Source organism: Microcaecilia unicolor, chromosome 6 (assembly GCF_901765095.1).
Source record: "Microcaecilia unicolor chromosome 6, aMicUni1.1, whole genome shotgun sequence".
Classification (NCBI taxonomy): Eukaryota; Metazoa; Chordata; class Amphibia; order Gymnophiona; family Siphonopidae; genus Microcaecilia; species Microcaecilia unicolor.
This window is the reverse complement of record NC_044036.1, coordinates 6,800,815-6,872,903: the sequence shown is the minus strand read 5'-3', so window position 1 is coordinate 6,872,903 and position 72,089 is coordinate 6,800,815. Positions and strand designations below refer to the sequence as shown.

The 72,089-nt window shown below is 45.9% G+C and overlaps 1 protein-coding gene across 1 annotated transcript; it reads right to left on the bottom strand.

The window, feature by feature from the left end:
• Window positions 1-32,513: 32,513 nt before the first annotated feature.
• Window positions 32,514-69,945, bottom strand: MUTYH (mutY DNA glycosylase). Its single transcript, XM_030206205.1, has 16 exons — window positions 69,891-69,945; window positions 67,008-67,141; window positions 62,969-63,008; window positions 62,082-62,155; window positions 55,791-55,832; window positions 54,606-54,677; window positions 46,903-47,016; window positions 45,286-45,383; window positions 44,298-44,442; window positions 41,603-41,690; window positions 38,330-38,521; window positions 38,100-38,245; window positions 37,047-37,217; window positions 35,615-35,665; window positions 32,946-33,128; window positions 32,514-32,660 (listed from the first exon to the last, which is right to left on the bottom strand). Exons 1-15 carry the CDS (start codon window positions 69,934-69,936, stop codon window positions 33,033-33,035), a joined length of 1,509 nt encoding a protein of 502 aa, XP_030062065.1. The 5' UTR covers window positions 69,937-69,945; the 3' UTR covers window positions 32,514-32,660; window positions 32,946-33,032.
• Between the last annotated feature and the right edge of the window lie 2,144 nt (window positions 69,946-72,089).

The following is a 72,089-nucleotide window of genomic DNA, read 5'->3' as shown; positions in this document are numbered from 1 at the left end:
GGTGGTGGCAGTAGCAACGGCTGCATCTAGAAGAACGGGGGAAAAAAAGCGAATAAAGAGAACATCCTGCCACCGTTTTGTAAGATTTGAAAGCCTAGAGTTCAGTCTTTGCTCCCTATTTTCATAAAAGCAATCTAAAAACATTAGGAGAGGGATAGAGAAGGACTATAAAACTGAACATGAGGCTTGTAGTTATGTCTGTTGAGGAAGGATTAATGTAGGATGCATTTGCCACACTGGGACAGACCAATGGTCCATCTAGCCAGTGGCCAAGCCTATGTCTCCACCCAAGTCTGACCTTACTCCTCATTTCCTCTACCCTGACTGTCCCTATACTGAATCTCTCCAATCAAGGAAAACCCTACTCTAACCTCCTCTACCCTTTAGAACATAAGAGTAGCCATACTGGGTCAGACCAATGGTCCATCTAGCCAGTGGCCAAGCCTATGTCTCCACCAAAGTCTGACCTTACTCCTCATTTCCTCTACCCTGACTGTCCCTATACTGAATCTCTCCAATCAAGGAAAACCCTACTCTAACCTCCTCTACCCTTTAGAACATAAGAGTAGCCATACTGGGTCAGACCAATGGTCCATCTAGCCAGTGGCCAAGCCTATGTCTCCACCCAAGTCTGACCTTACTCCTCATTTCCTCTACCCTGACTGTCCCTATACTGAATCTCTCCAATCAAGGAAAACCCTACTCTAACCTCCTCTACCCTTTAGAACATAAGAGTAGCCATACTGGGTCAGACCAAAGGTCCATCAAACCCAGCATCCTGTTTCCAACAGTGGCCAATCCAGGTCACAAATACTACTACTACTACTTAACATTTCTAAAGCGCTACTCGGGTTACGCAGCGCTGTACAGTTTTACAAATAATGATAGTCCCTGCTCAAAGGAGCTTACAATCTAAAGGATGAAATGTCAAGTTGGGGCTGTCTAGATTTCATGAATAGAGGTATAGTGGTTAGGTGCCATTATAATGCGACATTGAAGAGGTGGGTTTTGAGTAAGGATTTGAAGATGGGCAGGGAGGGGGCTTGGCGTATGGGCTCAGGGAGTTTATTCCAAGCATAGGGAGCAGTGGCGTAGCCAGACTGCCAATTTTGGATGGGCCTGAACCTAAAGTGGGTGGGCACAAAAGTTTCTCTCTATCCCCCTTCCCCAGCAAAATTTAGTCACACTAATCAGATGCATTTGTCAAATAGGGGTAAAGTGCTGCTTTTCAGTGCATCATGTTTCAGAAAATTTATTTAATAGCCTATTCCATATCATCAAGCTGATCAATCCATAGACTGGTGGGTTGTGTCCATCTACCAGCAGGTGGAGATAGAGAGCAAACTTTTGCCTCCCTATATGTGGTCATGTGCTGCCGGAAACTCCTCAGTATGTTCTCTATCTCAGCAGGTGGTGGTCACACACAGCAGCAGCTCTGGCTAGGCCTCCAAGCCTAATCCTTAGGTTTTGTTGAGGCCTGGGGTTGAGGGCTCTTTTGAGCAAGTGCAAACCTGGTGGTGCCAGGTCCCTCCTTTTCTCCCCCCTCCCGCTGGCTCCGTTAAAAAAAAAAAAAAAAAAAATTTTAAACGTCCTTAAAGGCGTTTATTTCGACGTTTATTTAAACGTTCATTGCAGCTACTCACTGAGACACCAGTTCGTTACAGCTCGGAGCGGACAGCAGGTAATTTTTACCTTTTTATAGCGGGCAGGGGGTTCCCCGATTCTTCTCCTCGTGGCATATGGCGTCGGAGGGCCATATGGCGCAAAGGGTCGCTCCCCGGATCGCTTGAGCGCTTCTAGAGGGGATGCGGGGGTCTTACAGCCTGATTCGCCCTTGTTGGGTGACAGTTTCGTGACCGATGAATGTCCCGGTCCTTCCTCCGGCGTGGCGGTTTTTCCCACCATAAACGCCCATCCCCCGCTCCTCGCCTCCGCCATCTTGGCCGGCCACGCGGCTCGGACGGCTTCTTCGTGGGCCGCCCTTGAGGTTGGAGACATTAATGCCATGAACGCCCTTAATTTGGGCGACGGCACAAAAGCGGCTAAAGTTAAGCGCCGTTCTTCCCGCGCGGCTCCTTCGCGGAGTGTCGCGCTGGACGCCATTTTGGATGCGCAGCATGTTTCTTCCCCGCTCTTGCGAGCGCCGGTTGAGGGTGCGTCTAGGGCTGTTGCCCAGGCTGCGGAAGTGCACAGTCTGGGGGGTTTCTCCCCCGAGTTTGTTTTGCTGCTGCATCAGGCTTTCCTCATGCAAAACGCTGCCCCTGCTCCCTCGTCTGGTAAAGAGGTTGAGGTTCCCAGAGGTAAACGCCCTCGGGTTGATTCCCAGGCCTTGGAGGACTTTGTCTCCTCCGATGTAGATGAGGGCAGCGTGTCTGAGGTCTCCCAACGGTCCTTTGCGGATTCCTTGGAGGAGACGGATCCCCGCTCGGATGGAGCGGATGACCCCTCTGCAGCGCGGCTTTTTAGCCCAGAGGATTTGCCCAACCTGTTGTTACAGGCCATGGACACTTTGAAGATTTCCTCTCCGGAGGACGTCTCTCCCTCAGCCCCTGTTGGCTCTGCCATTATGCTGGGGACGAAGCGCCCGCCTAGAACCTTCCACGTGCATGATGCCATGCACACCTTAATTTCGGCTCAATGGGATGTCCCAGAAGCGAGCCTTAAAGTGGCTAGGGCTATGTCCCGCCTCTATCCTTTGGCTGTGAGTGAACGTGAGGCCTATCTGTGGCCTACCGTGGATTCTTTAATCACTGCGGTGACTAAGAAAACGGCGCTGCCGGTGGAAGGTGGCACGGCCCTAAAGGACGCCCAAGACAGAAGATTGGAGGCGGCCTTAAGGTCGTCCTTTGAGGCGACTGCTTTAAGTTTGCAGGCCTCAGTTTGCGGCTCCTATGTGGCCAGGGCGTGCCTGACTATGGTGCAGCGGGCTTCCCCCTCGGATCATTCCTTGAGGGCTGATTGGCCGGCCCTGGAATCGGGCTTAGCCTATTTGGCAGACTTGCTGTATGATGTCTTGAGGGCCTCAGCGAAAGGCTTGGCTCAGACAATCTCTGCGCGGCGGTGGCTTTGGCTGAAACATTGGTCTGCTGACCACGCCTCTAAATCCCGCCTGGCTAGATTGCCTTTTAAAGGCAAGCTGCTCTTTGGGGTCGAGCTGGACAAAATCGTGACCGATCTCGGCACGTCTAAGGGCAAGAGATTACCAGAGGTCAGGGCTCGGGCTAGTACTCGTCCCGGTACCTCCAGAGGACGGTTGCAGGAAGCCCGTCGGTACCGCCCGGGCAAGTCGGGTTCCTCTGCCCCCTCTTCCTTTAAGAGGAATTTCTCCCCCAAGCAGCATTCCTTTCGCAGAGACCGCCGTCCCGGAGGTGCTTCCTCCGGTCCTCCCCCAGGGTCTCGTACCCAATGACGGGGCCTTGGTCCACGCCCCAGTGCAGATTGGAGGACGGCTGTCCTCGTTTATGGGCGAGTGGACCACAATAACTTCAGACGCTTGGGTGCTGGAAGTCATCAGAGACGGCTACAAGCTAGAGTTCTGCTGACCCTTAAAAGACGGGTTTGTACTCTCTCCCTGCAAGTCTCCGGTCAAAGCTGTGGCAGTGCAGCAGACCTTGGACAATCTGATCCGCCTGGGCGCGGTCGTTCCTGTGCCAGAAAGTCAGCTTGGCAAGGGACGTTACTCCATTTACTTTGTGGTACCAAAGAAAGGAGGTTCTGTCCGGCCTATCCTCGACCTCAAAGGGGTCAATCGGGCCTTGAAAGTGCGGCACTTTCGCATGGAGACTCTCCGCTCTGTTATAGCGGCAGTGAAGGCAGGAGAGTTCTTGGCTTCCTTGGACATCAAGGAAGCGTACCTGCATATTCCCATCTGGCCTCCTCATCAACGCTTTCTGCGTTTTGCAGTCCTGGGACGACACTTCCAGTTCAGAGCCCTCCCATTCGGGTTGGCTACTGCTCCGCGGACCTTTTCCAAAGTAATGGTGGTCATCGCGGCCTTCCTACGAAAGGAAGGGGTACAAGTCCATCCTTATCTGGACGACTGGTTGATCCGAGCCCCCTCTTATGCAGAGTGCGGCAAAGCTGTGGACCGGGTAGTTGCTCTTTTGAGCTCCCTGGGATGGATCATCAACTGGGAGAAGAGCCAGCTGCGCCCGACTCAGTCCCTGGAGTACCTGGGAGTTCGATTCGACACCCAAGTGGGCAGAGTGTTCCTGCCAGACAATCGGATTGTCAAACTTCAGGCTCAGGTGGACCAGTTCCTGGGAGCCTCTCCTCTTCGGGCTTGGGACTATGTGCAGCTGTTGGGCTCTATGACGGCCACGATGGAAGTAGTGCCCTGGGCCAGGGCTCATATGAGACCACTTCAACACTCCTTGCTGCAGCGCTGGACTCCGATGTCGGAGGATTATGCTGTGCGACTTCCCTTGGACCCAGCAGTGCGCAAGGCGCTGAGCTGGTGGATGCAGACAGCCAAATTGTCTGCGGGAATGCCTCTGGTGATCCCAGAGTGGATTGTCGTCACGACGGACGCCTCTTTGTCGGGCTGGGGAGCCCACTGCTTGGGAAGGACAGCGCAGGGGCTCTGGTCTCCTGCAGAGGCAAAGTGGTCTATCAACCTCCTGGAACTCAGAGCCATTCGGTTGGCGCTTTTGGAGTTCATCCCGGTACTGGTGTGGAAGCCTGTACGGGTCCTGTCGGACAATGCCACAGCTGTGGCCTATGTCAACCGCCAGGGAGGTACCAAGAGCGCCCCTCTAGCCAAGGAGGCTATGTATCTTTGCCAGTGGGCGGAAGCGAACCTGGAGCAGCTTTCAGCGGCCCACATTGCCGGAGTCATGAATGTCAAGGCGGACTTTCTCAGTCGCCATACCTTGGAGCCCGGAGAGTGGCAGCTATCTGCTCAGGCGTTCTTGGACATCACGAAGCGCTGGGGCCAGCCGAGCCTAGATCTGATGGCGTCATCGGCCAATTGCCAAGTGCCGCGCTTCTTCAGCAGAGGACGGGACCCTCGATCCCTGGGAGTAGATGCTCTTCTCCAACAATGGCCGACACAAGAGCTCCTCTATGTGTTCCCGCCCTGGCTCATGTTGGGCAGGGTGCTAGACCGGGTGGCAAAGCATCCCGGCAGGGTAATCCTGGTGGGTCCGGATTGGCCCAGGCGTCCCTGGTATGCGGACTTGATCAGGCTCTCAGTGGACGATCCTCTGCGACTGCCAGTGGAGCAGGGCCTGTTACATCAGGGTCCCGTGGTGATGGAGGATCCCTCCCCCTTTGGTCTTACGGCCTGGCTATTGAGCGGCAGCGTCTGAGGAAGAAGGGCTTCTCAGACAAGGTCATCGCCACTATGCTGAGAGCGAGGAAGCGCTCTATTTCTACTGCTTACGCCAGGGTTTGGCGTATCTTTGCAGCGTGGTGTGAAGCAGGCTCACTTTCTCCCTTCACTGCCCCAATTTCTTCAGTGTTGGCGTTCCTGCAAGAAGGTCTGGAGAAAGGCCTGTCGCTCAGTTCCCTTAAAGTCCAGGTAGCGGCTCTGGCTTGCTTCAGGGGCCGCCTGAAGGGTGCTTCCCTGGCTTCACAGCCAGATGTGGTGCGCTTTCTCAAGGGAGTTAATCACCTGCGCCCTCCTCTGCACTCAGTGGTGCCTACGTGGAATCTCAACCTGGTGCTAAGAGCATTGCAGAAGCCGCCTTTTGAACCCTTGTTGAGGGCATCTCTGAAAGACCTGACGTTGAAAGCAGTCTTTTTGGTGGCTATCACTTCAGCCAGAAGAGTTTCCGAGCTCCAGGCGCTCTCATGTCGAGAGCCTTTTCTGCAGTTCACTGAGGCAGGAGTGACTATTCGCACAGTGCCTTCCTTCCTGCCCAAGATTGTTTCTCGCTTCCATGTGAATCAGCAGCTCTGTCTCCCTTCCTTTCGTAGGGAGGTCTACCCAGAGGAATACTCTGCTCTCAATTTCTGGATGTGAGACATCATCAGATACTTGGAAGTGACCAATGATTTCCGGAAATCGGATCATCTGTTTGTCCTGTTTGCAGGTCCTCGTAAGGGTCTGCAGGCTGCTAAGCCTACAGTGGCAAGATGGGTCAAGGAAGCCATTGCAGCGGCTTATGTGGCCGCGGGGAAGGTTCCGCCTATCCAGCTGAAGGCTCACTCCACGAGAGCTCAGGCGGCCTCGATGGCAGAGGCCGGATCCGTCTCCTTGGAAGAGATATGCAAGGCGGCAACTTGGGCTTCGGCTCATACATTCTCCAAGCATTACCGTTTGACTGTGGCTGCACGGGCGGAGGCCCGGTTTGGAGCTTCAGTGTTGAGGTCAGGGATTTCTATGTCCCGCCCTGGGTGAGTACTGCTTCGGTACATCCCACCAGTCTATGGATTGATCAGCTTGATGATATGGAAGGTAAAATTATGTATAATCATACCTGATAATTTTCTTTCCATTAATCATAGCTGATCAATCCATAGCCCCTCCCAGATATCTGTACTGTTTTTTATTCTGGTTGCATTTCAGGTTCAAGTTTAGTCTTCAGTTACTTCAGAAAGACTTCGTGTTCAAGTTCTTCCTTTACTTGGATTCTTCAAGAGTTGAGACGAGTTTGTGTTACAGTGAGCTGCTGCATTCCTCTCCCCTCCGTTTTACGGGGCTGGATTGAGACTTAAAATTCTGCCGGCACTCCCTCCCGCTTCGTGCGGTTGTAGGGCAGCTTTGTACCCCTCCCGCTTCGGCGGTGTTAGGGTCAGTCAGCTCCTCCCGCGGTTGCGGTTGCAGGATAAGCCAGATCCCCCCGCATCGGCGGGTGTGGTGTCCCTCCCCCGCTCCGCGGGGATGAGCTGGACGGATTCCCCTCCCCCACTTGTGTGGGGATGAGCTGGGTTAATTCCCCTCCCCCGTTTCGGCGGTGGTGAGCTGGGCAGAGTGTCCCTTTGTGGGTGTAATTCTCTAAGTGCTGAGTCCTGCGGATGGAGCTTTGATATCGACATACTGAGTTTCTGGCAGCACATGACCACATATAGGGAGGCAAACGTTTGCTCTCTATCTCCACCTGCTGGTAGATGGACACAACCCACCAGTCTATGGATTGATCAGCTATGATTAATGGAAAGAAAATTATCAGGTATGATTATACATAATTTTACCATCCTGTTCAGTGAGCTTTCAGAGGCCAAAACCTCCTGCCTCAGGTCCGTATAATGCTGTTACGGTATCCTCTCCTGACCTAAGGAAGGAAGTATTGGTCTCTGAAACTTTATTAATACAGGTACCATATTACTTTATCCTAAATTAAAATAAAATTTTCTTTACCTTTGTTGTATGGCCATTTACTTTTTCTCATTGTGTTGCTCCCAGTCTCTAGATTCTACTTTCCTTCGTCTTTCTCTTGCCAGGGTTTCCTGTCCATTCACCACCTATGGCTTTTCATCTTTTCCTCACCCTTGTTCTCCACATGCCCCTTCCTCTTATTCTCCAGTCTTTCCCTACTCTGTCCTCTCCCTCTTTCCATCCAGCAGCTCCCCTCTTTCTTTTGCATCCAGCGTCTCCTTTTTCTCCCTACTCTTTCATCCAGTGTCTTCCCTCTTTCTCTCCTCATCCTTCCACCCATCTACCCTCTCTCCTGATCCTTCCATCTAGTGTCTCTATCTCTCTACCCTTTTCTGTTCAGTCTCCCCTCTCTCTCTCTCCACATCCTTCCAGTCTCTCCCCTTTCTCTCTGCATCCTTCCATCCATCACCCCTCTTTCTCTCCCTATCCTCCCATGTCCAGCGGCTCTCTCCCTTCCTCCTCTCCCTCCCATGTCCCAACGTCTCTCTCCCTTCCCTCCAGTCCCTTCTTCCTCTGCCTCCCATGTCCCAGCGGCTCTCTCCCTTCCCTCCAGTCCCTTCTTCCTCTCCCTCCCATGTCCCAACGGCTCTCTCCCTTCCCTCCAGTCCCTTCTTCCTCTCCCTCCCATGTCCAGTAGCTCTCTCCCTTCCCTCCAGTCCCTTCCTCCTCTCCCTCCTATGTCCCAGCAGCTCTCTCCCTTCCCTCCAGTCCCTTCTTCCTCTCCCTCCCATATCCAGTAGCTCTCTCCCTTCCTTCCAGTCCCTTCTTCCTCTCCCTCCCATATCCAGTAGCTCTCTCCCTTCCTTCCAGTCCCTTCTTCCTCTCCCTCCCATGTCCCAGCAACTCTCTCCCTTCCCTCCAGCCCCTTCCTCCTCTCCCTCCCATGTCCCAGCAGCTCAGCCATTTTTCCTCCAGGTCCGCCCATCCGCATCCTTCGCGCTGTCTCTATCCCTTTTGTCCCACGGAGGCAGCGCTTCCTTCCTGCCCTGTCTTCTCCCCAAGCTCCGCTGCATCGGTCTCTCCCTGCAAGTGGAATCCTCCTTCGCCGGTCGCGCTGCACTGCCATGCACATGCAGCTTCGCTCCTCCCCCTGCCGCATTCATCCGGCCCTAAACAGGAAGTGCATCACAGAGGGCCAGATAGACGCGGCAGGGGGAGGAGCGTAGCTGCGTGTGCAATTGCATGGCAGCGCAGCGCAGCACGACCGGCGAAGGAGGATTCTACTTGCAGGGAGGGACCAATGCAGCGGAGCTTCGAGAGAAGACAGGGCAGGAAGGAAGCGCTGCCTCCGTGAGACAAAAGGGATAAAGACAGCAATGCGGATGGGCGGGCCTGGAGGGAAAATGGGTGGGCCTGGGCCCATCCAGGCCCACCCATGGCTACGCCCCTGATAGGGAGAGGCGAGGCAGAAAGGGCGGAGCCTGGAGTTGGCGGTGGTGGTGAAGGGTACTGAGAGGAGGGATTTGTTCTCTGATTGGAGGTTTCGGGTAGGAACGTAAGAAGAGATGAGGGTAGAGAGGTAATAAGGGGCTGCAGATCAAGTAACATAGTAGATGACGGCAGAAAAAGACCTGCACGGTCCATCCAGTCTGCCCAACAAGATAAACTCACATGTGCTACTTTTTGTGTATACCCTACATTGATTTGTACCTGTGCTCTACAGGGCACAGACCGTATAAGTCTGCCCAGCACTATCCCTGCCTCCCAACCACCGGCTCTGGCACAGACCGTATAAGTCTGCCCAGCACTATCCCCGCCTCCCACCACCGGCTCTGGCACAGACTGTATAAGTCTGCCCAGCACTATCCCTGCCTCCCAACCTCCAGTCCCGCCTCTCACCACTGGCTCTGGGTCTGCCCCGCACTATCCCCGCCTCCCAACCTCCAGCCCCGCCTCCCACTACCGGCTCTGCTATCCAAGCTCGGTTAAGCTCCTGAGGATCCATTCCTTCTGAACAGGATTCCTTTATGTTTATCCCACGCATGTTTGAATTCCGTAAAGTGCATTTGTAGGTTAGTAGGAGAAGCTTGAACTGTATGTGGTTATGTGGTACCTGATCGGAAGCCAGTGAAGTGACTTGAGGAGAGGGGTGATATAACGGTCCAGACGGAAGATAAGACGTGCAGCAGAGTTCTGAACGGATTGAAGGGGGGATAGATGGCTAAGTGGGAGGCCAGTGAGGAGTAGGTTACAGTAGTCAAGGCGAGAGGTAATGAGGCAGTGGATGAGAGTTCGGGTGGTGTGCTCAGAGAGGAAGGGGCGAATTTTGCTGATGTTATAAAGAAAGAAGCGGCAGGTCTTGGCTGTCTGTTGGATATGCGCAGAGAAGGAGAGGGAGGAGTCGAAGATGACCCCGAGATTGCGGGCAGATGAGACGGGGAGGATGAGGGTGTTATCGACTGAGATAGAGAGTGGAGGGAGAGGAGAAGTGGGTTTGGGTGGAAAGACAATGAGCTCGGTCTTGGCCCTGTTCATTTTCAGGTGGCGGTTGGACATCCAGGCAGCAATGTCAGATAAGCAGGCCGATACTTTGGCCTGGGTTTCCGCAGTGATGTCTGGTGTGGAGAGATAGAGCTGGGTGTCGTCAGCATAGAGATGATATTGGAAACCATGAGATGAGATCAGTGAGCCTGGCAAGATCCCGAAAAGTTCAATACATTTTATGCTGCTTATCCCAGGGAGGGATCACGTGATGTGTTGAGAGGAGCGGAAGCAGAAAAGCTCCTCTCTTAGGCCGAACCCTCCCCCGCATCGCTTGTAAGTGCCAACCCGACCCCTGATACCGAACAAGTTCGATAAGAAGGATCCGTGAATGCATGGACCAATTTGTCACAAGATTGGAGCCCAAAATGCCACCAAAAACCGGGAAAAAAGAGGCGGGCAAGCCCCGCGTTTCGGATCCCAAGATGGCGGCGGGTCCTTCGCTAGACGGGCAGGCGGAGATGTTCCCCCCCCCCCCCCGCAACTTCAGCAACTAGCGGAGGCTGTGAAATTAGCCCTACAACCAGATCTACAGCAACTCTCAGGGCAGCTAGCGGCAGTGGAGAACCTTCTGGCGGACACGACGAGACGCACAGGAGAGTTAGAACAGCGAGTGTCCGCCACTGAAGACGAGCAGGCCGGAAGGGCAGCAGAGCTTGAAGACTTGAAACGGACAGTGCGAAAACAATCGCAGCTACTGGACGACCTCGAGAATCGGTCTAGAAGAGACAATCTCCGTATAGTAGGCATCCCAGAAACAGTGCCAGAACGTTCGCTATCCAGCAGATTAGAAAAATGGCTGCAGGCGGAATTTGCGCTGATGGACAGTATTGGAGCTGTATGCCTGGAACGTGCCCACCGAGTCGGTAGGAAGAATAACACCGATCCAAGGCCTAGAGCGGTCATAGTAAAAGTTCATAATTTTGTCCACAAAGTGGAAATTCTGAGAGGAGCGCGAATGAAACGAGACTCACTGACTTTTGAGGGATCGTCCGTCAAAATTTTCCAGGACTACTCACTGGCCCCACAAGAGAGATGGCGGGCCTACGGGAGGGTGTGCCAAACGCTGGCAGACTCTAGCCAAAAATTCATGTTAACATATCCGGCCACTCTGCGGATCAATCATCAGAGCAAATGGCATGCCTTCTACTCTCCAAAAGAAGCGCAAGACTGGATGGCTGAGAACTTAAATCTCAACTTAGACCCTAATAGCCACCAAAGCAAGCCCAAGTGAAGTAGAAGGTGAACTGAATCGAAAGATATTGGGGCCTGGGAGTTTGCCATTTTCCATTGAAGGTATGGGGTAATTAAAATAACATTGGTGGGGGAGGGGGAGACCTCACTTCATTGATCCCACTGTCCTCCCTGTAGACATCAGAAGGGGGATAGAATGGAGACTGGAGGGAAAGCGAATGGATTGGGAGGGGGGGGAGAGGGACAGGGAAAGACATGGCTGTCAGAAGGAAATGAAGACCACAAGAATAGGGAAGTCATTAGTAATGTCCAGAGTAGGTTGCGTGGATGAGATGTGCCCTTTGCTGAAAGGGGGGGGGGGGTTGGGAGGGTACAGACACCAATATACCCTTGGGCGAGGCTGGGCGCCCGAGGAGGCAACAGTCAAGAAGCGCTGGAGTACATACACCCATAGGAAAACCTTAACATTAGGTCTATAAGGTTCGCCTCCTGGAATGTGGGAGGTGTTTCCACCCCGATCAAGCGGACAAAAATTTTAGCGAGCCTTAAGCGCCATACGGTCGATATAGGTTGCCTTCAAGAGACCAGGCTCACACCTGAGGAACATGATAAATTAAAGAGGCAGTGGGTAGGAGAAGTCCATGCCGTGTCGTCAGGAGACCGTAAAGCCGGAGTGGCAATGTTGATTCGCAGGGGGTTGGCCACAAAGTCGGAGGTAGTTGAAGCGGACCCAAATGGGCGTTATATTCTGATACGGCTATGGGTGCATCAAAGAGACCTGTTAATATTGGGGGTATATGGACCCAACACATTTGACCCAAAGTTTTACCCAAACTTAGTGCGGGTGTGCCTCCCATATAAATCTGCTCATCTCTTAGTGATGGGAGACTTCAATTTGGTGATGGATCCTAGTGCGGATTGCTCTAACCCAGGGGCAGCTTCAAGAAGGGGGCCCAAAGCGCATGCACTCTCTTATTTTCAAAGAGCCCTCAACCTTATTGACACATGGCGATGTTTACACCCAGGGGAACGCGATTATACACATCTGTCTAGGGCCCATGGAACGTATTCCAGAATAGATTATATCTTTATTACCCAACCTGCCTTCCCCTGGGTTCTGGCATCCAAGATCGGACCGGAGGAGATAACAGACCATTCGTTAGTCTGGATTGATGTGGAGGTACCAAATTTTTACCGGCAAGCCCGTAGTTGGCGATTCCCAGGTTATCTCTCACAAAATAGCGAATTCCAAGAATTTCTTAGACAAAAGTGGGAAGATTACCTTCAAAATAATAGAGAGCACTTAGGTCAGCCTGAATTGCTGTGGCAGTTATAAGGGGTGAGATAATCGCCTAAGTACATGCAAAAAATAAAAAGCAGACGATAGCCATAGTGAGGCTAGAGCAAGATTTACGAAAAGCAAAGGCCCAACATATAAGGCAGCCGACTGCAGAGACAAGAGAGCAGTTGAAAGCTATTCAAGTAACGCTTAACGCGTTAATACATGAGAGAGGGCAAAAGTACCTAGCCTCCCAGCAATATAAGTTCCGCAGGTTTGGAAACAGATCAGGAAAGATGCTAGCGCAGTTATTCACTGCATGGGGCCCCCGTCGTCCAATATTGACACTCAGAGACGAGCAAGGGCATATTCAAAATAAGAGTGAAGAAATAGCTCAGATCCTCACCAAATTCTTTGCAACTTTATACAAAGCAGGTAGGGACCCAGATGAAGAGCAGATAAAAAAATTCCTGGATGGGGTAGGGCTGCCGAAATTGACTGAGGGGGAAAAAGAGGAATTGGAGGCACCCTTGGAGGCCAAAGAAATACAGGAGGTAATAAAATCACTGCCCATGGGATCCGCGCCTGGACCAGATGGGTTTCCTGGAGAATTTTATAAGGCTCTGCCCACCTCCTTCATCTCAGTGATCAGTGCTTTCTATGAACAGGTGATCGATAATGGCCGGTTCCCAAAACATGAAAACACTGCATCCATTACATTGATTCAAAAACCTGGGAAACCAGCCGATCAGGCAGATTCCTACAGACCCATTTCCCTGATTAACGTCGACCTAAAGATATTGGCGAAGATCCTCTCCAACCGACTAGCTAAGATATTACCAAGGGTAATTGGAGAGGAGCAAGTGGGATTTGTTCGGTCTAGGCAGGCAGCTAGGAATGTTCGCAGACTATTATTAGCTATGGCAACAGCTCAAATATCTGAAACACCAGCCTCTCTGTATGCCCTGGATGCCGAAAAGGCATTTGATCAGGTGGGGTGGAAATACCTGTTTACAGTCTTGCGATATATGGGTGTCAGGGGTTGGTTTTATAACGCGATACTTGCTCTGTACACGGAGCCGAAGGCTTTAGTGCTAGTGAACGGAGTGAGCACCCAGCTTTTTGAAATTGCCAGAGGTACCAGACAGGGCTGCCCTATGTCCCTGGCCCTGTTCATACTATCCCTAGAACCCTTACTGAGGGCTTTAAAGAAAACAGACAAAATTCCTGGGGTGGGGGTGGAGAGCGCAGTTATTAAAACTCTAGCATTTGCAGACGACTTGCTGATTGCGACCGTGCGCCCACTAGATTCCTTAAATCATATGTTGCAGCTTATACAGGAATTTGGTGAACTCTCAGGCTTCACTCTAAACATCAAAAAGTCCTTGGTCATGGAAGTATACCCAGATAAAGCGCAGCCGGGAGTAGCCAGCCCTCTGACAAGGGCAGATGACAAGATAAGATACCTGGGTACCACCATTCCGCAGAACTTGACGCGGTTGTATCAGGAGAATGTGGAACCTTTGTTTGAGACAACCCGCACTAGACTACGGCTCTGGGAGAATTTTCCATTGTCTTTAATGGGTCGCATTGCAGCTTATAACATGCTGATTGCGCCCAAATGGATGTACACGTTCCAGACCCTCCCACTTTTTTTCAAACAAGCTGATGAAAACGTCTAAATAAACTTATACAGAGATTTTTGTGGAGAGGGCGCAAAGCCAGACTTTCAATTGCAATATTGCAAATCCCACGAGAATTTGGGGGCCTGGGCCTGGGCCTGCTAAGTATGAGATATCTCACCATAGCCAGTGGCATGCGACATATCTCGGACTGGTATAGAGCAACCTCAGATTTCTCGGACACTCCATTGGAGACGACTTTAACTCAAGGAACGCATTTTAGTTACCTGCTGCACATGGGAAGGGACCTGTCCCCCAGGTCTTGCAACAATCACACATATTGCCTACGGCGCGAGCAGTGTGGAGGTGGGTCTGCAGATATCACCACTTCAAGAGTACGGTCACCCCCTTTTTGGCTATTTGTGATAATCCAGCCTTTCCGCCAGGTACTATCCATGGAGCTTTCCGCAGGTGGCAGGGTAAAGGCCTTGTGTACTTATACCAAACTTTAACTGCAGAAGGGCAACCAAGATCATTTGAGGACCTGCAGGCACAATTTTCCCTCCATTTGACAGATCGCTTCCACTACTGGCAGCTGAGGCATTATATTAAAAGCCTGCCATGGGAGTGTCTTACGGAGGATGTGCAGGAAGAATTATCGTCAGCCTATTCTCTACAATCTCAGGACAGAGTATCTCTGACAATGCACCATCGACACCTCAGAGATATGGCGGTAGAGCCCGATTATGAGACTCTGTCCAAGAAATGGAACAAAGACTTGGGCACAAATTTGACATCAAGAGACATGCAAGAGTTTATATACAAGATACACAACTCATCCAAGATGGTCATGTACAGTGAAATGGAATATAGACTAGTAATGAGAACATATATCCCCCCAAGACGGGCATTCCATATGGAAATTTCCCCAGATGGCGCTTGCCCCAAATGTGGAGCAGAGGGAGCGACACTTGGCCATATGTTCTGGGTATGTCCTGGTATCCGAAGATTCTGGAACTCTCTCACACAGTCGACATCCAAGATGTGGGGGGCAACTTGGAAGAACGGTCCCCAGATGTTGTTCGGGCGGCCGATATTAGTGTGTCCCGTTCCTAGGGGCTTCAAAAGCTTTACTCATAGGGCTACACTAGTAGGGAAAAAGTTAATTCTCACTGAATGGATTACAAATAAAGTGCCAACTTTGCAGCAGTGGCGTTGCCTGATGATAGAGTACATGAGATTCAAAAAGAAAATGGCAGACTGCAAAGGGGACCGGAAATTTACGGAGAAAGATTTCCATAAGATCTGGACGCCATTTTGGCAGACCATTCCCTCAGGGGGCAGAGGGCGCATCCTGAACATGTAAGCTGGACATTTGGACATGAGAAGTGAATTCTCTGACTTTCCCTGGGTGGGGGTTGGCAGGGTTGGATGTAGGGGTGGGAGGGGGGGAGGGGATAGGGAGGGGGGTTTTCTAGGTTAGCAGGAAGGACAACAAAACGGCCAAGGTGCAAGTAACTCATGGCAAGACATGGAATGGACTATAGTAGTGTAAGGAATGCTTTTCATTTAGCCAGTTAACTTGTGTTTTAGGTAGTGGTAGATGAGTTCCTTGATAGGATTAAGATGTTTAGGGGCAATGTAACATTGTTATGTATATTTGAAACTCAATAAACAAATTGAAAAATAAAAATATGCTGCTTATCCCAGAAATAAGCAGTGGATTTTCCCCAAGTCCATTTAATAATGGTCTATGGACATGTCCTTTAGGAAGCTGTCCAGACCTTTTTTAAACCCCGCTAAGCTAACCGCCTTTACCACATTCTCTGGCAACGAATTCCAGAGTTTAATAACACATTGAGTGAAGAAATATTTTCTCCAATTCGTGTAAAATGTATTACTTTGTAGCTTCATCACATGCCCCCTAGACCTAGTATTTTTGCAAAGTGTAAACAGACGCTTCATGTCTACCCGTTCAACTCCACTCATTTACATTTGTAACCCACACTTTCCCACTCATGGCAGGCTCAATGTGGCTTACAGATATAGGTACTTATTTGTACCTGGGGCAATGGAGGGTTAAGTGACTTGCCCAGAGTCACAAGGAGCTGCCTGTGCCTGAAGTGGGAATTGAACTCAGTTCCCCAGGACCAGAGTCCACCACCCTAACCACTAGGCCACCCCTGTATCATATCTCCCCAAGCTGAAGAGCCCTAGACGCTTCAGCCTTTCCTCATAGGGAAGTCCCATCCCCTTTATCATTTTTGTCACCCTGGGGATAGTGCTGGGCAGACTTATACGGTCTGTGCCCTGAAGAGCACAGGTACAAATCAAAGTAGGGTATACACAAAAAGTAGCACAAATGAGTTATCTTGTTGGGCAGACTGGATGGACTGCAGGTCTTTTTCTGCCGTCATCTACTATGTTCTCTGTTCCTTTTCTAATTCCACTCTATCTTTTTTGAGATGTGGCGACCAGAATTGAGCACAGTATTCGAGGTGCGGTCACACCATGGAGCGATACAAAGGCATTATAACAGCCTCATTTTTGTTTTCCATTCCTTTCCTAATAATACCTAACATTCTATTTGCTTTCTTAGCTGCAGCAGCACACTGAGCAGAAGGTTTCAATGTATCATCAACAAAGACACCTAGATCCCTTTCTTGGTCCGTGACTCCTAACGTGGAACCTTGCATGACATAGCTATAATGGCAATGGTTTTACCCAAGTCAACCTAGTTTAATGTTTTTTATGGAGCTACCTACAGACACTTGTCCAAACTTCTTTTGAACCCACTATGTTAATTGCTTTGGCCAAATCCTCCAGAACACATTGCACAGTTTAATTCTGCTTAAGAAGGCCTATCCCCCTGATCCAGATTACCTTTGACGTCCTGCGACACAGCCAAATATGGACAAAACTAGACTTTTATCATCACCCCCTCTTCATTCCTTGTAGCCTATACTTACGTTTCTTATCATGCTTATGCAGCTTTAGAGAACGCCAGTACTGACGTTCTGCATCTTTTTTTTTAGCTCTATGGTATTGTGTAAGCCACACTGAGCCTGCAACTAACTAAGTGGGAAAATGTGGGATATAAATGTGTTCAATACATAATTTCAATGTTATTAGTGGGTTTCCCTCTATGGATCTAAGTAGACTGTATTTCTAAGAGCTAATTACTGGCTGATAGAGATGAACCAATTAGGAGGCAAAAAATGTAATTCAAGCAAGTGCCTATATATCAGAGATTAGGCTTTGTACTGATACTATAGTAACTGAAAAATAGCTCCCTTAAATGCTAACATATGGAACTGTAACAAAGACTTTTATATGCTAAGAAAATCTCTTTTGCTAAGTGAGCAGAGTAACTTAAAATAAAGTCTTTGAGGTTATTGAAGTCATACTTACTACTACTACTTATCATTTCTATAGCGCTACTAGACGTACGCAGCGCTGTACACTTGAACATGAAGAGACAGTCCCTGCTCGACAGAGCTTACAATCTAATTAGGCCAGACAAACAGGACAAACAAAAGATAAGGGAATATTAAAGTGAGGATGATAAAATAAGGGTTCTGAACAAGTGAATAAGGGTTAGGAGTTAAAAGCAGCATCAAAAAGGTGGGCTTTTAGCTTAGATTTGAAGACGGCCAGAGATGGAGCTTGACGTACCGGCTCAGGAAGTCTATTCCAGGCATATGGTGCAGTAAGATAAAAGGAACGGAGTCTGGAGTTAGCAGTGGAGGAGAAGGATGCAGATAAGAGAGATTTACCCAGTGAACGGAGTTCCCGGGGAGGAATGTAGGGAGAGATGAGAGTGGAGAGGTACTGAGGAGCTGCAGAGTGAATGCACTTTAAGTCAATAAGAGGAGTTTGAACTGTATGCGGAAACGGATAGGAAGCCAGTGAAGTGACTTGAGGAGAGGGCTAATATGAGCATAACGACCCTGGCAGAATATTAGTCGTGCAGCAGACTTTTGAACAAATTGAAGAGGAGAGAGATGGCTAAGTGGGAGACCTGTGAGAAGCAAGTTGCAATAGTCTAAGCGAGAGGTCATAAGAGTGTGGATGAGGGTTCTGGTAGTGTGCTCAGAAAGGAAAGGGCTAATTTTGGTGATATTATAGAGAAAGGAATGACAGGTTTTAGCAGTCTGTTGAATATGTGCAGAGAAGGAGAGGGAGGAGTCGAAGATGAGCCCAAGGTTATGAGCTGATGAGACAGGAAGGATGAGAGTCTTATCCACAGAAATAGAGACTGGGGGAGGAGGAGAGGTTGGTTTAGGGGGAAAGATGAGAAGCTCAGTCTTGGTCATGTTTAGTTTCAGATGGCGCTGAGACATCCAGGCAGCAAAGTCAGACTTCTGTAAGGATACAGACAGAGTAGAGGCAGTCCAGAGAAGGGAAAGCAAAATGGTGCCAGGGTCTGTACCAGAAGAAGCCCTCTGAGATGAAACATAATCATAAAGAAGACCAGAGAGATGAGAGAGGGGCCTGACTACGATGGAGATATTCAAATTCCTGAACAGTACAAATGAACAAGTTAACCTTTTTCAGTGGGGCATTGACGGTCAGGTTACGAGGCCTCGGCAGGAATATCAGATTCAAAGAAGATTGACCAAAATGATAAAAAAGGATGGAACTCCTCTTGTATGAGGAAAGGCTAAAGAGGTTAGGGTTCTTCGGCTTGGAAAAGAGACGGCTGAGGGGAGATATGATAGAAGTGTATAAAATAATGAGTGGAATGGATCGGGTGGATGTGAAGCGACTGTTCACGCTATCCAAAAATAATAGGACTAGAGGGCATGAGTTGAAGCTACAGTGTGGTAAATTTAAAACGAATCGGAGAAAATTTTTCTTCACCCCGCGTTAGGAGTTACGGATCAAGAAAGGGATCTGGGTGTCATCGTCGATGATACGCTGAAACCTTCTGCTCAGTGTGCTGCTGCGGCTAGGAAAGCAAATAGAATGTTGGGTGTTATTAGGAAGGGTATGGAGTCCAGGTGTGCGGATGTTATAATGCCGTTGTATCGCTCCATGGTGCGACCGCACCTGGAGTATTGTGTTCAGTACTGGTCTCCGTATCTCAAAAAAGATATAGTAGAATTGGAAAAGGTACAGCGAAGGGCGACGAAAATGATAGTGGGGATGGGACGACTTTCCTATGAAGAGAGGCTGAGAAGGCTAGGGCTTTTCAGCTTGGAGAAGAGACGGCTGAGGGGAGATATGATAGAAGTGTATAAAATAATGAGTGGAATGGATCGGGTGGATGTGAAGCGACTGTTCACGCTATCCAAAAATAATAGGACTAGAGGGCATGAGTTGAAGCTACAGTGTGGTAAATTTAAAACGAATCGGAGAAAATTTTTCTTCACCCAACGTGTAATTAGACTCTGGAATTCGTTGCCGGAGAACGTGGTACGGGCGGTTAGCTTGACGGAGTTTAAAAAGGGGTTAGATAGATTCCTAAAGGACAAGTCCATAGACCGCTATTAAATGGACTTGGAAAAATTCCGCATTTTTAGGTATAACTTGTCTGGAATGTTTTTACGTTTGGGGAGCGTGCCAGGTGCCCTTGACCTGGATTGGCCACTGTCGGTGACAGGATGCTGGGCTAGATGGACCTTTGGTCTTTCCCAGTATGGCACTACTTATGTACTTATGTACTAGATCTACAAAATACTACTACTACTTAACATTTCTAGAGCGCTACTAGGGTTACGCAGCACATGTAGAATGAGTAGAAGTAAATTGATTTTTTACTCGTTCCAAAAGTACAAAGACTAGGAGACTCTTGAGAAAGTTACATGGAAATACTTTTAAAACAAATAGGAGGGGGAGTCACGTGACGCGATGCACACGAGCAGCTGCTGAACGAGCTGCTCCGTGCTTCTTCCACATTTTCTGCTGATAAAACCTCTCAAGCTAAAGATTAAAGCTTCGATCTGGTTAATAAACTTGACTAGATTCAAATTCAAACGGAGCTGGGAGCTTAGGAGCGTCGATGGCGACCAAAACACTGCGTAGAGATAAGGAGAAGAGCAAGGCAGGAGACGACAAGATGGCGGCACCGGCGAGCCCGCCGGGAACATCGGTTAGCTCGGCGTGGGCTGCCGAAATTGTTGGCGAAGTGACTACTGCCCTAGAAGCAATACTGGACAAAAAATTGCAGGGCCTGGATGTAAAGCTGGAAGGGCTTAAAAAAGATATGTCGCAAATAAGCCAGGACATGATATTGTTTCAACAGCGTACAGGAGCCCTGGAAGATCAGGTATCTAACATGGAACAACAGTACTCTAAGCTAATAAAAATGGTGGAGACACAGGCAGAAAAGATTGAAGACCTTGAAAATCGGTCACGACGCAATAATCTGCGCTTTGTTGGTCTCCCGGAGGAACTAGGAGACAAAGAACTTCGTTCGTTTTTGGAATCCTGGCTGGTAAAGGAACTCAAATTAACAACAGAGATGGGGCCATTAATAATTGAGAGGGCACACCGTGTGGGACCGCTGCGACAAAATTCTAATAGGCCCCGGGTCGTCATTTGCCGAATACTTAATTTTGTGCAGAAAACTGCAATAATGCAAGCCATACGAGGAGGAATGGGGATAAACTACAATAATCACAAAATCCTATGTTTCCAGGATTACTCTATGGCGGTAGCGGCACAGAGAAAGAACTTTGCCCCGGTGTGCTCCCAGCTCATACAGCGCAAAATCAAATTTGCTTTGTTATATCCTGCACGGCTAAAGATTTTTCACAAATCTAATATAAAAATATGTAACTTGGTGCAGGAAGCCCAGCAGTTTGTTAAACAAATACTAAGCAGTGGAGACGAATGAACACTTGACTACTGGATCCACTTATGGCAGATAAGGAGAATAAGATTTCAATTGGTGTTTCGTTTTGGATTACAATGGTTGTTCAGTTTTTTTTGTTTTTTTTTTTAATAAGAATTCACAAGTGGTCTGAGGAGATATATGTGGAGTGGCAAAGTTAAAGCGATGGATATCCCTGACAATGTAATATGAGGATAACGCCTGAAGTGAAAGGCGATTTAGCCCCAAACTACACTATGATACTGTTGCTGATTGCCGTCCGAGCCAACTGCAATACGGCCCTGTTTTTGTAGCAGATCAGATTATGTACGACTACAGGTACAATGTTAATTGGTAAGGGGGTCAAGTTGATGGATGGCTATTAATATGCTAATGTGGTAAACCAGCTTGCTCATCATTCGGAGAATTGAGTGAGGAGCGTTGACTTTTTGGAATTGCCTGATCAAGTTTAAATCAATGGGGCAGTTCTGTATTGAAATGGGACAGACCCTGTGATTGATACATATTGGGAGACAGAATATATAACAGGAGCTACCAGAGACATTTCAACGCTTATGGAGTGCTACATATGATCAGACATAATTGACAGAAAAGAAAGTTCTCCTTGTAGTTTATCACAAGAAGATATTGAGAGATCTGGATACTAATAATCGGGTTAAAGGTTAAAATTGCCCGGCTAAACCCCATGGTAGTAAATTCGGGATAAGAAATATAAGTGAATAAAGATTGGTGGATTGAGAATGATTATGGTGTTCCACAGGGGAATTTTGCTGATGATTACTGTTTCGATCTGCAGGGATAAACAACTACTGATCCATAGATATGTTATAATACGGTAACTGTTTATAATACATGCTGCAGGAGAGCCTTGAATTCTATATATGAAGGCTGATATAAAGGGGATTTGTATAAATAAGTGTTTAATATATCTGACAGTTGAAAGAGGAAAAGTAAGCTGCAGTGGAAGTAGCCCAAAGGGGAGATAAACTGGGCAAACCATAAGATATCCTTGAGGGGTAATGACTATTTCCATATCATCAAGCTGATCAATCCATAGACTGGTGGGTTGTGTCCATCTACCAGCAGGTGGAGATAGAGAGCAAACTTTTGCCTCCCTATATGTGGTCATGTGCTGCCGGAAACTCCTCAGTATGTTCTCTATCTCAGCAGGTGGTGGTCACACACAGCAGCAGCTCTGGCTAGGCCTCCAAGCCTAATTTTTAGGTTTTGTTGAGTGCCTGGGGTTGAGGGCTCTTTTGAGCAAGTGCAAACCTGGTGGTGCCAGGTCCCTCCTTTTCTCCCCCCTCCCGCTGGCTCCGTTAAAAAAAAAAAAAAAAAAAAAAAAAAAATATATATATTTTGAACGTCCTTAAAGGCGTTTATGTCGACGTTTATTTAAGCGTCTATTGCAGCTACTCACTGGGACACCAGGTCGTTACAACTCGGAGCGGACAGCAGGTAATTTTTACCTTTTTATAGCGGGCAGGGGGTTCCCCGATTCTTCTCCTCGTGGCTATGGCGTCGGAGGGCGAGGGCACAAAGGGTCGCTCCCCGGGTCGCTTGAGCGCTTCTAGAGGGGATGCGGGGGTCTTAAAGCCTGATTCGCCCTTGTTGGGTGGCAGTTTTGTGACCGATGAATGTCCCGGTCCTTCCTCCGGCGTGGCGGTTTTTCCCGCCATAAACGCCCATCCCCCGCTCCTCGCCTCCGCCATCTTGGCCGGCCACGCGGCTCGGACGGCTTCTTCTTGGGCCGCCCTTGAGGTTGGAGACATTAATGCCATGAACGCCCTTAATTTGGGCGACGGCACAGAAGCGGCTAAAGTTAAGCGCCGTTCTTCCCGCGCGGCTCCTTCGCGGAGTTTCGCGCCGGACGCCATTTTGGATGCGCAGCATGTCTCTCCCCCGCTATTGCGAGCGCCGGTTGAGGGTGCGTCTAGGGCTGTTGCCCAGGCTGCGGAAGTGCACAGTCTGGGGGGTTTCTCCCCCGAGTTTGTTTTGCTGCTGCATCAGGCCTTCCTCATGCACAACGCTGCCCCTGCTCCCTCGTCTGGTAAAGAGGTTGAGGTTCCCAGAGGTAAACACCCTCGGGTTGATTCCCAGGCCTTGGAGGAATTTGTCTCCTCCGATGTAGATGAGGGCAGCGTGTCTGAGGTCTCCCAACGGTCCTTTGCGGATTCCTTGGAGGAGACGGATCCCCGCTCGGATGGAGCGGATGACCCCTCTGCAGCGCGGCTTTTTAGCCCAGAGGATTTGCCCAACCTGTTGTTACAGGCCATGGACACTTTGAAGATTTCCTCTCCGGAGGACGTCTCTCCCTCAGCCCCTGTTGGCTCTGCCATTATGCTGGGGACGAAGCGCTCGCCTAGAACCTTCCACGTGCATGATGCCATGCACACCTTAATTTCGGCTCAATGGGATGTCCCAGAAGCGAGCCTTAAAGTGGCTAGGGCTATGTCCCGCCTCTATCCTTTGACTGTGAGTGAACGTGAGGCCTATCTGTGGCCTACCGTGGATTCTTTAATCACTGCGGTGACTAAGAAAACGGCGTTGCCGGTGGAAGGTGGCACGGCCCTAAAGGACGCCCAAGACAGAAGATTGGAGGCGGCCTTAAGGTTGTCCTTTGAGGCGGCTGCTTTAAGTTTGCAGGCCTCAGTTTGCGGCTCCTATGTGGCCAGGGCGTGCCTGACTATGGTGCAGCGGGCTTCCCCCTCGGATCATTCCTTGAGGGCTGATTGGCCGGCCCTGGAATCGGGCTTAGCCTATTTGGCAGACTTGCTGTATGATGTCTTGAGGGCCTCAGCGAAAGGCATGGCTCAGACAATCTCTGCGCGGCGGTGGCTTTGGCTGAAACATTGGTCTGCTGACCACGCCTCTAAATCCCGCCTGGCTAGGTTGCCTTTTAAAGGCAAGCTGCTCTTTGGGGTCGAGCTGGACAAAATCGTGACCGATCTCGGCACGTCTAAGGGCAAGAAATTACCAGAGGTCAGGGCTCGGGCTAGTACTCGTCCCGGTACCTCCAGAGGACGGTTGCAGGAAGCCCGTCGGTACCGCCCGGGCAAGTCGGGTTCCTCTGCCCCCTCTTCCTTCAAGAGGAATTTCTCCCCCAAGCAGCATTCCTTTCGCAGAGACCGCCGTCCCGGAGGTGCTCCCTCCGGTCCTCCCCCAGGGTCTCGTACCCAATGACGGGGTCTTGGTCCACGCCCCAGTGCAGATTGGAGGACGGCTGTCCTCGTTTCTGGGCGAGTGGACCACAATAACTTCAGACGTGTGGGTGCTGGAAGTCATCAGAGACGGCTACAAACTAGAGTTCTGCCGACCCTTAAAAGACGGGTTTGTACTCTCTCCCTGCAAGTCTCCGGTCAAAGCTGTGGCAGTGCAGCAGACCTTGGACAATCTGATCCGCCTGGGCGCGGTCGTTCCGGTGCCAGAAAGTCAGCTTGGCAAGGGACGTTACTCCATTTACTTTGTGGTACCAAAGAAAGGAGGTTCTGTCCGGCCTATCCTCGACCTCAAAGGGGTCAATCGGGCCTTGAAAGTGCGGCACTTTCGCATGGAGACTCTCCGCTCTGTTATAGCGGCAGTGAAGGCAGGAGAGTTCCTGGCATCCTTGGACATCAAGGAAGCGTACCTTAATATTCCCATCTGGCCTCCTCATCAACGCTTTCTGCGTTTTGCAGTCCTGGGACGACACTTCCAGTTCAGAGCCCTCCCTTTCGGGTTGGCTACTGCTCCGCGGACCTTTTCCAAAGTAATGGTGGTCATCGCGGCCTTCCTACGAAAGGAAGGGGTACAAGTCCATCCTTATCTGGACGACTGGTTGATCCGAGCCCCCTCTTATGCAGAGTGCGGCAAAGCTGTGGACCGGGTAGTTGCTCTTTTGAGCTCCCTGGGATGGATCATCAACTGGGAGAAGAGCCAGCTGCGCCCGACTCAGTCCCTGGAGTACCTGGGAGTTCGATTCGACACCCAAGTGGGCAGAGTGTTCCTGCCAGACAATCGGATTGTCAAACTTCAGGCTCAGGTGGACCAGTTCCTAGTAGCCTCTCCCCTTCGGGCTTGGGACTATGTGCAGCTGTTGGGCTCTATGACAGCCACGATGGAAGTTGTGCCCTGGGCCAGGGCTCATATGAGACCACTTCAACACGCTTTGCTGCAGCGCTGGACTCCGATGTCGGAGGATTATGCTGTGCGCCTTCCCTTGGACCCAGCAGTGTGCAAGGCGCTGAGCTGGTGGATGCAGACAGACAAGTTGTCTGCGGGAATGCCTCTGGTGACCCCAGAGTGGATTGTCGTCACGACGGACGCCTCGTTGTCGGGCTGGGGAGCCCACTGCTTGGGAAGGACAGCACAGGGGCTCTGGTCTCCTGCAGAGGCAAAGTGGTCTATCAACCTCCTGGAACTCAGAGCCATTCGGTTGGCGCTTTTGGAGTTCATCCCGGTACTGGTGTTGAAGCCTGTACGGGTCCTGTCGGACAATGCCACGGCTGTGGCCTATGTCAACCGTCAGGGAGGTACCAAGAGCGCCCCTCTAGCCAAGGAGGCTATGAATCTTTGCCAGTGGGCGGAAGCGATCCTGGAGCAGCTTTCAGCGGCCCACATTGCCGGAGTCATGAATGTCAAGGCGGACTTTCTCAGTCGCCATACTTTGGAGCCCGGAGAGTGGCAGCTATCTGCTCAGGCGTTCTTGGACATCACGAAGCGCTGGGGCCAGCCGAGCCTAGATCTGATGGCGTCATCGGCCAATTGCCAAGTGCCGCGCTTTTTCAGCAGAGGACGGGACCCTCGATCCCTGGGAGTAGATGCTCTTCTCCAACAGTGGCCGACACAAGAGCTTCTCTATGTGTTCCCGCCCTGGCCCATGTTGGGCAGGGTGCTAGACCGGGTGGCAAAGCATCCCGGCAGGGTAATCCTGGTGGGTCCGGATTGGCCCAGGCGTCCCTGGTATGCGGACTTGATCAGGCTCTCAGTCGACGATCCTCTGCGGCGGCCAGTGGAGCAGGGCCTGTTACATCAGGGTCCCGTGGTGATGGAGGATCCCTCCCCCTTTGGTCTTACGGCCTGGCTATTGAGCGGCAGCGTCTGAGGAAGAAGGGCTTCTCAGACAAGGTCATCGCCACTATGCTGAGAGCGAGGAAGCGCTCTACTTCTACTGCTTACGCCAGGGTTTGGCGTATCTTTGCAGCGTGGTGTGAAGCAGGCTCACTTTCTCCCTTCACTGCTTCAATTTCTTCAGTGTTGGCGTTCCTGCAAGAAGGTCTGGAGAAAGGCCTGTCGCTCAGTTCCCTTAAAGTCCAGGTAGCAGCTCTGGCTTGCTTCAGGGGCCGCCTGAAGGGTGCTTCCTTGGCTTCGCAGCCAGATGTGGTGCGCTTTCTCAAGGGAGTTAATCACCTGCGCCCTCCTCTGCACTCAGTGGTGCCTGCGTGGAATCTCAACCTGGTACTAAGAGCATTGCAGAAGCCGCCTTTTGAACCCTTGTCGAGGGCATCTCTGAAAGACCTGACGTTGAAAGCAGTCTTTTTGGTGGCTATCACTTCAGCCAGAAGAGTTTCCGAGCTCCAGGCGCTCTCATGTCGAGAGCCTTTTCTGCAGTTCACTGAGGCAGGAGTGACTATTCGCACAGTGCCTTCCTTCCTGCCCAAGATTGTTTCTCGCTTCCATGTGAATCAGCAGCTCTGTCTCCCTTCCTTTCGTAGGGAGGACTACCCAGAGGAGTACTCTGCTCTTAAATATCTGGATGTGAGACGAGTCATCATCAGATACTTGGAAGTGACCAATGAGTTCCGGAAATCGGATCATCTGTTTGTCCTGTTTGCAGGTCCTCGTAAGGGTCTGCAGGCTGCTAAGCCTACAGTGGCAAGATGGGTCAAGGAAGCCATTGCAGCGGCTTATGTGGCCGCGGGGAAGGTGCCGCCTATCCAGCTGAAGGCTCACTCCACTAGAGCTCAGGCGGCCTCGATGGCAGAGGCCGGGTCCGTCTCCTTGGAAGAGATATGCAAGGCGGCAACTTGGGCTTCGGCTCATACATTCTCCAAGCATTACCGTTTGACGGTGGCTGCACGGGCGGAGGCCCGGTTTGGAGCTTCAGTGTTGAGGTCAGGGATTTCAATGTCCCGCCCTGGGTGAGTACTGCTTCGGTACATCCCACCAGTCTATGGATTGATCAGCTTGATGATATGGAAGGTAAAATTATGTATAATCATACCTGATAATTTTCTTTCCATTAATCATAGCTGATCAATCCATAGCCCCTCCCAGATATCTGTACTGTTTTTATTCTGGTTGCATTTCAGGTTCAAGTTTAGTCTTCAGTTACTTCAGAAAGACTTCGTGTTCAAGTTTTTTCACTTGGATTCTTCAAGAGTTAAGACGAGTTTGTGTTACAGTGAGCTGCTGCATTCCTCTCCCCTCCGTTTTACGGGGCTGGATTGAGACTTAAAATTCTGCCGGCACTCCCTCCCACTTCGTGCGGCTGTAGGGCAGCTTTGTACCCCTCCCGCTTCGGTGGTGTTAGGGTCAGTCAGCTCCTCCCGCGGTTGCGGTTGCAGGATAAGCCAGATCCCCCCGCATCGGCGGGTGTGGTGTCCCTCCCCCGCTCCGCGGGGATGAGCTGGACGGATTCCCCTCCCCCACTTGTGTGGGGATGAGCTGGGTTAATTCCCCTCCCCCGTTTCGGCGGTGGTGAGCTGGGCAGAGTGTCCCTTCGTGGGTGTAATTCTCTAAGTGCTGAGTCCTGCGGATGGAGCTTTGATATCGACATACTGAGGAATTTCCGGCAGCACATGACCACATATAGGGAGGCAAAAGTTTGCTCTCTATCTCCACCTGCTGGTAGATGGACACAACCCACCAGTCTATGGATTGATCAGCTATGATTAATGGAAAGAAAATTATCAGGTATGATTATACATAATTTTACCATAATTATTGAATATAGGGGAATGCTGGAAGAAGCGTTAAAGTGACTCAGTCCATAGGGACGGGTAAAATAGGGGGTTTAGGGATGAAGAGGGAAGGGAGGGTGGGGGGAGGAGATATACTCGCTCATGCTGATGCTGGAAAATTCATACAATGTTATAGAGGAAAAGGGGAGGGCCATGGGCTGGGGTGGCATTTCCCTGGAGATAAAATTATAGTACAGTGGATTGGTAACAAAAACTTTGACAGCTGTGATTAAAATAGTAACATGGAACGTGGGAGGAATAGGATCCCCTGTGAAGAGATCTAAAATTTTACGATATTTGCAGAGGATTCGAGCAGATGTGGTTTTTTTACAGGAGACACATTTGAATACCATAGAACATGCTAAGCTCAAAAAATGGTGGGTGGGGGATTGCATTGAGTCATCGGCAAAGGGGAGGAAGGGAGGAGTGGCTATTCTGTTCCGGAAAGGAGTGGTGGAGAATATTAGTAATATTGTTAAAGATCCAGAAGGAAGATACATTTTTTGCAAGGTGGAGTTGGCTAGAAGGCAAATTTTACTAGGAAGTATCTTTGCTCCGAACCAATTAGATAATAATTTCTACAAGCAGCTGCTGGGCCACTTGTCAAAGGAAGGCTCTGTTCCACTGATCCTGGGGGGGGATTTTAATATGGTCTGGAACCCACAGGTAGATAAATCACTTGTTACTCCCACGCCGTCTCGCTGGATGTCGAAGGGCCTTCCAAATCTTTGCTCTCTTTTGGATCTGTTAGATGTCTGGAGGGTCCTTCATCCACAAGAAAGAGATTATACACACATGTCCAGGGCTCATGACACGCAGTCCAGGATAGATTATTTGTTGATGTCTCATTCACTAATGGGAGAAATACAAGATACTCAGATCGGGCCATATGCCATTTCAGACCATGCAGAGGTCTGGGCGACATGGAACCCAGGTGGAGAGGGAACTAAGAACAGGATGTGGACATTTCCCAGCTACTTGACCAATCATAGTGGTTTTCGTGAACATGTGATGAAAAGTTGGGAGGAGTATAAACGTTTCAATGAGCATACTGCATCGAATTCCATGATGTTTTGGGAAGCTGCCAAGGCAGTGATAAGGGGAGAGATCATTAGTTTTGTCAGCCATTTTAAAAAGACAAGAGATAAAGAAATATTGAGACTAGAGAAACAAATCAGGATATTGAGGAAAAAATATGGGGAGAGGCCTACGGTGCAGCTGAAAACAGACCTTGTGTCAACTCAAGTAGCACTAAATTCACTCATTCACGAGAGGGAAAAGAAATCCCAGGATTACTACAGATTTCAGTTGTACAGACATGGTAGTAAGGGAGGGAAGATGTTGGCCAGACTGATTGCTCGTAAGCGGGCTTCGAGAGTAGTTACTTCCCTAAAAAATGGAAATGGTAAAATATGTCATACAGATAAGGAGATTCGAGATATATTCAAAATATTTTATCAAAAGCTATATAGAGCAGAGGAAGACGCAGGTCTACCGAGTAGTCTATACCTGGACGGTGTGAAACACCCAATACTCTCGGATAAAGAAAGAAATGATTTAAATGCCCCTATTACAGTGGAGGAGGTACATTGGGCAATTGCCAATAGCCAAATGGGGAAAGCACCGGGACCCGATGGAATGCGAGTTGAGTTTTATAAGCTGATGGGAGCAGAGATAGAACCGATTTTGGTGGAAGTATTTACGGAGTGGGTGGAAGAGGGTAATTTGCCTGGGCAACTAAACACGGCACAAATTATTTTAATCCCTAAACCTAAAAGAGATGTGACCTTGCCAGAGTCATACCGACCAATATCATTGTTGAACTGTGAAATGAAATTATTTGCTAAGATATTAGCCAAACGAATGGGGAAAATTCTACCGAATCTTGTGCAGGATGTGCAAGTAGGATTTGTTAAAGAGAGATCAGTTTCAAAAAATTTACGTAAGATCTTGGCAGCTTTGGAGAAAATAGGGATGGAAGCAGAACCGGCACTAATGGTCAGTTTCGATGCAGAAAAGGCTTTTGATCGAGTGCAGTGGGGTTATTTGTTTGAGACATTGAAAGCATATGGGTTCACAGGGTGGTTTGTAGAGGCGGTAACAACTTTATATGCCCAGCCGACGGCACGCATTGTGGTCAATGATAGTTGCTCAGAGGAGTTTGCTATAGAGCGAGGTACCAGGCAGGGATGCCCACTGTCCCCTTTATTATTTGCTCTCTATTTAGACCCCCTGATTAGAGATATATGCTCCATGCCTGCAGTGCGAGGGGTAAAAATTAATAATCAAGAATTTAAGTTGGCTGCTTTCGCAGATGATTTACTAGTCATGATTACGAACCCAGTAGACTCACTACATGCCCTGTTGGAAATATTTGAAGAATTTGGAACTTATTCAGGGTTTAAATTAAATTTAGAAAAATCGGAAGCTCTGGCCAGTAATGTCAACATCAGAGAGGCCTGGCATGGTAGATTCCCTCTTAGATGGGCGAGGGGCGCATTTCGATATTTAGGAGTACAGCTAACCCCCAAGACTGTGGATCTTTATTCTGCTAATATTAAGTTACTACTGGCCCAGACTAGACAACAATTGGAGAGTTGGAGCATTCTGCAGCTGCCGTTAATAGGGCGCATATGTTTAATTCGTATGGTTATACTACCCCGGTGGCTGTACGTGCTGCAAACTATTCCAATATGCTTATCGCGTAAAGATATTAATGCCTTTTACAAATTGGTGGTGAAATTTTGTTGGGCAAATAAAAAGGCAAAGGTGAAATATCAATGGTTGTTAGGGGGCTGGGAACAGGGAGGGCTAGGGTTGCCGGACTTGCAGTTATATAACATGGCTTGCTTGCTACGGCATATTAGAGACTGGATTTTTCGATCCAGTTATTATACTCCAATTGAAATAGAAGAGGCACTCTTTGAACCTTTTCAGCCGCTCACCTTGCTACAATTGGAGAGATCTCAGATACCTGATAGATGCCAAAAAAATTTGTTGTTGTACCCCTTGAGGAAGGCATGGAGGTTTTTGGAGAATAAATTGAGAATAGGACATGGCATAACGGAGCTTTTAAGTATTAGAGGGAACCCGCTGTTTGAGGCAGGTATAACAAACCAGGTATTTCGTAGCTGGGAAGTTCGAGGACTGGTCTCCTTAGGAGATGTCTTGAACGAAAATGGAGAGATTAAAACTAGGGAACAATTGTTAGGCACTGAGAATAGGCAGTGGAGGGACATATTTGCACACTGTCAATTGCAACATTTTATTCAATCATTGAACAAGGAAAGACTTGCGCAGAATTTAGGAGCTAAGGTGAAATATTTTTTTGAAAAAATATCTATGGAAGGTCCCTCCATTACTGGACTACATAAGGCGTTGTGGGAGAATGCAGGCCCCAGGAACCTGACACAATTGAAAGAACGCTGGGAAAAAGATTTAGGCATTAGTTTAACGACATGGGATATTAATAAGCAATTGAAAGGAATACCAAAAGTGATTGGTAGTGCACAATACAGGGAATGTGCCTTTCGTTTCATACATCGCGCCTATATGTCTCAAGTACAATTAGCAAAGTTTGGAGGAACACAGACATCGATGTGTAGGCGTTGTGGGAATGCGGAAAATACCTTTTATCATGGTTTCTGGGGTTGTAGGAAAATTAAAGCATTCTGGGGGAGAGTTACTAACTACCTGACCACATTATTTGGATATAGGATAGTGGGATCACCTCAACAGTTGTTGTTGAATCTGCCGGGATCGGTTGGGACGGGGACACTTCATGGGACACACCTATTTCGTAAACTTACCTTGCTGGCAAAGAAATGTATCTTGCAGTATTGGACATCTGATATGGGACCTGAGTTTTGGCATTGGAGAAACATGGTGCATCAGTTGATGATGTGGGAAGCAAGAGAAGCTAAACGTGGACCAAAACGAAAACTTGCATTTTTTAAACTGTGGGGCAGATATATAGACTCTTTGACTCACAGGGGGAGAAGTTTGGTCCTTAACACACTGTAACTGCTGAAAATTGATTAGTTTGAAATCAGACATGAGCGGAGAATCAAGGGGGGGAGGGGGGATTGATTACTTGATATGAATCAATGGTTGCATTATTTTAATATAAGTTCAATAAATTTGTTTAATTTAGTTACAGATGTAGAACATATAGAGGGAGGGGAGGGAGGGGGAGATAAAAACGATAAAAATTTGATGACTGTTAGTAACACACTGAATCATTTGTTTATTAGACCCAGAATGTATCTTTGCATATTCAGAATGTGGATTGTGATTTCTATTTGAATGTCATTAATAAAACGTTGAAACATAAAACAAATAGGAGGAAATATTTTGTTTTCACTCAACGAATAGTTAAGCTTTGGAACTCTTTACTGGAGGATGTAGTAACAGCAATTAGTGTATCTGGGTTTAAAAAAGGTTTGGACAAATTCCTGGAGGAAAAGGCCATAGTCTGCTATTGAGACAGACATGGGAAGCAACTGCTTGCCCTGGGATTTTTCTAGTATGGAGTGTTGCTACAATTTGCGTTTCTGTCAGGTACTTGTGAGCCGGATTGGCCACCGCTGAAAACAGGATGCTGGTCTGATCCAGTTTGGCTACTCTTATGTTCTTATGAATAAGTTGGTGTTGTGGGTACAGGAAGGTGGACAGCACACAGACTCTACAGACAGTAAACTGAACTTGCACTGCACATTTATACTTGTCGGTGATGGCTAAAGTCTGAAAAAGAAGACCAAACGCATTTAGAAAAAAAAAGTACAAAATACATTTATTACTTAAAAACAGAAGCGTGAAGACCTAAACTGCTGTGTAAAAAAAGCACCTGGACAGGGCATGAAAACATCTTCTGGGCTGCTTCAGTAAGAGTTAATGAGACTATGAACTCTGCTTTACTACAGCTGGCCACAATCTCCCACAGGCATCTGACTGTGCCCTGGAGCCCAACTGCACGTGGCCCCTTCTGAACAGTGCTAGCGTGATGGACCCAGACTACAAAGCGAAGGAAGTCGCACTCACATCCCACAGGAAAGCTGTCCCCTTTCCTGAGGCACGAGGGTGTCCGAACGTACAGGAATAAGAGAGGCTGGCCTTGCCACACATGTTTCTGTAACTGCTTTGAATAATTATATACTCAGACCGTGAGAGTATTATCCTCTCCCCAGAGCAGTCCACACACTGGGCGGTTGGCAAGTGGAACTCTGAGCACAAAGCAGTCTACCTGAGGTGTCACCCTTCTTCCTCCCACCCCCCCCCACCCCGCATTCTGGCACAGGAATAGAGCTCCTTTCCATGATTCCGTGTCCACCACATGACACACACATCTGGATCTCATTCAGCAGGCAGGTCTGAAAAACCTGTCAAGAGACAGCTGTCTGTGGGCATCTGATTTAACGTTGTCACCTTCAGGGCTCCGTTTCCTTTTACTAATCTGCAAAGAATGAAAGAACAAATGTTACGACAGGCAGAGAGGGTGCAGGCAGGGCCACTGGTGGGAGCACTGGGCACCTCCCAGCCAAGAAAAGGCTTACCAGGGGTTATGGCCACTCCTATTAGAGCAGCAAGCAGGTCCCTGGAGTAGCCTAATGGTCGGTGCCGTGGACTGTAGAGAAGGGGACCGAGACCCATATCCCACTCTAACTGTTACACTTGTGGTGGAAAGTGTCAGCCCACCAAAAACCTACTGTACCCACATATAGGCGACACCTGCAGGCATAAGGGCTATTGTAGTGCTGTACACTTGGGCACAGTAGGTTTTTGAGGGCTCCCTATACAATATAAGGGGATCTTTTCTGTGACATCCACCGCAACGCCAGGATGTCTGTGTGGCCAGTCTACTAAGAATGCTGCCCCCTCCCCCCATACATCCCCATAGCTTGTTTTTTTGTGCGTTTATAAGAGCAGTACAGACATGATTGTAAATACATTTCAAACTCTGTTAAATACGACTGCCCGATTAATATTTAAGGTATCCAACACGATAGTCGTTGCAATTGCACTGGTTACCAGCACAGGCACCTACAGTTTTTAAGCTGGGTTTTTCTTTTTATTTATTTATTACATTTCCATTACATTACAAGCATAAACTTGTTTAAGAAAATCAGTTGAGCAAAATTTACAATAAAGGAATAATGGTTTTACCATTTACAGATATATATCGCCTGATAAAGCTTGGATATTAAAATTGTTTTATAAAAAAATTGGGTTTTTCTAAATGTGTAGGGTGAAAACACCTGCTTATATGTGAAGTCGAATCCAATTATTGGCTAGAAATGTTAGTCCTGGATCCAGATGTTTTTTTAATTCTCCAGATCCAAAAAAAAGTAGTTTATAAGAGATTTTTTGCTGGTTCATTTACATATTTGGTGGCCAATAATTGGAATGACCTAACTACAGAAATTCAAATGCAATCTAACTATGCAGCATTTCAAAAGTTGCTGAAAACTTATTTCTTTAGAAAATGTTTGCGTTTGAATTAATTAGCTTTTATCGGTTGTTTGTTTTTAATGATCTGTACGTGTTCCTGGAATTGGCCCAGTTTATTCTTTTGTAAACCACGCTGAACTTTAATGGTATGTGTCAGATACAAATGTCATGTAATATAATGTGTCTTTTCCTTGGACATTTTTGTTGTTTTTCGAAAATGGTCCTAAAAGATAGATGCACCGAGCGTAAAAACGTCTAGCAAAGGGCCATTTTCGAAACGTGAAGTTGGACATTTGAAAATGTTCGCTACTGGATTTTTGGACATTTCCCCAAAACATCCAAAATTGAATTTAGACGTCATCGAAAATGCTCCTCTGTATGAATCAATAATCACCTCTGGAAATTAAAAGAAAACACAAGAGAAGGAGAGGTAGATAGGTGGAGGAGTAGCCTAGTGGTTAGTGCAGTGGACTTTGATCCTGGGGAACTGAGTTTGATTCCCACTGCAGCTCCTTGTGACTCTGGGCAAGTCACTTAACCCTCCATTGCCCCAGGTACAAAATAAGTACCTGAATATATGTAAACCGCTTTGAATGTAGTTGCAGAAACCTCAGAAAGGCAGTATATCAAGTCCCATTACCCTTTCCCTATTTGAGATTCTACATGGAATGTTGCTATTCCACTACCAACATTCCATGTAGAAGCCTGCCCTTGCAGATTAGCAACGCGGCCGTGCAGGCTTCTGTTTCTGTGAGTCTGACGTCCTGCACGTAATGTGCAGGACGTCAGACTCACAGAAACAGAAGCCTGCGCGGCCGCGTTGCTGATGTGCAAGGGCAGGCTTCTACATGGAATGTTGCTCGTGGAGGAGTAGCCTAGTGGTTAGTGTAGTAGACTTTGATCCTGGGGAACTGAGTTTGATTCCCACTGCAACTCCTTGTAAACGCCAGGCAAGTCACTTAACCCTCCATTGCCCCTGGCACAAAATAAGTACCTGAATATATGTAAACCGCTTTGAATGTAGTTGCAAAAAACCTCAGAAAGGCGGTATATCAAGTCCCATTTCCCTTTCCCTTTTTGACATTCTACATGGAATGTTGCTATTCCACTGGCAACATTCCATGTAGAAGCCTGCCCTTGCAGATCACCAGTGTGGCCCTGCAGGACATCAGACTCACAGAAACAGAAGCCTGCACAGCCGCATTGGTGATCTGCAAGGGCAGGCTTCTACATGGAATTTTACTAGTGGAGGAGTAGCCTAGTGGTTAGTGCAGCGGACTCTGATCCTGGGGAACTGAGTTTGATTCCCACTGCAGCTCCTTGTGACTCTGGGCAAGTCACTTAACCCTCCATTGCCCCTGGTACAAAATAAGTACCTGAATATATGTAAACCACTTTGAATGTAGTTGCAAAAACCTCAGAAAGGCGGTATATCAAGTCCCATTTCCCTTCTATAAACACACCACCTAGTAAATGCACAGTTCTGCTCACCTTACTTTTCTTCTGTTTCTCAGCGTTTTGGTTTTCGTACATTTTAAATATCTGGATAAAAACAGAGAGTGTCTCAGTGACAGGTTCCGTTCTCTGGCCATCTTGTACAGATCGATTACCCTGAATGAAAAGCCAGAGTGTTCACAGTTTCTATCTACTAGCCTGGAAATGTTCAGGCACACGCCATCCACATTTCGCTGGTCCTGAAACCCGCCGGCCCTGCTCCGTCATGACCACAGCAGGAACTGAGAGAAGAGATGGCTTGGGAAAAATGTTTCCTGCAGGAGGAGAGGGGCTTGGGAGTCTGTCTCACTGCAGGAAAGTAGGGGAGAGGATCCAGTAGAAGTTTGGGTGCAGAAAAGGGTCAGAATGAGGTCCCATGACTGGGAATGTGTTTAAACACGCAGAGTAACAAAGGTAGTAGCCTGGTTTATTTAAAACCTACTATCCCACACAACAGACAAATCTATCTGAGCGGCTTACAATCTAAAATAAGAGAATACATAGAAGCAACAGAAATAACAAAACATAAAACCAGACAGACGAGAAGGAGGGTAAAAATGGGGAGAGGGATACTGTGATTCCGGGCAACAGTGGCATATCAGGAAAGCTAGCTAGAGGGTTTACTTTGCAGACAAAAAGGAAGTGGATTGGTAGAAAGAGGGAGGGGGCATGTGGGCAGGAAAAATAGAATGTATGGGTTCAATTAACAGAATGGTTTTTCTCTACTCTGCTCTTGGTTCACCCTGTCCCCTTCCTCTCCTCTCTGCAGGGAGTCTGGGAAGGAGAGGCTGAAGCAGAGTGCCCTTATTGCCCTGTGGTCTAAGTGGCAGAACTGTGTTCCAGGCTGTTGCACTTGTGTGTTCTGATACTGCCATCTTTAGCTCATACTGTCTTGACCTGAGAAAGGCGGTTTTGGCCTCCAAAAGCTGACTACTTAATTTACTCTGTCGCTCTTGAACTCTAATGCAATACCACTCTGTATTATGTAAGCCACATTGAGCCTGCAAATAGGTGGGAAAATGTGGGATACAAATGCAACAAATAAATAAATAAAATGAATACATTATCTGTATCGAAGGAAGCAGCAAACCAAGTCCACACTGAAGAAACTAAACCTCAATCCAAGAACAAGGCAAAGGCGTGGAGGAGTAGCCTAGTGCTTAGTGCGGTGGCCTGAGAACCTTATGACTCTGGGCAAGTCACTTAACCCTCCATTGCCCCTGGTACAAAATAAGTACCTGTATCTAATGTGTAAACCACTTTGATTGTAATCACAGAAAGGTGGTATATGACGTCCCAGGCCCCTTTCCCCCAAAGGAAATCCGTGATACGAGAGAGAGAGTGTCATTTGTGGCCAGTCTTTCAGGTCTGCAGTATAACGGGCTGAGAAAGGTGTCTGTGTATGCACATTACAAAACCTTCACCTCACCTTCTTCATGGCAGTAGAGACGGCTGACTTCTGGAACTCTGCTTTGGTCACCCATCGTGCACTGTCTACCCCTTTCACCCTCTCAGGTGCCACTGTGGTTCCATCTGCCTCATCGAGGCTCAGGGAATAAACCAGGTAAGTCTGGTGGATGTGGGAGAACATATGAAGCACCTGCAGGAGGAGAACAGAGATTCATTGGAAATGATATTTGGAATGTGAAAATTCAAATGCCATTTATAATGGGAGTCTCTTCTCTCTGCTAACATGAGTTTTTGGCATCCTTTTTCTTTTATTAAGAAAGCAAATAGAATGTTAAGTATTATTAGAAAAGCAATGGAAAACAAAAGTGAGGACGTTATAATGCCTTCACTCAACGTGTAATTAAACTCTGGAATTCGTTGCCAGAGAATGTGGTAAAGGCGGTTAGCTTAGCGGAGTTTAAAAAAAAAAGGTTTGGACGGCTTCCTAAAGGAAAAGTCCATAGACCATTATTAAATTTGACTTGGGGAAAATCCACTATTTCTGGGATAAGCAGTATAAAATGTTTTGTACTTTTTTGGGATCTTGCCAGGTATTTGTGACCTGGATTGGCCACTGTTGGAAACAGGATGCTGGGCTTGATGGACCTTTAATACTTATGGACTTATGTAACACCCATTCCTAACCCGTGAGATCACAGGTGACGCGGGTGAAAGAATTTGCATCAGCTTTTTCCCCTTTCTGTCTGAGTTCACTAATAGTTTGAATTTTAGCAGGTTTTTCCGCCTGTGTGGCACGATTATATGACTCATCCCCAAAATCCTGAAAGTGAAATACTGCAGCAGAAAACCCAAAAGTCCTTGTTCTGTTCAAAACAGTGGTAGAAGTTGTCTTTACACCCAGAGTGTGAAGCATGTCTCCTTCCTCTGAACATGGATTCAAGGCCAGAGACAGAAGTTTGACGTGTGGCAGCTTCCCTCTTCTAAAGGGACCTCATCTTTTTGAAGAAATGTACCAATGACTAAAAAGGAAAACCAAAATTCATGCTCCATATTCTCTCTACAGAGGACTTACCTGGCCAATGTAGCGCAGGCCTCGCAGACCCCCAGTCCCTCCGGTCACTGCAGCCAGATGCCCAGACAGCACCCGCTTCTGCTCCTTCTTGGACATCTCTGTGTCGGAAAGTATGCTGGGGAACTCCCACATCCTGGCCAGCAGTCCTGTGAAGGGCACATCGCAGGGTTAAAGAAGCAGCTGCCGCAGCCCACTGATGGGCGAGACGACCGCAGCTGACCCAGTATTACCTGAGCTGGGCCTCTGACTAAGCAGGTACTCTGGCTCTCCGCGTACACTCCTCCTCTCTGGGACACAAGTCAGGGTTTGCACCTGCCGGGGCTGCTTCTTTGGGGATTTTCTGGGGAAGTTTCTTACACCCAGCTTCTTGTCCCAGGGTGACATGGGAGGCAGGCACAGGGGGCAGCTGCCAGCTGCAGTCACTATAAACAGGAAGAAATGCAGAGATGAGGCAGCCCTCTGCTCGTTATAAGTACATAAGCACTGCCACGCTGGGAAAAGACCAAAGGTCCATCAAGCCCAGCACTCTGTCTCTGACAGCGGCCAATCCAGGCCCCAAGAAACATGACGGCAGATAAAGGCCATATGACCCATCCTCTGTAACCCCTAATTCTTCCTGTTCCTAAGCAATCCAACATGCTTATGCCATGCCTTTTGAAATTCTGAAACAGTCCTCGACTCCACCACCTCCACCGGGAGGCCACTCCACGCCTCCACCACCCTTTCTGTGAAATAATACTTCCTTAGGTTACTCCTAAGCCTATTCCCTCTTAACTTTGTCATATGCCCCCTCATTCCAGAGCTCTCTTCCTTCCTAACCGACTTTGAGGCCTGGCTCTCCGTTTTTCTTGAGCCCTCGTCCCCATCCCTCATTCTTGGAGATTTTAACATACATACTGATAACCCATCTGACCCATACGCTTCTCAGTTCCTCACTCTAACCTCCTCCTTCAACCTCCAACTGAGCTCCACCACCCCTACTCACCAATCTGGCCACTGTCTTGACCTCGTCCTCTCCTCTACCTGCTCACCCTCCAATTTCTGCGCCTCAGCTGTTCCTCTCTCTGACCATCACCTGATCACCTTCACACTTCATCACCCTCCCCCTCAGTCCTGCCCAACACTAACCACTACTTCCAGGAATCTCTCGTCTTGACTACTGCAACCTACTCCTCACTGGCCTCCCACTTTGCCATCTATCCCCCCTTCAGTCCGTTCAGAACTCTGCTGCACATCTTATCTTCCGCCTGGACCGATATACTCACATCTCCCCTCTCCTCAAGTCACTTCACTGGCTTCCAATCAGGTACCGCATACAGTTCAAGCTTCTCCTACTAACCTACAAATGCACTCAATCTGCAGCCCCTCCTTACCTCTCTACCCTCATCTCCCCTTACGTTCCTACCCGTAACCTTCGCTCTCAAGACAAATCCCTCCTCTCAGTACCCTTCTCCACCACCGCCAACTCCAGGCTCCGCCCTTTCTGCCTCGCCTCACCCCATGCTTGGAATAAACTCCCTGAGCCCATTCGCCAGGCCCCCTCCCTGCCCATCTTCAAATCCTTGCTCAAAACCCACCTCTTCAATGTCGCCTTTGGCACCTAACCACCATACCTCTATTCATGAAATCTAGACTGCCCCAACTTGACATTTCGTCCTTTAGATTGTAAGCTCCTTTGAGCAGGGACTGTCCTTTCTGTTAAACTGTACAGCGCTGCGTAACCCTAGTAGTGCTCTAGAAATGTTAAGCAGTAGTAGCTCTCCTTCATTTGAAAAAGGCTCTCTTCCTGTACGTAGATGCCCTTGAGATATTTAAACGTTTCTATCATGTCTCCTCTCTACGTTAGCGTTACTCCTGAGTCTGGAAGAGTATCCACGAATCGAGAACCCGGTATCCCCTGAAGAAGCCTTTTGGCGAAACGGGTCCATTGGGTTTTGGTGGTTTTTCGGGAGAACTACAAACGTCAAGCTCTAATAATCAAGCTAAGCTGAATTTTGATTTACTTTTCTTGAACTTTGCATGTTGGGCAGTATACTGCACACGGATATATAGTGTTTCTCTTTTAAGTGCATAAAGGAAAAAAACATTCAAAAAACATAACACAAAGATATGAACAATTTCTTCCAACCTTCGTGGTTGGTTGGGGGTTTTTGACCAATGAGTAGAAAAAATAGGCATGAGACAAGGATTGTCTGACTGCCACAGGCTTTTTTCAATGAGGTCTTTTCCCCTATCTTTTCTTTAAGTGGTTCGGATCACTTGTTGTATTCTTATGTTCTAACCATATAGAATCTTCATTAAAATATTCTGTGATAGGTTTTTGCTTCTACAATTTTATCAGGAGATATTTATTTATTTATTTATTTATTGCATTTGTATCCCACATTTTCCCACCTATTTGCAGGCTCAATGTGGCTTACAGAGTCTTGTTATGACATTAACATTACATGCCATGATTGTTGTATTTTATTTATTCATTCATTTATTATTGGGATTTATTAACTGCCTTTATGAAGAGATTCACCCAAGGCGGTGTACGAAGGTACAGTTTAACATCAAACTTACAATTTTGTTAACAGTATAGCAATAGTAAAATGAACAAGTAGAAACATAAATACAGTGAAAGAGGAAAACTTGAAAACAGCAAATTGAAACCTAATAATAAGACAACCATGACACAGGCTCAAAAATATACACATTTAACAGCACTGAAATTCAAATAAGAGACACAATACGATACAAGCATATGGAGATTCTCCTCCATACCCACATGTAATCTAGTCCCCAATTGGTTTTGCACTTGTAGAGAGAGGGGGGGATAAGCAGTGACGTAGGAAGGGGGGGGCAGTGGGGCAGTCCGCCCTGGGTGCATGCCGCTGGGGGGGGTGTCGCCTCCGCTGGTTCACTGCTCTCTCTGCCCCAGAACAGGTTACTTCCTGTTCTGGGGCAGAGAGAGCAGGGAACCAGCGGAGCCGACGCAGCTCCCAGCGACATGCACTCTGGGCAGAGCGGCCCTCCCGCCCGTCCCCTTTGGTAAGAATGCGCTCGGGGGGGGGGGGGGTGCACCGTGGCGAACCACCCCGGGTATCAGCCGCCCTCGCTAGGGCACTGGGGATAAGAGTTCAACTGTTTGTATGCATGTATGGCCCCTGTAAGGGATGATCAGGTCTCATCTCCTAATCTGCTGTTCTCAAGCATATTCATAGAATTTAAGTTCTGGTTACTATTCATGGCGATACTACAGAGCTCGGTTCATTCTTAAAATGTTTTAAGAGTATTTTAATATCCAATCTGAATAACAAATATCTGATTTTGAAATTCTTGTTTTCCAATCACCATGAAGACTCTTTCAACATTTTGCCCCTGGTCCCCCCCCCCCAACCAATCCCCATACTTTGAAGTCATCTGTTACATGACAGACTATTACCCCCTCTCTGCTGAGCTGAGATAGTCGACAGGCAGGTTCCTTCACTTCCTCCCTTGATCCCATCTCCATCACTCACCACACTCCTCTATATCCGACAGTGATTCACGCTCCGAAGCCCCTTTCCCCTTCAGCCTCTGAAATGCAGAATCCAGATCCTTCTGCACCTACAACCAAGAGAAGAAAGCAGCCTATGAGAGAGGAAGCAATGAACTGCTCCTAAACACAGTACGAGAAAGATTTTTTTTTTAATTTTTAGAAGTCTTTATTGAGCAAAAAGAATATAACACAGAACATATATAACTCGGCTCATTACATCTTATTCCAGGTGAGCCCAACACGGCATTAAATAATAATATACATGGAATATCATATGGTGTTATTGGCCCCACCATAGTCACCTTGTGTACTTCATATTTTTAATCCAGTTTTATAAGTACAAGAAAGATTTAAGGGCCTTCGTGCAGACCAGTTTAAGCATCTGCTGAAACTACTATTACAATTATTTGATAACATCATTCAAACAATTTTTTTACGGAATGGGATGGAACCCTAATAGAAACCCCACGCCTTCTGTTGTAGAGGGTCTTTGGATTTTGAAATTTTAATTTAGTGCATGTCTTTTCTCAGACGGTGAATTACATTCAGGTACAGTAAGTATTTCCCTGTCCCGGGAGGTCTTACAATCTAACTTTGTACCTGAGGCAACGGAGGGTTTAATGGCTTGTCCAAGATCACAAGACCATAAGAATAACCACACTGGGTCAGACCAATGGTCCATCTAGCCCAGTACCCTGCTTCCAGCAGTGGCCAATCCAGGTCACAAGGAATTGCAGTGGAATTTCAGAACTGCCAAGGGACCCGATCTTTGAGAGGGAGATTTACACCATGCCCCCAGCATTGCCCAGCCACACCCCCACAGACCGCCCATTCCACCTCCTGGCTTCACCCTGACAGATCTCAGCTGTGGCACCAACAAGCCACTTCCCCCCCCCCCCCCCCCCCGGCAGCTGGAGACGCGTTAATAAGACGTCAGCCTATACTACATTATCTACAGTGGTGGGAGCAAACCTTACAAATAACAATAGAATATACACAATGGGGAAAAGCCATGGAGCATATGTTGTGGGTTTCTATATCTAGTTCAATGATAGAAAGCAGTTACAAAATATTATATCAATGGTATTACACTCCTAAGCGATTGGTAAAAATGTATGGGCAGGGGTCTGACAAATGTTGGAGGGGCTGTGCTGCAGTGGGGGACATGCTTCATATTTGGTGGACATGTCCGAAAATTCAGCTTTATTGGGCAGAGTTGATTGATATGTTTATCCAAGTGACTGGAGTACGGTATCCTCAAAAACCGGAGATCTGTTTGCTACATGTCCGCCCCTTAGGGGTACGACTTTTAGACCTTCGGCTCACTTCAATATGGTTGGTGACGGGAAAAATTATATTGGCTTCACAGTGGAAAAGCTTAGTGGCACCACCTGTGATAAAAGTAGTGTATAAGATGGACTCTCTCTATCAAATGTCTAAAATGACAGCTCTACGATCTGGACATGTAGCAAAGTTTAATATGCTATGGGAACGATACCGATCATGGAGACTAAAATCTAGCATAGACCTTGATGCCCCTAAGCTCATTGTTCCAAGGCTTTGAATGCTTCTGGACGTCTCTCTACTGACCTTCAATGTTTTCTAATTGCAAGATGGGGGGGAGGGGGGAATGAGGGAATATTTTGTGTGCTTTTTTGCATTGTTCAGTATTTAAGTTTATGAGATATGTTTAATACACTGTTGCTGTGTAATGACTTGATATCTATACAATACTTTCAATAAAAAAAGAAATTAAAAAAAAAAAAAGGAAAAAAAAAAAAACAAAACGTCATCACCTGCTGCCACAGGATAAGAGCTGTGAAATTTCCTCTCCCGCATCTGCTTACAGGAAGTGACATCACAGGAGGCGGACATGGCAGAGGAAAGGCTCTGGTCAGACCAACTAACAGCCAACCTGTTTACACTGTTGCATCTGCCAACCAGCTGTTGCCACTTTGGGAGGACTCTGGGAGGAAAGGACCAGTGTGGTGGGGAGATATGTGGAAGGAAATGCTGGACTCATGGGGGAGGGGGGGTTTGGCGGGTCAGGGATGAGGAAGGCAGATAGCAGGGGTGGAGAGCAGAGGGCAGCCCCTACCATTCGGCAGTTCTGGACATTCTGCCAGGCTCACTCAATGATAGCTAGAGCTAGGCCCCTGGCTCAGCAGCAGATCTTCGGTCCCCAGCAGGAGATGACCTGCAAAAGCAGGAATCTCCCGCTGGCAGGTCTGGGGTTTGAATCTGGCTTCCCTGTTGTTAGCCTGATGTTCTAACTATTAAGCTGCCCCTCCAACCTGCAACCTGATCCGATACTCTGTGTTAACAGAAACACCCCAAATAATGGTTGCAGAGGATGCTTTTCCTTTCTGCTCACTATACAAAAAAAAACCCCAATATTCAGATTCTAGTGCAGCCTCAGTAATAACAACAAACTCCCACCCTACCCAGGCACACTACGGTCTGTGCCCTGAAAATGGCAAGGACAAATCAAGTTCAAGTATACACATGCAATATCACATCATATGTTACACTGTGAGATTATCTTGGTGGGCAGACTGGATGGACCATGCAGGTCTTTATCTGCCATCATCTACTATGTTACTGTTACGTCTTAAGGGGTTCCAAAAGGCTTAGTCCACCCATCCTGCAGAACCAAGTTAGGACGCAAGCTGTACCCGTCTGTATGCTTGACAGTGGCTCTTCACGGGACATTCTGCACAAAGGGGGGCCTTCGGTGTGCACAGCAGAGCCCCCAACTCCATCAGAGCCTGGTTAAAGTCCCCAGGCCTTGCAGGATCCACCAGAGTATCAGCCAGAGCCCTGCCAGGAATAGAGGAGAGCATTGCATCACTCACCACAGAACCACATCTGCAAAATCTCCCCTACTCCAAACTAGGAGGAAGACAGGGGAGCCCGGGAGGGAAGGATGAGGGGCACCAAGAAAACATCTGAACAGAAACCTCACTGAGCAAGTGGGATGGAAACAATGATTTTGAATCTGGAAATAGAAACAAGTCAGACCACGATGCCGGGGGGCTCCTAATATTACAGAAATTGTGTCCAGTGAAGGAAATCAAAGCCCCTCAATTACAACTAATTATAGGTTATCAACATCTCTTGAGCCAGTGTGGATTTTTTCCCCTTCTACTGTCCCTCCCCCCCCCCCCCCCCCCCCCAATTTTTTTCTTCTGTAGGCATTCAGGGATTGTAGCCCTGCTCTTGGTGATGAAAAATAAATCCCAGAATACTTAGCAGCATGCATTTGAAAAAACCCTGTTTGGCCCACTGTGCCCCGATGGCCTGCAGTTAGTTCAGCAGCTCTGAAATGGAAGAGTAGGCCTAATGGACAGAGCAGAGGGCTGAGAACTAGGGAAACGGGTTCGAATCCCACTTACAGCCTTCATGAACTTGGGCAAGCCACTCCACTCCCCCTGCAATCCCTCTGGGGGTTGAAAAGTATCCACAGTACTTGAATGTAACTCACCTTGGGCTAAATCCAAACTCCCTTCCCCTTCCCCTGTAATTTCAGTCCTACCACATGCAAATGGAAGGCAGACGTCACCCTGGGCGTATGTTTACATTTCATTTCCCAGAATCCTTTGGGACATATTTGACTGTGCTGTGGCGAGTTGTATGCGTCATGGATACAAATTCAAACCTCACCACAGTGCTGTCATTACTGCCAGGCTGCTGGAGTCTGCTCCAATGCCCCTCACACGGCACAAAACACGGATCACGTTCCCATCCACAACTCCTGTTGCCTGCAACACAAAAAAGAGAAAATATGAATCCTATCCTTGGGGTTAACAGAGAACTTGGCCGATATGGTCTGCTGAATTTCATTCCTAGCCCAACGCCATCAACCCCAGTTCAAGTCGGGCTTTCCCTCACTTCCTCACAGCAGCTCTTGTGAGAAGCTCTTTCCATGACAAAAAAGTTCTTAAAACCTTTCTCCCTTCATCTAGCCCTTAGAGCCTCAGTTGTGGTCTCTTGTTCTGGAGCGTTCTTGCTTCTTGTGCATTCTTTCTAGTTTTGAGGTACAGTGGAACCCCGATATAATGCACCCTGCAATAATATAAATCTGCATATAATGCGATCATGCCTTGGCTCCTCCTCTTTTTTTTTATACGTGCAGCTCCTTTTGCAACAAATCAGTTTTTGGTTCAATTGTGTTCATGTTCTATTGACCCTGCATTTAATGCAATGATATTTTATAGACACCAATCATAGTGTTATATCGAGGTTCCACTGTATCTGAGTGACTTTATTATAACCCAACTCCTCTGTCCTCAGCCCACCTGTTTCTTAGTCCTTTCTGACTATCTCCTGCCTCTTCTCTTCCTGATTGGATTTTTCCTGGTCTTCTTTTATTTTGTAAATTGCCTTGATATGGTTTTATGTAGACAGTGTATCAGTTCAACGAACTAAGTAATACAGAGAAAGAGTTCACAGATTAGGAAGCGGGAGAGACAGACAAAAACTGAACTAGAAACTCCAAAAAAGCAGACTCTGAAGAAAGAGAAAGGCATTTCATACGAACATAAGCGTTGCCATACTGGGACAGACCGAAGGTCCATCAAGCCCCAGCATCCTGTTTCCAACAGTGGCCAATCCAGGTCACAAGTACCTGGCAAGATCCCAAAACAGTACCATACATTTTATGCTGTTTATCCTAGAAATAAAAGTGGATTTTCCCAAGACCATCTTAATAATGGCTTATGGACTTTTCTTTTAGGAAGCTATCCAAGCCTTTTAAAACCCCGTTAAGCTAACTGCTTTCACCACATTCTCTGGCAACGAATTCCAGAATTTAATTACACGTTGAGTGAAGAAATATTTTCTCTGATTTGTTTTAAATGTACTACTTTGTAGCTTCATCGCGTGCCCCCTAGTCCTGGTATTTTTGGAAAAAAGTAAACAAGTGATTCATGTTGCATTGAGTGAAAAACAGGGACAGCAGAGGAACCCAGATCCCAAAACTAACAGAAAATCAAAGACTTCCCGCAAAAGAATGTGCAGGAAAACTGTGTATAATCCTAGCAGTAAAATCTGCTGTATCCTGCCACCAGGTAAGAAATATAGTCTGGTTACTTCTCTTATGTAATTCTCTTTTTTCACCACTTCAGGTTATTACTTTAGAAATTCCCAGACCAAGAACATTTCTTCAGCAGCTGGACTATCCTTCCAAGGAAAAAGAAAGCCCCCTTCTGCCCACCACACCTATCTGCAGGCGCCGAGCTCCACAACTCTCACCTGTCCCTATGTTTACCCCCTGCCAACCTGTCCGTATGCGATGGAAGCAATGGCTCCTGCTGTGTAACGCCCTACTCCGGGCAGCAGCTTCTGCAGTTCCACAGCCGTCCGTGGCATCTCTCCGTTCAACTGAGACACGACCTAGAGAAAAAGACAAGAAAAAAACAAAAGAGAATTCAGGTCCGAACCATCATTCTTCCCAGCCCAGTGCTTCCTCCCCTTCTGTGTGCCTGGAACACACCCCTGCTCCTCCCCCAAGGGGACTAAAGACACTTTACCCTGTCCCCGTCCAGTCTGGGTACTAAGGTTCCAAAGCACAAGTGTATTTCCTGCATTTAACTCCACGGACAAGGGCATCAGTGCATCATGTCACGTCTTCAAGGCCACCACAGATATGAGAAACATTTTGCATTATTGCTGATGACACAAAGTTATTCAAAGTCGTTAAATCGCGACAGGGTTGTGAAAAATTACAAGAGGACCTTACGAGACTGGGAGACTGGGCGGCTAAATGGCAGATGACGTTTAATGTGAGCAAGTGCAAGGTGATGCATGTGGGAAAAAAGAACCCGAATTATAGCTACGCCATGCAAGGTTCCACATTAGGAGTTACGGACCAAGAAAGGGATCTGGGTGTCGTCGTCGATAACACACTGAAACCTTCTGCTCAGTGTGCTGCTGCGGCTAGGAAAGCGAATAGAATGTTGGGTATTAGTAGGAAAGGTATGGAAAACAGGTGTGAGGATGTTATAATGCCGTTGTATCGCTCCATGGTGCGACCGCACCTTGAGTATTGTGTTTAATTCTGGTCGCCGCATCTCAAGAAAGATATAATGGAATTGGAAAAGGTGCAGTGAAGGGCGACTAAAATGATAGCGGGGATGGGACGACTTCCCTATGAAGAAAGACTAAGGACGCTAGGGCTATACAGCTTGGAGAAGAGACGGCTGAGGGGAGACATGATAGAGGTATATAAAATAATGAGTGGAGTGGAACAGGTGGATGTGAAGCGTCTGTTCACGCTTTCCAAAAATACTAGGACTAGGGGGCATGCAATGAAACTACAGTGTAGTAAATTTAAAACAAATCGGAGAAAATTTTTCTTCACCCAACGTGTAATTAAACTCTGGAATTCGTTGCCGGAGAAAGTGGTGAAGGCGGTTAGCTTAGCAGAGTTTAAAAAGGGGTTGGACGGTTTCCTAAAGGACAAGTCCATAAACCACTACTAACTGGGAAAAATCCACAATTCAGGGAATAACATGTATAAAATGTTTGTACGTTTGGGAAGCTCGCCAGGTGCCCTTGGCCTGGATTGGCCGCTGTCGTGGACAGGAAGCTGGGCTCGATGGACCCTTGGTCTTTTCCCAGTGTGGCATTACTTATGTCCTCTACTTGGCTCACTTTTATTACATAGAGCAGTGATTTAACCTATTGTGATGTCATAGTGGCTCATTCCACCAATAAGAGCCAACCTCATTAGTGATGTCACAATGGCTTGATTGTATAGAACGTTTGTACGTTTGGGAAGCTTGCCAGGTGCCCTTGGCCTGGATTGGCCGCTGTCATGGACAGGACGCTGGGCTCGATGGACCCTTGGTCTTTTCCCACTGTGGCATTACTTATGTACTTATGTCCTCTACTTGGCTCACTTTTATTACATAGAGCAGTGATTTAACCTATTGTGATGTCATAGTGGCTCATTCCACCAATAAGAGCCAACCTCATTAGTGATGTCACAATGGCTTGATTGTATAGAACGTTTGTACGTTTGGGAAGCTTGCCAGGTGCCCTTGGCCTGGATTGGCCGCTGTCGTGGACAGGATGCTGGGCTCGATGGACCCTTGGTCTTTTCCCAGTGTGGCATTACTTATGTACTTATGTACAGTGGTGGAAATAAGTATTTGATCCCTTGCTGATTTTGTAAGTTTGCCCACTGACAAAGACATGAGCAGCCCATAATTGAAGGGTAGGTTATTGGTAACAGTGAGAGATAGCACATCACAAATTAAATCCGGAAAATCACATTGTGGAAAGTATATGAATTTATTTGCATTCTGCAGAGGGAAATAAGTATTTAATCCCTCTGGCAAACAAGACCTAATACTTGGTGGCAAAACCCTTGTTGGCAAGCACAGCGGTCAGACGTCTTCTGTAGTTGATGATGAGGTTTGCACACATGTCAGGAGGAATTTTGGTCCACTCCTCTTTGCAGATCATCTCTAAATCATTAAGAGTTCTGGGCTGTCGCTTGGCAACTCGCAGCTTCAGCTCCCTCCATAAGTTTTCAATGGGATTAAGGTCTGGTGACTGGCTAGGCCACTCCATGACCCTAATGTGCTTCTTCCTGAGCCACTCCTTTGTTGCCTTGGCTGTATGTTTTGGGTCATTGTCGTGCTGGAAGACCCAGCCACGACCCATTTTTAAGGCCCTGGCGGAGGGAAGGAGGTTGTCACTCAGAATTGTACGGTACATGGCCCCATCCATTCTCCCATTGATGCGGTGAAGTAGTCCTGTGCCCTTAGCAGAGAAACACCCCCAAAACATAACATTTCCACCTCCATGCTTGACAGTGGGGACGGTGTTCTTTGGGTCATAGGCAGCATTTCTCTTCCTCCAAACACGGCGAGTTGAGTTCATGCCAAAGAGCTCAATTTTTGTCTCATCTGACCACAGCACCTTCTCCAAATCACTCTCGGCATCATCCAGGTGTTCACTGGCAAACTTCAGACGGGCCGTCACATGTGCCTTCCGGAGCAGGGGGACCTTGCGGGCACTGCAGGATTGCAATCCGTTATGTCGTAATGTGTTACCAATGGTTTTCGTGGTGACAGTGGTCCCAGCTGCCTTGAGATCATTGACAAGTTCCCCCCTTGTAGTTGTAGGCTGATTTCTAACCTTCCTCATGATCAAGGATACCCCACGAGGTGAGATTTTGCGTGGAGCCCCAGATCTTTGTCGATTGACAGTCATTTTGTACTTCTTCCATTTTCTTACTATGGCACCAACAGTTGTCTCCTTCTCGCCCAGCGTCTTACTGATGGTTTTGTAGCCCATTCCAGCCTTGTGCAGGTGTATGATCTTGTCCCTGACATCCTTAGACAGCTCCTTGCTCTTGGCCATTTTGTAGAGGTTAGAGTCTGACTGATTCACTGAGTCTGTGGACAGGTGTCTTTCATACAGGTGACCATTGCCGACAGCTGTCTGTCATGCAGGTAACGAGTTGATTTGGAGCATCTACCTGGTCTGTAGGGGCCAGATCTCTTACTGGTTGGTGGGGGATCAAATACTTATTTCCCTCTGCAGAATGCAAATAAATTCATATACTTTCCACAATGTGATTTTCCGGATTTAATTTGTGATGTGCTATCTCTCACTGTTACCAATAACCTACCCTTCAATTATGGGCTGCTCATGTCTTTGTCAGTGGGCAAACTTACAAAATCAGCAAGGGATCAAATACTTATTTCCACCACTGTATGTGTTTGGGAATGAAAGGTAACCACTGACTTTTCTGGGTTACAGGCCAAGTTTCCACTCTAAGCCCCGTTTTCTTGCTTCTTTTAAATGGAGAAAGTGAAGTGGGGGGCAGTTATCATTGATTCAGTCTGGGGAATACAAAGAAGGAATGCAAATAGAGATTTAAATGGAGAAATAACTAAGAAATCTCAGCAGATTCCATGAAGTAGATCTATTTCCAATAGTTTATTTTCCCCGAGTCTACCTGTTTATTTTTTCTGGACTTTTCCTCCAGGAATTTGTCCAATCCCCTTTGTAACTCCACTAAGTTGACCCGCCTTAACCACATCCTCCAACAACATTCCACAGCTTAAGTACTGTATTTAAAAAAAAACAAAACTCAAACCTTTCTAAGATTTGTTTTCAATCTGCTGGTCGTTAGTTTCATGGAGTGTCCTGTGTTTTTTTTGTCCCATTTGACAGGTTAAACAACTTTCCCCTATTCCATCCCTCTCATAATGCATCACATCCCTTCTCAATCGTCTTTCCTCCAAGTTGTAGAGTCTTAACCTGTTTAGTCTTTCTTCATAAGGGAGCTGGTCCAGCCCCTTTATCGTTTTTTGTTGCCCTTCTCAGAATCTTTTCTAGTTGTACTATATCCTTTTTGATGCGTCTCCAGGGGCTTCTGCCCAAGAGAGAAGGGTTAGGGCAGCTGTTGTAGTTGGTGATCCGATCATTAGTCATGTAGATAGCTGGGTGGCTGCTGGACGCGAGGATCACTTGGTTACTTGCTTGCCTGGTGCAAAGGTGGTGGACCTCACATCTCACCTGGATAAGATTTTAGACAGTGCTGGGGACGAGCCTGTTGTCTTGGTACATGTGGATACCAATGACATAGGAATATCTGGGAAGGAGTTTCTGGAAGCCAAATTTAGGCTCTTCCAGATCCTCCAGGGTACCATTATCAGTAATGCTCCCATTCCACGTGCAGGACCTAAGAACCAGGCAGAGCTCCGAAGTCTCAATGCAGGGGTAGGAAGGATTTACATTTGTTAGGAACTGGGCAACGTTCTGGGGAAGGAGGAGCCTGTTCTAAAAAGGATGGACTTCACCTTAACCGGGATGGAACCAGGCTGCTGGCACTAACATTTAAAAGGGAGATAGAGCAGCTTTTAAAGTAGAATTTTGGGAGGGGGGGGGGGAGCGCATGGTTTGGAGTGAGGTATCCTTGAAGGCTACTATTATCACAGGACATTTAGGGAATACCAAAAGAGAGGTTTCAACAAAGGTGAAAGAAAGCGGGAAGTGTTTAAGGGTAGAACAGTGCAAAGGTTGCAAATTATCCCCGTCAACGGCTAAGCAGCTTGTAGATGCAAGAAAAACACACACTTTGAAGTGTCTGTATACAAAGTGGAGGAGTGGCCTAGTGGTTAGGGTGGTGGACTTTGGTCCTGGGGAACTGAGTTTGATTCCCACTTCAGGCACAGGCAGCTCCTTGTGACTCTGGGCAAGTCACTTAACCCTCCATTGCCGCATTGAGCCTGCCTTGAGTGGGAAAGCGCGGGGTACAAATGTAATAAAAATACATAGAAATATCAATAGAAATCAAACAAAATAAAACATGGAAAAGAAAATAAGATACCTTTTTTATTGGACATAACTTAATACATTTCTTGATTAGCTTTCGAAGGTTGCCCTTCTTCGTCAGATCAGAAATAAGCAAATGTGGTAGCAGATAGTATATATAAGTGAAACATCCAAGCATTACTTTGACAGTCTGACAGGGTGGGTGTGGGTAGGTGACACAGACAGATGCAGCTACCTCCACAACTCCAGCTTCCACCCTTCACATACAAAAAGATCCATTATTTACAGCCAAGCTACAGGATACCACCGTATCTGCTCGGACCCAGGGGATAGAGACAGACACCTTGAAACCCTGACTGCATCCTTCAAACAGAAAGGCTACAACCCCAAAATAATCTCCAAGAATATTGCCTCCTCCCTCAAAACACCCAGGGAAAATCTGCTACAGTACAAAGAAAAAAAAGCCACAGACAGAATCCCCCTTGTAGTGACATACAATCCAGAGCTGGAAAAACTGAGGAAAATCATAAGAGATCTACAACCTATACTCCAGGAGGATGAATTACTGAAAGAGATATTCCCATCCCCACCAGTACTGGCCTTCCGACAGCCACCCAACTTAAAACACAAGCTAATCAGAAGTAAACTCCCAAAACAGACTGAAAAGGAAAAGAAGGGCACATTTCCCTGCAATATATCCAGCTGCAAGCTATGCCAAACATTTCACAGGACCCCACAGTCATTCACAAAGGAAAAATATTCAACATAAAGGAATCTTTCACATGCTTATCTTCCAATGTGGTATATATCATTCTGTGTAAAAAATGTAACGAAGGATGCTATATTGGAGAAACAGGCCAGATGCTTAAGACAAGATTTAATCTACATAGACATCACATGAAAATAGCCGGTGCCAGTCAGGCCCCCACCCCTGTGGGCCAACACTTTACAAGACCGGAACACTGTACCAGTGATTTCATAGTAAGAATCCTGAAAGGTAACTTTAAAACAATATAGGAACGTAAGACCTTTCAAGTCAGAATGATTGAATATTTTGACACCCAACAGAAAGGACTTAAGAAGGACCTGGGTTTTCTAGCCCATTATAAACCATAAAGTTGTATTTCTCTGTTTATCACCCTTCTCTCACCTACCCACACCCATCCTGTTAGATTATCAATGAAATGCTTTGATGTCCCCATGCATACCCCCACCCTCCCAGACTGTCAAAGTAATGCTTGGATGTCTCACTCATATATACTATCTGCTACCTCATTTGCTTATTACCGATCTGAGGAAGAAGGGCAACCTTCGAAAGCTAATCAAGAAATGTATTAAGTTATGTCCAATAAAAAAGGTATCATCTTATTTTCTTTTCCATGTTTTATTTTGTTTGATTTCTATTGATAACCTATAAGGTTACCAGAATGTGGGAGGTGCTTTTTATAACCAATGATTTAGCATTTCTTCCCTACTATGACTATGTAGGGTAACATCCATGAGGTTATTTAAACTTTCGTTTGATTCCGTCCTCTATGTACCAATCCTCTTTGTTTATCTCACACATTTTTGCATTCTGCTACTGTTTTCATCTCCACCACCTCCACTGGGAGGCTACTCCAGGCATCTACCACCCTCTCCATAAAAAAAGTATTTCCTGATGTTACCCCTAAGTCTACCACTCTGAACCTTAGTTCCTGTCCTCTAGTTCTACTGTTCCCGGCTCTGGAAACCATCTGTCTCTACATTGATACCTTTCAAGTACCTAAACATCTGTATCTAATCTCCTTTCCTCTAGGGAATACATCTTCAGGTCTTCAAGCTTCTTCTCATACAAACCCCATACCATCTTCATCACCTTCCTCTGAAGAACTTCAAATCTTTTTTCGTTAGCGAGCTAATGGCCTCCGAAACTAACAAAATACTCCAAGTGGGTACAGGGGCATTAACACCTCCTTTCTTCTGTGCAGCCTAACATCCTTCTGCCTAGGCCACCACCTTGTCACATCATTTTGCAATTCTGAGATCCTCAGACACTATCACCCCTATGTCCCACTCCCTGTCTGTCCATATCAGCCTCTCTCTCCCTAGTATGTACAGCTCCTTTGGATTTCTACACCCCGGGTACATCACTCTACACTTCTTCACATTAAAAGACGCATAACTGTGTCCCAACGTACAGAGGTTGAGTGTTTTTCCCTTAATGCCGTTTCACTTTTTCTACTATAACAATGACGGCTTTATTATGATTTCATAAAATTAAATAAATCGATGCACACAGCTTCTTTTTTCTGATTTGAAGGGATCGCATATTGTGATGCTAAATTTTGTCTGCATTATTATTCAGGAATATAAAAAAACACACAACATTTTGGGATAATTTGTTAACATGAAGGATAGAAACCTTTCATCATATAACTGGACTAATACACTTTGGGGTGTGACACACCTTTATTAAGTTAACAAAAATATATTTATCCATTGATGCTATTGTAGCTGCTTAACCATTACATAGATTAGGCACTTGGTGGGGGGGGGGGGGGAAGGAAAGAACAGCTGCAGGTCAAAGCACAAGATCCCAACAGTCACATCAGCTTAGAGAATCATCAACACCTTGCAGATGAGTTCACCAAGAAAGAAAGAAAGAAAAAAAAAAAGTTTATTAAAAGAGAAGGGTCTGACATTACCTGCTGGGCTCCTTGGTGTAGTCGCTTCCCTCGCGCATAGTAGCCCAGTCCAGCCCACATCTGGTTCACTTCCTGGCAACAAAGAAAACAAGACGTCAGGTCTTCGGACTTCCCCTAACCCAAGTGCCAGTGAGCAAAATGTCAACGCTCCCTAGCTATCATGGAGAAGTAAGTATGGATGGACAGACAGACATGTTTGAAAGCTTCAAAGGAGATTCATGTAAACATCTGAAACCAATGTGCTTTCAAATCATACCTATGCTCTGTTGAAATATTACAGGCTGGGTCTCATCTCAACCGAGGTGAGTGGTAGAATAGCGCGGGATACACACTCTTAAATAAATAAAACCAAGTACGTAGGGGAAGTTTCAAATGTATGTAAATCAGCAGAAGTCTCACGGAATGAGGTTATTTGGATTTGATTGTAGCATATTTGTATTTAAACCTGACCCCATGCGAGGCCACCGGGAAAGCGTTTTCGTTCTTTCAAACCCTATGGAATGTTGGAAAGGAATTCTACATAAAGGGTTGAGAATGTCTCTCTGTTTATCTGTGGTTACAATCAAAGTGTATTACATATTCTATACAGGTACTTATTTTGTACCTGGAGCGACTGAGAGTTAAGTGACTTTCCCAGAGTCCCAGGGAGCTGAAAGTGGGAAGTGAACCCAGTTCCCCAGGATCAAAGCCCGCTGCACTAACGACTAGGCTACTCCTCCATTCCATAGGAGAGCTCATTTCAAACTGCCTCACACCTTTCTCTACTCTCTTGCCGACAGACACAGAGAAAATTAGGTGACATAAAGCCTCCCTCTCAAAAAAAACAAAACAAAAAGGACCAATACGTTTCCACGGCAGAAGAAGTTCCAGCTTTTGCAGCAAAACAACCGTGGTGGGAGCTGAACGTGTGACTGGAGCACAGTTGGCAGGGGAAAACGAAAAGGGTTTCTTTTTATGTATTTATTATTTGGTCAAGTTATCAAGTGCAGCTGATGGAGGGGGTAGAGCTGCTGCCGGATGAGGCACAAGGATTAGGAAGCCTTAGAATAAAGGAGTAATTATTCAGCCCCCCCCACCTCCTGCCCAGTTAAATCACTCTGACCCCATAGATATGTAGATACAGACAGAGATATCACTTAGCAATGCGCTTTGAAATCGTCAGTCAGGTCCCGGCCTGGGTCTTACCTCCAGTGATGCCTTTGCCAGGGCCTCCAATGTGGACCATTTCTAGGTTAGAGAGGACGCAAATCAGTTATTTATTTGTATCCCGCCTTAATCCAAAGCGGGTAACAATTAAAACACACATAAAATCTTAAAAACTAGACAGATCACAAGCAGATTTCATCATAAAAATTGTTACTCACAATCACTTAAACATTTGAAAATATTTCTCCATAAAAGCCTTCAAAAAATAAAGGTCTTCAAGAACTTTTTGACAATCGAGAAGGTGCATTAATGTCCGTTACTACATGTCCAGCATATAAGCAAGTGTTTCTCCACATTACAGAAAGAACTAGGATGGACAGAAATGTAAAAGTTCCCACAAAACTGAAGAAGAATCTCTCTGCAGCTGACTAAACAAATATCTTGTGGTTTGGCAATACTCTGGATGGTGTCCCTATGACAAACCTTGTTAAGCAGCTTTTACTGCCTTCTCTGGGACATGTTACGTCTATCCCTGAAGAGCCACCTCATAAGTACATAAGTATTGCCATACTGGGAAAGACCAAAGGTCCATCGAGCTCAGCATCCTGTTTCCAACAGTGGCCAATCCAGGTCACAAATACCCGGCAAGATCCCAAAAATGTACAAAACATTTTATACTGCTTATCCCAGAAATAGTGGATTTTCCCCAAGTCCATTTAATAACGGTCTATGGACTTTTCCTTTAGGAAGCCGTCCAAACCTTTTTTAAACTCTGCTAACCTAACCGCCTTTACCACATTCTCTGGCAACAAATTCCAGAGTTTAATTACACGTTGAGTGAAGAAATTTTTTCTCCGATTCGTTTTAAATTTACTACATTATAGCTTCATCGCATGCCCCCTTGTCCTAGTATTGTTGGAAAGCGTAAACAGACGCTTCACATCTACCCGTTCAACTCCACTCATTATTTTATAGACCTCTATCGTATCTCCCCTCAGCCGCCTTTTCTCCAAGCTGAAGAGCCCCAACCGCTTTACCCTTTCCTCATAGGAAAGTCGTCCCATCCCATTTATCATTTTCGTCGCCCTTCTCTGCACCTTTTCTAATTCCACTATATCTTTTTTGAGATGCGGCGACCAGAATTGAACACAATATTCTGTACTTAATACCTGGTTGTGTTTTCCTGTCCTTGTCTGTTCTGGAAAAAGCCACCCCTTCCTCTACCTCTGCCACGTATTAAGTACAGTATATAACCTCTCAAATAGAGAATTGACTGATACTGAGAAGAAGGTTCTTAGCAAAGGCTTGTCATTTATACCTACACCAAGATACGACGCATTCAAGACTAGAGTGGAATTTTTTTAATTCATACGAAAATTAAAAATAATTGAATTTTTTTCTAAAAAACCATCAGAATGTAGTGACCATTCAATCGTTAAAACCAATAGTAAATGGCTTCCACCTGGTAATACTCATCATTTGATTGAAACCTATGAAACTGTAGTACTTAAAGAAATAACAGCATTAGAAAAACAAGATAAAAAAAAAGAATGTACTACAACCTGACTAAAGAAGAAAATGCTGCGATTAAGGATCTACAAAAAGATCATAGCATTGTTATCAAACCGGCAGATAAAGGTGGAGCCATAGTCATTATGAATAGGGAAGATTATATTTGTGAAGTTAATAGACAACTTAATGACACTACCTTCTATAAACTTTTAGCAAGAAATCCTACAGAAAACATTCAGAAAGAAATTTCCACATTAGTCAAAATAGGCAGAGAAGCAAAATATCTAACAGAAAAGGAAGCCAATTTTCTAATAGCGAAAGAACCTGTGATACCGACAATATACATTTTACCCAAGATACATAAATCTCTGTCCAAACCCCCAGACAGACCTATTGTGTCGGCTTCTGGCTCACTTTTAGAACCATTGTCCATTTTCACTGATAAATTCTTACGTCCTCTGGTCTATAAGATTCCATCATACATACGAGACTCAGCAGATATGATCAATACACTTGAAACAATTCTACCAAGTGAAGACATGCTCTTAGTGACTCTCGATGTAGAGAGTCTCTATACCAACATTCCACAGGAAGAATCCATTGAAATTATCAAAGAACAATTACTTGAACAGAATACATTATCCAGGTTTCCAGTGCAATACATTATTGAATTGGCTACGATAGCACTCACCAAAAACTTTTTTTCATTCAAGGGTAAGTTCTACCATCAGATTAAGGGAACAGCTATGGGTGCAACTTTCACACCCTCTATTGCAAATCTATATGTAGCAGGTTTTGAGAAGAAATTTTTACCAGGAAATAAATATATGGCAAATGTATTTTTGTGGAAAAGATGCATAGATGATATCCTTATGATCTGGAAGGGAACAGAAAGTGATTTAAAAGATTTGCACAATTGGATAAATACCCTAGATACTAATCTCAAATTCCAAATGAACTACAATAACAAAACCATTCCCTTCCTGGACATTAATATATGTATCAAACAGAATAAATTTGTTACAGATGTTTATCGAAAACCCACCGATGTTAACAAATATTTACACTATGAAAGTTGTCACAGTAAAAGTCTGAAAACTAATCTACCCTACAGTCAATTTCTGAGACTAAGACGATTGTGCTCAGACTTGGAAACTCATGCATACAGATCCAAAGACATGTCCAGAAGATTTATAGAAAAGGGCTATCCACGAAAATGTATAAGAGAAGGCTTTCAGAAAGCCTCAAAATTCACAAGGGAAGCATTACTTAGGCCAAGCCGTAAAACAAATGAGGAAAAGATTGTATGCACATTACCTTTCACTAACATGTCTTATTCCATTGTCAGTATAATTAGGAAACATTGGCACTTACTGGAAAATTTAAAAATATTTGACCAAAAAAAAAACTTATTGTTGCATACAAACGAGAGAAGAATCTGAGAGATCTTCTCGTTCCATCCACATTACCGAATATAGTTGCACCACTAAGTAATCTTCCTAAAGGCCATTTTCGATGTGGTAAATGTTCTGTTTGTAATGTGAATATTAAGACTAAACATTTGTTTATACAATCAGCAAACAAGGAAATTAATTTGCAACATTTTTCTAACTGTCAAACAAGGAAAGTGATATATATCGCTATATGTCCCTGCAAACTAGCCTACATAGGCAAAACTAAGAGGAAACTCAATACTAGAATTATAGAACAAATCATTAGAAAAACCACTAGTAGAGCACTCACTGGTCTTAGGTCATAAGTTTGATGAGTATAAATTCTGTGTGATTTTTGTATATAAGAACAAGTGGAGAGGGGGCTCAGTAGACACATATTTGTTACGGAAAGAGCAAGAATTTATTTATAATTTAAACACCCTCCATCCACATGGCTTAAATGCTGATACAGACTTGTCCGTTTTTTTATGAGTCCTATTTTTAATAGCCTTTTCTATGATCATACGCCGTTCTACAGGTGTGCCAATTAAAAATGAGAGGGGCATCTAAGACACTCACCATACATTCAGTCTGCCCCTTCCCCCCCCCCTTTTTTGCCATCATTTCTTATCATTATTTTTCATCTATCCACTAATCCTTTTTTTGATCTTTTACTGACACCATTGTTGGTCACCAGATCTATTGATGCCATTTTTCGGCACCTAGATTCACGTTTATTTATTCATTTTTTTATTGTTTCCTTATACATTTTCGATATTTTTAGTTCCACTATTCACCGTACTATCCTGTCATTCACTTTATCACAAATCGGGTGTGACAATCGGTCCGTCGATAATGATATAAATTCACTTTGTGCCACTTTGATTTTTTATTAACTACTGAGTACTAACTACTAAATATCTACTGGATTTCACAGACTTTAATGCTCTAATAGTGACAGGTCTTTGCTTATTTATTTATCTATTCAGACGTTGTTAGTATTAGTGATGCTTTTGACCCTCTGCGTTCCGATTCGTTGGTCACTTGACCTTTTAGTTTTCTTTTAGAACATAGAAAAGAAACACTTATAGAAAGGAAATATTCTGTTTCGGTCATCCCTTTTATAAAACGAGCTTCCTGTAAAAGTTTGATATACAATTATCGTGACGTCACCAGCTGCAAAACTAATCTATTTACTACATTTCTTTAACATTCATTATTTTGCACGGCCCACCTCTTCATTAACTGTCACCAAATGTACTCTTTTAAGCGGCTTTTTTAATACATTTTTAATATAAAATATTGCGGGACCGCCACATCTTTAAGCCTGACCTTTGACCTTCTATTTCCTGTTTAAAACTTCCTTTGTTTGCTTCGGCGTTTTTTTCAGCGACCTCAGAGATACGTGACGGTAGCACTGGCTCTACGTAAGTAGCACTAATTTTTTAAAACTTCTGCAACGGTTAGCATCAAAATGGTTTTAAAAATATGAAAGATGTCACGATCGATTCCTTTATGAGAAGAATGACGCTATCGATCTTATGCAAGTAACATTTCTATTTCAGCAATTTCTCTATAGCAAACATTAAATGATTTTAAAAGTATGAAAGATGTCACTATCCATTCCCTTATGAGAAGAATATAGAATGACGCTATTGACAACGCATACATATTATCATTTTGCCTTCTTTGTTGTGAGTCTAGAACAATTTTTAAATTCAATTTTTTGATCCAACTTCTTTATTGCATTAGCAGATAACACTGATGTTTATCAAAAAAAATTCTTTTAAATACAAAATTCCTTTTTATCTTGTAGCTATTGACAGGACATTCTCAATACGCCTCATATTTGGCAGCAAAGGACTCTTGTATAGGTGGGTGTCTTAACCTCTGTTTGCCTGTTATTACATGTGCAGATAAATCACTATAATTATAGGATATAGCTGTTCTTTTTATTATTTGATTTTAATTTTTGTTCTTTTATTAATATTCAATATAATTTGAAATGATGTTATCTATCCATCTATATATGTATTTTCCAAACAACAGGTTTTTTATATAGAGCATGTTTTGGTATGTATCATTCTAGATTTATGTATGTACATTTATATAGACGATATATTTGTTGTATGTGCATATACATGTATGTGTGTATATATATATATATATATATATATATATATATATATTATATATGTTATTTTTATATATATGTTTTTTGATATTATAACAGACAATTTATATATGTTTTTTTATAGCCCCTGAAGCAGCCCAGTTGGGCGAAACACGGCGTGTGTCAGGCTGTTTGTATTTATATAAGAATTGTTATATTGTTTGAAATAAATTACATTTTTCTTTTTACACGATCTGCTCTTTTTTTGCTTTCCACCTTGGTCTTTAAGTCCCTAAATAGTTTGGGTTCTGTTCACTATGACTTGTTGAATTGTTCTATTTTTCTCAGACAACCAGAAGATAGAAATCCTTTTCTGTACCCAACTGTTAGACACATAACTTCAAAACGTAACCATGAACGTTCCTACTCACATCAGGTTACCTATGGTTAATTTTGCAAAAATCTGAAAACATTTTTATTTCAGGAATATCTAGTAGTAAATGTTATCTATGATGTGGTTATTTTATACTGATCTGTGCAAATGCATTTATGATTACTTTACTGTATGTTTGAGCAATGTTATTGTTCACCGCTTCAGACCCATTTGAGGAATTTAGCAGTACGTTGTGCAAGATTAGAGTACCAGCTCCATCTCTGGCCGTCTTCAAATCTAAGCTAAAAGCCCGCCTTTTTGATGCTGCTTTTAACTCCTAACCCTTATTCACTTGTTCAGAACCCTTATTTTATCATCCTCACTTTAATATTTCCTTATCTGTTGTTTGTCTGTCCTAATTAGATTGTAAGCTCTGTCGAGCAGGGACTGTCTCTTCATGTTCAAGTGTACAGCACTGCGTATGTCTAGTAGCGCTACAGAAATGATAAGTAGTAGTAGTAGTAGTAGTCTTTGGGATTTTGGAATGTTGATACTCTTTGGGATTCCGCACAGAATCTTGCTACTGTGGGATTCCGGAATCTTGCTACTCTTTGTCCTTATCTCTTGTTTGTCCTGTTTGTCTGTCCTAATTAGATTGTAAGCTCTGTCGAGCAGGGACTGTCTCTTCATGTTCAAGTGTACAGAGCTGCGTACGTCTAGTAGCGCTATAGAAATAAGTAGTAGTAGTAGTAGAGAGCTTCCCCAGGAACAGGACACACTAAATCCTGCATCTACATCAAAACCTCATGAGTCAAGAGAGGCAGCAGCAGTGAGGCTGGGAGGAGGCATCGAGCCGTGATCACACCTCTCACTGAAAGCAGACATCGCGCATCACTTACCTTCATCCACCTGTTGTAATAATCGATAACTGTGGCAACCTGCGTCTGCTGCAGCATCACTTCCGATACCCAAACTGTGGCCAGAGAAAACATGAAAGATCCCTGAATGCTAGACAAGGCTTTGCAGTCATGCTATGGGAGCCCCAAGACTTTCCACCCCAGAGTACAAAGACTCCTTTTCAACTTGCCCCTGCCCTTCACCCCCATGGTATGGAAGCCATGTGAAACCCTCCCACTCTGAGAGCATACGCTGAGTTTTCTACTCCAATGCCATTAAGAGCACACGGAGGTAGTTTATTGAGGTGAACTGTCTCTCATTTAACACTGTCAGAGGGATAGATCTTCTCGTTCTGAAAAGCATGTTCCTTCAAAATAAGGCAAAATGCATTCCTGGCTTCTTACAGAAGACTCCAGATATCGTTGTATCACAGAGCCCTGGCTCTCTGAAGCTGATTTAGTTATTCTGATTCAAATTTCTGGATCTCATAGAAAAATGCAAGCAGATAAAGACCATGTGGCCTATCCAGTTTGCCCAAACATGCCATCTACTCTCCCTATCACTCCCTTAGAGATCTATGTACTTGTCCCTAGCTTTCTTGAATTCAAATACTGTTTTTATCTCTAACACCTCCACCAGGAGGCCGTTCCACAAATTCACCACTCTTTCCTCTTTCTGTGAAGAAATATTTCCTCAAGTTACTTCTGAGTCTATCCCGAGTCTATCCCCTTTCACCTTCATCCTATGCCCCTCGTTCCAGAGCTTCCTTTCAACTGAAAGAGACTCACCTCCTGTGCATTTATGCCGCAGAGGTATTTCAACATCCATCATATCTCCCCTCTCCCACCTTTCTTCCAAAGTGTACATATTGAGATCTTGGTCCCCTTACCTGCATATGCTCTTCTGTTCACATTGGATTCTGCTGAGGCCTTAAAGGAAAGCAGAAAAGACACACTGAATACTATTGAGAAGCCAGAACCCCACAGACCCATGGAGGCACAGGGCTCAGGAATCAAAACCCACACAAAAATGTGGTCTTACCTGCTAATTTTGTTTTCCTTCAGTCTTACCAGACCAAAACGGACAGGTTTTGCCCTCTACCAGCAGATGAGGCAGAAAGCAAAGGTTACGCTCCCGCCCGTAACCTCCGTTCACAGGACAAATCCCTCCTCTCTGTACCCTTCTCCACCACCGCCAACTCCAGGCTCCGCTCATTCTGCCTCGCCTCACCCTATGCTTGGAACAACCTTCCTGAGCCCTTAAGCCAAGCCCCCTCCCTGCCCATCTTCAAGTATTTGCTTAAAACCCACCTCTTCAATGCTGCGTTCGGCACCTAACTCCTACCGTTCAGTAAATCCAGACGGCCCCAATTTGACTGCCCCTATCGGACTGACCGTTCACTTGTCTTTTAGATTGTAAGCTCTTTGAGCAGGGACTGTCCCTCTATGTTAAATTGTACAGCGCTGCGTAAGCCTAGTAGCGCTTTAGAAATGTTAAGTAGTAATAGTAGTAGTAGAGTTCCTGCCCAATGCAGGACACCATGCAGCTACAAATACAAATATGTGGTCATCCCTCCCCACCAACCCCCCCCCCCCCCCCCCCCCCCCACACACACACACAACAGCGGGCAGAGGGTTTCTAGATACTCCACAAGCCCATTCAGGGGAACACTGGGAAATGTCTCCAAGATAAAGAGAAAAACAAATTGCTTTCAAAGGACAGAAAATAATTCTGAGCTACCAGAAATAAACTAATCCTCGTCAGCATAGATTATTGACTGGTCTTGAAGTTCTCAAGAAAATTAGCAGGTAAGACCACATTTTCCTTCTTTATCCACCAGACCAGTCCAGAACAGATGGGATATAACAGAACACCAAATATACCAAGCCATCTCTCTGTCTCCTGCACGTGCAAAAGCGCGCTGACATCACTGTGAGTGTATGAGTGTCCAGCAGGGCCTCAATCCCTTTCTCTACTGCAACTGCACACCTGTCTTCCACTTCCTTCCCGCGGCCCTTCCTCCACGTATACACACACACAAAGTGTTTCCAGGTTCGTGATAAGCTGTCCTGCCATGGCGCCGACAAGTGCAGCTTCTCTGCAAGACTCGTTCACCTCCTCCTGTCTGCCTCTGCTGCCCTGGACCTGGAGTATGGCTGTGACCCAGGGCCACAAGCATTTTTGGGTCCCTGATTGGCTCTGCTCTGCCTCTTCAGCGACTCTCTCTCCCTGCCGGCGTCACCAGCAGTGGGCGTTGGCAATAGAGCTCCAATGCCCAAGAGCCCTGCACATCTCACAACATCTGGATCCTGGTGCCACCAGCCAGCCCTCAGGAGGCTTTTCTTCTCCAGAATCCAGGAATCAGCCTACCAAAAGCTCCAGCTCATCAACAGAGCTGCCCAAGATCTCTCAGCCCGGGTGAGCACTTTTCTCTGGTTATTTATACCCAACACAGCGTGGACAACCCCACAAGTATCGACACCCCAGATTACATCCTCCCTATCTCAGACAGCCTGAAAATCCTCGGCATCATAATGGACCGCAAATTAACACTAGAGAGCCAAGTGAAATCCACAACAAAGAAAATGTTCCACTCAATGTGGAAACTCAAACGTGTGAAACAATTCTTACAGAGGGAAACATTTTGCAACCTGATACAATCAATGGTACGAAGCCACGTAGACTACTGCAATGGAATTTATGCGGGATGTAAAGAACAAACCTTTAAAAAACTTTAGACTGCTCAAAACACGGCAGCCAGGCTCATATTTGGAAAAACGCAATTTGAAAGCACAAAACCCCTCCACGAAAAATTACACTGGCTCCCAATCAAAGAACGCATTGCCTTCAAAATCTGCACCCTGGTTCATAAAATTATCTACAGCGAAGCCCCTGGATACATGACAGACCTAATCGACTTACCAACCAGAAACACAACCGAATCAACACGACCCAAGCTGTAAAGGACGTCAATACAAATCTACCTACGCATCCAGTTTTTCCTACATAAGCACACAACTGTGGAACGCATTACCAAAAGCCTTGAAAACGACGTACGACCACCTGAACTTCCGGAAATCACTAAAAACCAACCTGTTTAAAAAGGCATACCCTACCGATCCAACTTAATCTCGGCAACACAACCAAACTAAAGCACGTAATGGACATAACAGAACTCTTCCGTTGTACGATTCCTAATGTGGCTGTACCATATGAACCGTATCTTCGCACAACATCACATTGTATTTGTTCACACCGGAGTCTGCAAAGGCCTCTCCCGGTACTATGTAAGCCACATTGAGCCTACAAATAGGTGGGAAAATGTGGGATACAAATGTAACAAAAAAATAAACAAATATTTATAGTATAAAGAACCTAGTGTGTGTACAGGACACTTCAAAGCGGACTGCGCAGATAATCCCAAGCCTGCATTAAAAAGCGTTCCAGTTCTGAAGCTGGTGGCTTATGTGGCCGGCTACAGTCCTACAAAGGGGGGGCCACGCAGTTGCTGCAGCACAGAAAGTTACTGATCATTTATCAAGTAAGGAAGCAGATATGTTGCCACAACACTACAGCACCCCAGTAACTGTGAATCAGACCCAGGTAGCTGGACTTGTGGACACTGGCTCTAGCATGATTTTATTACGACCAAAGCTAGTGCCGGAAGATGCTATTCTTCCACTACTACTACTACTACTATTTAGCATTTCTATAGCGCTACAAGGCATACGCAGCGCTGCACAAACATAGAAGAAAGACAGTCCCTGCTCAAAGAGCTTACAATCTAATAGACAAAAAATAAAGTAATCAAATCAAATCAATTAATGTGAACGGGAAGGAAGAGAGGAGGGTAGGTGGAGGCGAGTGGTTACAAGTGGTTACGAGTCAAAAGCAATGTTAAAGAGGTGGGCTTTCAGTCTAGCTTTAAAGGTGGCCAAGAATGGGGCAAGACGTAGGGGCTCAGGAAGTTTATTCCAGGCGTAGGGTGCATCGAGACAGAAGGCGTGAAGTCTGGGGTTGGCAGTAGTGGAGAAGGGAACACATAAGAAGGATTTATCCATGGAGCGGAGTGCACGGGAAGGGGTGTAGGGAAGGACGAGTGTGGAGCAGCAGAGTGAGTACATTTATAGGTTAGTAGAAGAAGTTTGAACAGGATGCGAAAACGGATAGGGAGCCAGTGAAGGGTCTTGAGGAGAGGGGTAGTATGAGTAAAGCGACCCTGGCGGAAGACGAGACGGGCAGCAGAGTTTTGAACCGATTGGAGAGGGGAGAGGTGCACTGAGGAGGTAGTGTTAGCCACTGGAACCAGAGAGACTGTAGCCATTGCTCGAGTATTCCTGGAATGGGGTACCAAGCCTGGATACAGAGAAGTAGGAATAATGAAAATTATGCCGGTACCAATGCTGTGTGGAACCGACATGGGTCCAATGAACATTACCCTTGATAGTGGATGCTTAAGTGGAAAACACAAGAATAAAAAGGGAAAGAAAAGGACCTGGACCCTCCACATATTGCCCAGGTGCCAAGCACAGGAAAACACCTCGCCTACTGAGCCTCAACTGGGCCCAGGAGTCACTGACAAACTCCAGAAGAGGTTATACAGTACGGACAGCATACTTAGGAATTCACAAGCCTTTGTTGTATGCCTCCATCTGCTGGTAGAGGCACATAACCCATCTGTTCTGAACTGGTCTGGTGGATGATGAGGAAGCAGAGATACTGTGATTTCCTTATAACTTATAGAATGGAAGCTGCTGATTCTCACAGCTTACACGTGTGGTAGGCTGTGTGTAGGACGGTGCTCCCTAGTCACAACCTCTGCAATACCCCATTTCATCAGCACCCATGGGACATGCTCCTCTTTCCTGCCTCTGGGCTGGTGCATATTCGGAGGAACAAACAAGAGCTTTTAACAAGCTGCTGTGTACCTGCTTTCTCCAGGGAAGATTCCGCTTGTGCACCTCATACCAAGACAGCAAATTCCTTCTGAATGAAGCAATTTCCAGTGCATCAGTGAACAAATGGAAGGATGAGGGATGATCAGATCCTGGGTAGGACATGTCTGTTACAGGAAAACAAGGGATAAGACAACTGAGGGTTTGACCCGACAAGTGCCCCATCTCCTATACTCATACAGTAGACTCCCTTCACCCACCAGCCTGTAACAGAAGCCACTTAAATGAAGCAAGAACTCAGCAGTGCTCATACACTGACACCTAGTGGTTGGCTAAAGCACAGCTGTGGATGTATCTCTGGACAGAAAAGCATTGTGTTCTCATGGCTGTAAGTGGCCTCTGCTGTCTTGCCTTGTATGTGTCAGATGTCACTCAGTGATGGGGCTCTGTGACTGTGTGTGTGAGACTCTACACAAAACATGCGAGTGAAGTAAATGCTAAAGCTCCTGCCTACTCTGCTTCTGAGGTTATCTCTGGGATTAACAGTGTGTTACAAAAACTCAACTAACAAAAGCACAAGACTTTGGTCTGGACCTAATTCTCATTTCTAAGCCAAACTTTGCAGTGTAGGATTACCCTCCCCATGTCTCCAAGAGCACTCTCTGTAATGGACAGTAATTGCACATTCCTTACCCCTCCCCACACACACATGCATTGCTGCTGCTCTCTCTATAATGGACAGTTATTGCATGTTCCTACCCCCTGTCACATAACGCCTTATCGTTACCCCTAGCACCCACCTGGGGTTAACCCTGTGGTCACCTGGAGGTCTGGTCCAGCACTGCCTAGGGCCACCTGCACCCCTATACCCCCCATCCACCTGCTATGTCCCACTTGACTCTGGACAAGTTCTCCCACCCGCAAGTTGTTTCCCTACTGGTTTCTAGGGGCACTGGGGCCACAATCCTAGGGGGTCCCACAGTTCCCAGAAAACATCCACAGACCGAGAACAGAAACTGAGAAGATTCTTAGTCAGTCCAGGACAACAGAACTAATAAAAAAACGTAGAACAGTGAACAGTAAAAGTTTAAATAGCAAATAGGAACAGATAAAACAACAAGGATTTGGTGTTAAATCTACACGAACACATTTTACTACCTAAGTAGTACATGAGGAAGTCAGGAAAAAGAAACTGCTCACAGGAACTGAACAGGGCCTCAGCACAGAGGTCTCCTCTCTAGCACATTCTGGGCTAGGTCTTTGGCTTCAGGGCCAATCAGGGCACAGAGCATTAGCACTAAGGATGTTTCACCAATGTCACTGCAGATTACTTTTGGGGAATGTAGCTAAAAAGAAAACAGACCTTTGTTACACCTATAATATAGAGGTCAAACACCACCTGCTGGCCAACCAAGGGAAATACCCTGAAGGGAAAAAGTGTCATAGGGCAGCAATACTAATCACAAAGCATGGGAGCCCCCTGTTCTGACCCCCCCCCCCCCCAAAAAAAAACACACACACTGATGCTGATGCTCCTGCTCTCTGTAATGGGCAGTTATTGCACCTTCCTGCCCCCCACCCCTCCTTTACTACTGCTGCTTTCTCTGTAATGGACAGTTTATTGCAAATTCCTACCCCTCATACACATTCACTGCTGCTGCTCCTATTCTTCCTATAATTGATAGTTATTGCATGTTCCTGCCCCCCCCCCCCCACACATACACACACATGCACTGCTGCTCTCTCTGTAATGGCCAGTAATTGCACATTCCTCCCCCCACCCTCCACACACATGCACTGCTGCTGCTCCTATTCTTCCTATAATTGATAGTTATTGCATGTTCCTGCCCCCCCCCACACACACATATGCACTGCTGCTCTCTCTGTAATGGCCAGTAATTGCACATTCCTCCCCCCACCCTCCACACACATGCACTGCTGCTGCTCCTATTCTTCCTATAATTGATAGTTATTGCATGTTCCTGCCCCCCCCCCCACACACATATGCACTGCTGCTCTCTCTGTAATGGCCAGTAATTGCACATTCCTCCCCCCACCCTCCACACACATGCACTGCTGCTGCTCCTATTCTTCCTATAATTGATAGTTATTGCATGTTCCTGCCCCCCCCCCCACACACACACACATGCACTGCTGCTCTCTCTGTAATGGCCAGTAATTGCACATTCCTTCCCCCCACATGCACTGCTGCTGCTCCTATTCTTCCTATAATTGATAGTTATTGCATGTTCCTGCCCCCCCCCCCCCCCACACACATATGCACTGCTGCTCTCTCTGTAATGGCCAGTAATTGCACATTCCTCCCCCCACCCTCCACACACATGCACTGCTGCTGCTCCTATTCTTCCTATAATTGATAGTTATTGCATGTTCCTGCCCCCCCCCCCACACACATATGCACTGCTGCTCTCTCTGTAATGGCCAGTAATTGCACATTCCTCCCCCCACCCTCCACACACATGCACTGCTGCTGCTCCTATTCTTCCTATAATTGATAGTTATTGCATGTTCCTGCCCCCCCCCCACACACACATGCACTGCTGCTCTCTCTGTAATGGCCAGTAATTGCACATTCCTCCCCCCACCCTCCACACACATGCACTGCTGCTGCTCCTATTCTTCCTATAATTGATAGTTATTGCATGTTCCTGCCCCCCCACACACACACATGCACTGCTGCTCTCTCTGTAATGGCCAGTAATTGCACATTCCTTACCCCCACATGCACTGCTGCTGCTCCTATTCTTCCTATAATTGATAGTTATTGCATGTTCCTGCTTCCCTCCTCCTCCACATACACACATGCACTGCTGCTTTCTCTATAATGGGCAGTTCCTGTCCCTCCCCTCACACACATGCACTGTTTCAGCTCTTCCTGTAACTTCTTACACAAACCTTGTACTGTTTGCGCGGTACCAACAAAATCACCGTCACATTCCATCTTACAAAATTCCCGGGAAAAAAAACCCATATCCCATACAGTAATTGGTCAATGCCAATCTCTACCAGCCAATCCAGCAAGGGGATATAGGTGTCCAATCAGAATCCTAAAACAACACGCGCAGGAGCGGAAGTACCCGGCAATCTTGAGATAACCTCTTTGGGACCAAGGAGGGTGTAGACAACAGGAGACAGGGTGTTCCTATGTACTGCATTATACGGGCTGAAGCCAGTAGGCGGAGCTTGCCGGCGGTAGGCGGGGCTTTAGTTCACCCAAAACAATAGCCAAAGATAATTAGAAATAAGGGACTGCAAGTTATATATTGAAAACAGAACCTGCAGTTTACACTCCAATATTATGGAGAACTCTTGTTTAAAGAAAGATAAGTTTTGAAAGGCAACCACACTTTGTCAAAATATAAGGAATTTCTAACTTTGATGGCTAAAGATAATTCATATTTGTGTAAATAGAATGCCACCAAAAGTGAGAATTAAGAAAGGAATTATCCTTCCAATTTGCTAAAACCATTTTGAAACCTATAGCAATTAACGTATCACACAGTTTGGAGGAGTGTATTTGTCTAAAACATTTTCAATAACAGGCAAACCAAATTAAAAGCACTTCAGACAAATTAAAAATAGCAGAAATCACATGCCAAATATTATTCCAAAATTTGAGGGTTTTAGAACAATCAAAAAGAATATGGTTGAAGGTTCCTATAGCTGATTTACAAGACCAACACAGACATAACATAGGTAGATATAAAACAGCTTTAACAAATATTGTAATACACACATGGATTATTCTGTTTTTAGGCATGTTTCAGGGACAACTGGTTTTATAAGTCAAAATACAAATAAATATTTTGTTTCATGCAGATCTCTTTTGTTTAAACATAACTAAATGGGCTATAAGCACCTAATGCAGTCCATTGGTTTTCTTGAATTTTGTTCTTTTGATGACTTATACTGTGCCAGAACTGAAAACTCTTATCGCTTCTATCTGGTCAATAATAAAAGGAGCTTATTATTAACACTATCCATCCTAAAAGGTTGCTTTGTGGCTGTACATGAGGAATTGTGATATTGAATACATAAGTGTATGTTTGTGTCCCTAGTCATGCATCCAAAGGTTATATAATCCTATCAAGAAAGCCAGTTATTCATAACCACAGAGGCATGGTATGGTCACATTTTCAATATGGTAATACTAGGGTCTAGCTAAAGAACAGGTTATTTTGAGTTAGGTTTCACAGGACCAAACTTGCTTTAGTTGTGCCATCACTATCCAGCGGGTAAGCAATGTCTTAAAAGGTGGAGGATAAAGGATTTTTTTTTTTTTACATTTTGTCTCACATTATCCCAAGCAAACTTGGTTTCAAAGTGGCTTACATTTGAAAATACAGAGAGACAGAATAATAGAATTCAGTTATATAATGAAAGCAAGTACATAGGTATGTCTGAAACATTTAACAAATATGAGATTTATTTTATTTGTTGCATTTGTATCCCACATTTTCCCACCTATTTGCAGGCTCGATGTGACTTACAATTTTCCGTCATGGCTTATGTCATTTCAGAAAACATATACAATTGGTAATATATATAGAACATGAATGCTAAATGAACAGTCAGGTAAAAAAGGGAGAATATACAGTTGGTATCACATATTGAACATGGATTGCATATTAAAATTATACAATACGATATAGGGAGATCATAATCCAATTGTTAAGTAAATGATGGTGATTTACAGTTCCAATTATAAGTCATTATGATATGTCTTATTAAAGAGATGTGTTTTCAGTGCCTTACGGAAGTTAATTAGGTTACGAATTATTTTCAAGTCCATTGGTAGAGCATTCCACATTTCTGAACTAAAGTATTTTATTTTATTTATTTGTAGCATTTGTATCCCACATTTTCCTACCAATTTGCAGGCTCAATGTGACTTACATTTGCCATAATGGCGATTGCCATTTCCGGGTATGAAAAGCTGGATGCATGTATTAATCTATATTTTAGACCTTATATATACCATATATACCCAGCTGGGCATTTAAAAGGCTGTCGTTTAATGATGCTGCATGTTCAGAAATCACAGCCATAAGTATAGACAGTTATTCAAATATTATCACATGCATTACACCAGAA

Excerpts from the sequence above, each read along its gene's own strand:
- MUTYH (XM_030206205.1), bottom strand. The coding sequence starts at position 69,936 with ATGGAATGTGACGGTGATTTTGTTGGTACCGCGCAAACAGTACAAG. Across the intron at positions 67,142-69,890 it reads TACCGCGCAAACAGTACAAG|ACATGTCCTACCCAGGATCT; the intron begins GTTTGTGTAAGA and ends TTCCTGTAACAG. Across the intron at positions 38,522-41,602 it reads GTCGGATATAGAGGAGTGTG|TGACTGCAGCTGGCAGCTGC; the intron begins GTGAGTGATGGA and ends TCCTGTTTATAG.